Source organism: Netta rufina (assembly GCF_964035555.1).
Source record: "Netta rufina genome assembly, chromosome: 1".
Lineage (NCBI taxonomy): Eukaryota > Metazoa > Chordata > Aves > Anseriformes > Anatidae > Netta > Netta rufina.
The window spans coordinates 68,130,224-68,184,306 of NC_140123.1; the positions used below are offsets into that span (position 1 = coordinate 68,130,224).

General features: G+C 46.1%; 1 protein-coding gene across 1 annotated transcript; it reads left to right on the top strand.

Moving 5' to 3' along the window:
* Positions 1–27,781: 27,781 nt before the first annotated feature.
* CRACDL (CRACD like) lies at positions 27,782–49,914 on the top strand (the record flags this gene model as incomplete). Its single annotated transcript, XM_084286003.1, has 10 exons — positions 27,782–27,848; positions 28,801–28,963; positions 31,362–31,497; positions 31,844–32,008; positions 32,641–32,709; positions 35,815–36,045; positions 37,934–39,533; positions 46,922–47,121; positions 48,819–48,954; positions 49,766–49,914. 10 exons carry the CDS (start codon positions 27,782–27,784, stop codon positions 49,912–49,914), a joined length of 2,916 nt encoding a protein of 971 aa, XP_084142129.1.
* Between the last annotated feature and the right edge of the window lie 4,169 nt (positions 49,915–54,083).

A 54,083-nucleotide genomic window follows, 5' to 3' on the forward strand; every position in this document is an offset into this window, starting at 1 on the left:
TGGCAGAGGAAACTGTTGTCAGTAACCACTAAAAGGTATTTTCCTTGAGCATAACTGGTTGCCAGGATTTGTAGATTAAAGAACTTGGTGCCTTTGGTATCCTCCACCCTTAGTCTCTTCTTCATCCTAGAAGAAATAGAAGCTGCTACTTACAGGGAACAGTATCTCTGCTCACAGGTATAGTTCTACCAAAGAAGAATTCATTGTTTTGCTGGGCAAAAGTATTTCACTGTTTTTCTTCTAAAATCTATGCAGGCAGCCTTTCTGCAGCATTTGAAGCCTTATATCTATATGATTTATGCTGCTGTCTCCACTGAAAGTCAGATTTATTTTTTATTATTTCTTTTGTTCAGTCAGTGATAAAGCTTGATCTTTAGCAACATGTAATCAGAGTTAAGATTCTGATGCCAGCATTAAAACAAGTGTTTTTAGCTTTTAACCTGAAAAAATGGTCATGGCATGGAGTTTCATTGGTAGTACCAAAGAGAATTATTTTTTTCCTGTCTTTCTTCTGAGGTCAACTAATCCAGTCAGTGCAGGCTGTAGGGTTTCAGACAGCCACATGGCTACCAGCATCAGATGCGCTTTAGCAGCTCAGTTTACTCTTGCTTTTTGTATATTTATTTAATCTGATTTTGCTCTTAAATATTACAATAGGATGCATATGAAGTTAGTATATATGGAATACTTAGTTTGCATTAACTGCTATTTTCATTTCTTGGTGATTTCAGTATTTCAGCCATGCAAAGAGTAAGAAAAGTCGTGTTACTGATACAGAATATACAGACCGGACTGTCCGTAAAAAAGTTGGATCTTTTAATAAAAAGAGACTTTATTTTTTTAAACATACCTTGCACTCTTAATAAACTTTGATCTACTGGACCTTCACATTCATTTCCAGCAGAGGGAGTATGAGGAATGAAGACGACTGAATGCCAGCTGTTGCGGCGTTCACACACACAGTTACCCAGACACGTGGAAAGGTATTTCACAGATGATTTTCCATTTCCGACACTTCCCATGCAGAAGAAAAACAGCTTGAGTAGACGGGCAAAAATTTCACATGACTTGATTTGGTTTGACTATGTTTAAACACCCATCCTTGTATCAGGACAAGGATCAGATTTTTTTTTATTAACAAACTTTAAAGAAACAAAGTTTGCTTACAATTAAAACATCCTGGATAAGACATGGCCTGAAATGATGTCTCCATCAAATGGATTTTTTTGACGTGACTCTGTAGTAAATTGCAATTTATTTTTTTCTGAGGGTCTCCCACATTTGACTTGTATCAAAATCCGTCAGGTGGTTTTATCATTTACTTTAGGAGATGTAAAAGAAGCCCAAAGTTAGTTTTAAGCGTTGTGCCTTCTCCTGCTCTTTGTATTTCCAGCGTTTTTCTTTATTTTCTGAGGTGGGGGAAGAGCAAACAGTTTTATCTCGAAGGCAGCCAACACCCAGGCAGCTCCGCAGAGTACACAGAGCAGCAGCCTTTGTCGGGACCTCGCCGGGGAACAATGCGCTCCTCAGGCCTGCTTTGGGCAAAGACACGGCTCTCCTACAACTACCATTGACAGAACAGCTTGCACCTTTTAAAAACCGTGATTCTTAATAAAACGTATAGGTGGATTTCTGTCTTAGCCTGCAGCGGCTGCTCTAGAAGGAATGTGAAAACACAGTCTGAGCGCTGGGCTGCTCCCGCACCCCTCCTCTCCTCACCCCTTCTCTCCTCACCCCTCCACCTGCCCCTAACCCTGCCCACAGCCCCGCCTCGCCGCCTCCCGGACCCGGCCAGCCCCGGTGCCTCTCCCTGGGCCGTGCTGTGCCGTGCCGGGGCGGATCGGATCGGATCGGAGCGGGGCGGCCCCAAGAGGTGGCCGCAGCTCGGCGGCCTCAGCACGGAGCCCTCGGAGGGGCCGCAGCCGCCTCGCTCGCTCGCCCCCCGGGGCCGCCCTCGTCCATCCCCCGTCTTCTTTCTGCGGCCTCGCTGCTCCTCACGACCGGCCCCAGGTGAGTGAGCGCCGCTCCCCGGGCCCCCGAGGGGAGGCAGCGGCGCCGGAGGGGGCGAGGGAAGCGCGGGGGCTGCCGCCGGGTCCCCGCCGCCTCAGCACCCCCCGGCCGCCATTTCGCGGCGTGAGGGGGGTGAGGGCGCGGGAGGCCGCCCGGGCTGGCACCGCCGCCAGCTTAAGGCGGCTTAAGCGCCCCGGGCTGGCTCCGCAGGCGTGTGGCAGGCTGAGGAGAGGCGGCTGCTGCCCCCTCCTGCTTAAATTGATCTTAAAGTGCCGGGCTGGCGGTGTAAGGTCGCTGCTGCGCGGGCTGAAGTTAGCCCCAAGTGTTGGGGCTTGCGCCATGGATGTGGTCCGGTCCCGCTCGCCTGTGTTTGCAAACTTCCTAACTCGTTAATTGGTGTTAAGAGACTTCTTAACTCGTTCACTCGTGTTATCAGACTCCCAGTTATCTCCCCTGCTGTGTGGGGGTCGTCAGCACGTCTTACAAGATTCACCTGGGGACTGGAGGCACCGTCCCGCCAGCTTTGCCATACAATTAACCAAAAATATCTTCAACACCCATATAAACTCTCATTGTTAGCATATTCCCGCTCCTCTTACAACTCTACATTTTTTTCTATAACTACTTTAATCCCGTCTACCTTCCACAGCCTCACACACACTTTAGGCTTTGTGTACCTCCAACTACCAAGGCAATATGGACTGCGCCTCACATCATTTATCTGAGAGTAAATTGTTATTGCAGGTTGACACACACACGAGATCTTCCAGAAGTTTTTTCCTCTTCTTCTCTTTTTTCCCCTATAAATCTAGCGTACCATAATTAGCTCCCATAAATCTTTCTCCGGCTGGAAGTCAGCGCAGTGTATTCTCCCCTATTTGTCATCATTAAAAAGCTCGTTTTGCTTTATCACCCGCATGTCATTAGCCTCCCAAAATAGTAACCATGCATCAAAGCCTGTTTGATACTGATAACGGGGCCGTATATCATTTCTGTATATAATTTCTTGTTCCTTGCACCGCCGGGGCAATAACACGGGGCTGGGGCACCAGCCCTTGGCTGCGCAACACGGTGGGGATTGTTTTTATGTAAATCTTAAGTGGGAGCGAGCTCTCATCAGCAGTTTCTTCAGGGCAAAGATTAGATTACGGAAGGCAGAAACATAACGTTATTACTGGCGCTTGCCTTCTAGCTCTTTAATCATTGAAAGAGGGCAGGTTGGCGAGAGGAGCTGGCTGATCATTAAAGGCAAGGGAGCAGGTGCGCCTGGCTTGGTCCGCGGATGAGGTTGGAGCGAGGGGTAATTAATTTGCCTATCTATAGACGTCAGAGTTTATAGACGGTAGGCAGTCTGGTTGTGTTGTCACAGCGACCTTCTGAACTCCACTCGTAGGGTGTTTTTAATTAAAGGCGTTACCTTTCGCACTGTGGCTGTGTGGGCTGAGCCCTCTCCTGAGGTGGAAGCGCAGCCTCTGCGGTCCTGGCTGCTGCTGCTGCTGCTGTCGGGAACGGGGCCGTGAGTACCCCACAAGAGCTCTCCGGGGCAAAGCTACATTTCAGATTCAGCAGGACTAAAGCGAGCTCATCGATGTCCAATAATTTGGAGTCTCCTTCTCTGGAGATACTCAAAACCCGCCTGGATGCCATCCTGCGCAGTGTGCTGTAGGTGGCCCTGCTTGGACCAGGTGATCTCCAGAGGTCCCTTCCCACCTATATGTGATAACAGGAGACAGAAGATTTAATAAGTGGATGTTGCCTCCCAGAACATCCTCTCGCTCCACTCTTGGTGTCAGCAGTGCAGCTTGGTACCAGTACAGCCAGTATCTGACGGGTACGCTGTAACCACACCGTGCTGTGGGCAGAGACCCTGCCAAACACATGTTGTGCAGAAAGCAAAGGTTTTTTTAAGTCTGTTTTCAGTGGTGTAACATGTCCTGCACAGCTGGAGTGCATCACTTCTCATGCCCTTTGAGGTCCTGTAGTAATATGGTCCTGACCATACTCATTAAATGTGCAGCAATGCACAACTCGCTCACCTTCACGTTTCCAGGTATCTCAGAGTGCTTTTCTGGGACAAGGTGCCAATGAACCAGGTGTGTCTGTTTTGTGACAACCCAAAATATTAAAGATCTGAATGAATCTGTCATGGGAGGCAGTAGAAGGAAGGCTGTGTGTGCTGGGATTGTAACTCACTCATGCAGAAAAAACTACTCAATTTCCCAGCTTTGCGTGCTCTGAAATAGAGTTAACAATCACAGGAGAGAGGGAAATTTATTCTTAAACCAATCAAATGTAATGTGCCCGTGGTATTAAATATACAGCCTTATCCTACTGCGAGATTTAGGGTTTTGTGTTATTAAAGAGCAAAGAGAGGCTACGCAAGAAGGTCAGGGAAGGAGACCGTTTACTTGCACGTTTTGTTACAGAAATTGAATTATTCTTCTCCAGTTTAAGTTTGGCAAGGCTGAATCCTCTCAGCTTATGTTTTTGGATCAGCCACAAGTCCCTCCTCGTACTCCCCAGTGCCTTCTCAGGGTAGCGCCGCAGCCTCTTCACTGCCCCACATGAAGTCAACTAATATGTGATTGCTCGTACAATGTGTGTGGTGCCATATATGTCACCAGCAGAAACATTTTTCGAATTCAGGAGCAGATTTGATTCACATTTTGCTCATAGGTGTTGTGGATCCTCCCAAAGTGCAGCAAGGAGGCAAGGGGTCTTTGGCTGCTCTGAGCTACGTTTAAAATGGAAGGTTTTAAAAGCAGCTGCGAAAGCGAGCGGTGCCGTCGGAGCAGTAACACTGGAGTCATTCAATTTTTGGTGTCTGCAAAGCGTGAGCATTGCCTATTGCAAGACGGTGAGCGTGAGGAGCCTACATCTGTTTGATGAGTTACAACGAGGGGGAGCTAAAAGCCTCGGCAGCTCCAGAAGAAGCCGACGGGTCTGTCGGGAGCGTAGTGTGAATGTATCAGTAGAGGTTTCTGCAAAAGCCGTCAGCAGTGGTGCTTTTAATGTTGCCGAGGGTTAAATAATCAGTTTTGATTTTAAGGGGAGCTGAAATTCCTCGTGGCAGAAACCCACATGTGTACACAGTGGTTGATATATTTGGTGGTTTCCCCTACAAATTAGTGCTCTGACAGAGCCTATTGCGAAGGCAAGGCAGACGCAGCTTTAAAAAGCCTCCTCTGAGAAAAATATCTTGGGAGACCAAAGTACAACCTTTTCTTTTATGGTTACCCTTCTGGTCCTAGGTATGATGCACAGGTCTAAACTTACAAGGGAAAGACACACTTTAGAGAGTACACGGAGTTATAAAAAGCCCTTCAGCTCCGCACTGCTAAGCGACAGTCTCCATAAACACTTTTATTATATTCTGTGGATAAAAATACACAATAGCTCCAGCTTTTTTACCCAGCAAAGCAGTTTTATTTTCTTTGAAAGGCAATTTGTTTTGAATGTCAATGAGCTCCCTTTTTTTTTTTTTCCAGGTGGTAATTTTCAAGTGTGCTTTGTTTCTTCCTCTGTAGCACTCGAAGGTGCCGGGCAGGGGAGAGGAGGAGCGGTTTTTATACCTTTGTATCTGGGAGTGATGAAGCGAGATGGAAAGATTACCTGGTTTGTCTGCCTTCATGCCATTCTTTCCTTATCATATCAGCGTCAGCAACTCTGCTATTTAAGGAAAATTAGAGTAATAAAAGAATATCTCCATCTTCTAGTTCGCTAATACTATAGAAGCTATAAATACCCAATAACACAGAGCTTAAGGAAGGACTTAGATGCATAGATAAAAAGGCACTGCCTGCTATAAAAATTAAGAAATCTGGAAATCTTACAGCAGTGGCGTGCTCCCCCCAAAAAGCTCAGTCTCTTTCCTCTGGGAAGGTCTTTGGGGCTGGGAATCACAGAGGTGATGAGAGTGTCCCCAGAACTTTATTTTACATTTCTCTTGCGGTGGGGGTAATCAAGGTTTGTATTGAAGGGTAAATGATGCTGTTTTTGTAAATGTAAATTAGAATCGAAGCTGTGCAGGGGTGATGTGGTCTTTGGAAAAACTATAGGTGGCAGCATCCTAAAAAAATAGCTTGACTGGTGCCCTTAGCCAAAGAGGGATCAGTCTGTAGTGCCTTCAGCGATGCGTCATGAGCAAAGGTACAAAAAGGAGCGTGAATGGAAAAGAGCAGGTGAGAAACTTGTGGGAGCTGATCTCCGGGTAAGCCAGCAGTTAAAACGGGTCAGCCAATCTCCTAAATCCATGTCCTGTTTACTGCTTTCCAATATTCCTGTCACATATGTCCTTATCTCAAAGTTTATTTGATTCACAATAACGGGAGCTATGGTAGACAATGCCCGGGATTTTTTTATCTCGCAGCCGAGCTCCTTTTCACATCTTGCTCCAAGCGAGATGAAAGGAGGAAGAAATTACGCTGCAGCTCGCCTAATTGCTGCTGGATGTGTTGATGAAGAGCGCTGTGATTCTTTGCTACTTGGGTGTCTTAAATAAAGTCGGGGTGCTCACTGGGGCTGGGTGATTTCGGCGGGCTGCACCCATCAGAGTTCTCAGGGGGAGGATGCTGGGGAAAAGCAAAGCATCACCGTGCAAATAATGCGTCCTTGTGACTTCGCTTCCCTTTTAATTACTTCCTCATAAGCCCTTTCACAGCCTACTTAATACTTAACTATTTCTGCCTGTCTTTTAAGCGCCTGGCGCTGGCAGGTAGTGCTGGAATTGCCCCTTGCAGCTCCCGTGACAGCACAGACAGACTCGAAGCAAGACCTCAAAGCAGAATACGGAGCTGTTCTTTTTTTTATTTGCTTGGGAGAAGAGGGAGCAGGAGGAAAAGGCTTGCAGTATTATTTTCCTATCGTCTTCCATAAGCCAGCAAAACGGATTGGGGACATTACTCCTGGGTGCCTAGGGATAAAAAACAAAACAAAACAAAGAAAAAAATGACTCTAGGGCTGTGTCTGAACAGGGAAGGCTCAGAGTACGTCTGGATTGCTGAGCTTACATGTGCTGCATGAGTATCGGTGGGTCTGATCCCGCAGTGACAGCAGGTTCTCCGGAACAAATTATTCACCTTATTGCTGCCTGATTTTTTTTTCCCCGTTAGATGAGAGCCCCTAACCTAAAGATGATGTCGCTCGGTGCTGGGGGGCTCGCTGCCGAAGCCAGGTTGTGCCTCGCTCGCTGCTAAGGCGGAACAGAAATGCCCACTGATGGCTCTGCAGCCAGGTCCCCCAAGGGATTTGTTCACTCGGGGATTAAAATTGTTCCACGGTTGTCTGGTTTGTTTAAAACTTGTCTTAAATTCTTAATTGGAGACAGTGACTTTAAAAATAGCTGAAACCTTCCATCATCCTTACGTGTAGATGTACAAAAACCCATCTTATAGCCACTGCACCATTTTTACACCTCCCGTTTTATATATCCCTTGCTTCTGTTTGTCCCGAAACTCGAAGCTGGGTTTATATATCTGCCTGATGAATTTGTTTGGGGTGGAAGGAAGCCAAGAATTATTCTACCAAATGTTTTAGCTTGACGCCGAGTGTGGAGGCTTTAGTTTGCCAAGCTGGGAAAGTAAATACCGAGGCAGTTTTTGGGAGGCTTGTGCAGGGCGTGGGTCATCTTCAGTGTCAGCTCCAATCTGTGTCACATCGCTACCCGCGGAGGAGCGTGTGCTGTGAATGAACCCACACGAGAGGGAGGTTATACAATAACTTCGGTTATCAATTCTCCCCAGTTGTTTTTTAGCCTCAAATTTAACAACGGGAAGATGATGGGGAAAAAGGTGTTTCTTTCCCAGAAGTAAGTTGAAATCATAGTCAAAGGAAAATAAATAAAGGGGGTTACTGGCGGCTAGACCACAACCTTTCGGTCTAATTCTGTGATTTTTATCCATGTTGCTTTAACTGTCTGGATTGGTAACCAGCTCAGCTGCACTGCACTCTTCTTATGAATGAAAGCTGCTAGCTGTAGTGCAGCCACAGCCCCAGTTTGGGTTATAACAGGGCCATGTGTGCCGATAGCCGCGTCTCGGGGCGAGCCTTGCTGCTGGACTCGCGGGGACTTCGGACTGGGCAGTTCAGGCTTCAGCCCTGTAGCTGCTGAGTGAGCAGCGATGGAGCTGTGAGGCCTCCAAGCCTGGAGGGAACAAAATGACCATGGAGGTGGTAGCTTCCCCTAGGGACTTCCCGGCTCCATCTCCACAGAAAGAGCTTGCAAATTCTTACGAAAAGTATTTGGCTGTTTTTCCAGCCACGCCTACAGCAGTACATTTGGTCGGCTCTATCTCCGCAATATAGCGACTCATTTCCTATTAGCTTTTCTTATCAGCCTAATTGTCACCACAATAGCCTGCTTCCAAAAAGTGATGCAAAACAAAACTGACCAACGTGCAGATAAGTTAGTTTTCGCTATAATATTTTCCAGTGACCACACCGTTTTGTTTTCTCTGTCTACTCTTCAGGATTGAATTAGGCCGGAATTTACAAAAGCACACTCAGCATCGTCCCAACTCTGTTTGCTTTGGTATCGGGTTGGGACTAAAGCTGGGAGCTTGTATTAGCTCAGCCCAAGAGTTTGCTGTGGAGTCATTGCATCATATGATATTCCACAACGGGTTTGTACAGCGTTTGGTGGCCTGGAGGCAGTACCTGCTTTAATAGGCCATGGTGAGGAAGCAGAAGCTATTTGCTGGTGGAGAAGAGAAAAAAACTTACATTTTCCTACCTACACGAGAAGATTCCTCATTAAAATGAGCTTCAGATTAGGAACAGCAGGACTGTGAAATGCCAGCAAAGCAACACTTCAGCTTTTAAACATTTTAATTAATTATGTTGGCTGTGGGTTGTCCGATAGCGTGCTCCGGCTGGTGTCAGAACGTCCCGGGCACCTGGTACAAAGTGCCGGAGGAGCCCACGGTTTGCTTTGCTGAGTCAAAGTGTGAGTCTGAGCGTGTCGGGCTCACTGCCTCTTGGAGGCAGAGTCAGCTTGGACAAAGCTACGAGCAGCTGAGCGTGTAGAAGGAAATGAATACGAGTGCTGCTGTTATTTCAAATCTGGTGAGACGTCGCTGGCTTACAGTGAAAGCCAGAATGGGAGTTAATCAAGGAATGAAAACACAGCGTGCTGCAGAAATCAGTGCTCATTTCATGGAGCTGGAAAAGCGGTGGTGCATATAGTTGATGTACAACTGTCCATTGTAAGACTTCCAGAACCAACTAGGACAGCAAACTGCTTTTTTTTTCCCTGAGCTTATATGTTATTGGAGAAAAAAAAAAAAAAAAAAAAAAAAAAAAAGCTAGGTAAGTCCCATTTTCTTAAAGATATGGTAGAATTTAAGGATTTATTTCATTATCAGCAATTTATTTCATTATCAGCCAGCACACTCCGTGTCAGCTGTGGCATTGCCCCGATGCAATCTGGAAGGAAACAGAGAGCGACGGTGCTTCTGCCGGGGTCCTTTGGGGTGTGCAGCAGAGGAGGAGCTCGAGGGGGTGCCCTCTGGACTGTCAGGGCAATGCAGCTCCAAGGCAGATGCAGCAGGAGGCTGGTATTGCTTGTAGAGATCCCAGTCAATCATTGCTGGTGCAATAGCTCAGTCTTTCGCTGGATGCTGTCCTTATCCAGCCACGGAGCCTTTATGAGTAATGACAACACACTAAAGATTAGGATTTGACAATCTAGAGCGGACGCAATTGCATCGTCATAAGCATGCCCAGAACATATTTATCTCCACAAAGAGAAATGAGCCACGCTGGGACTTTGTACCTGAATGCTGACTAGCTGCGAGCAGCCCCTTGTTCCTTTTTATTTTTTTTTCAGCTTACACGCCTCAAGCAACAGGTGCCTGGCTTGTGTACTGCGCTGCAGCGTGCACGTTGTAGTGGGACATCTGCAGCCCGACGGGGGGTGTTCAGCCGATGTGGGACAGCTGAGGACAGGCAGAGAGGTGGACCAGAGAGCAGGCTTGCCAAGCCCCCCGGGGAGTGAAGGAGCTGAGGAACCCACATTGTTCCTTTTCTGCGTTTCTTTTGTGTTTTTTTTTTTTTTTTTGTGGGCATGGCCCCAGCCTAAATAATCTCGCTGTATAAAGCGCGAGCTCTTTAGCCCTAGTGAAAAGGGGAAAGGAATAAAGCTCCTTTGTTCCCCCACCTCGCCGCTCCTTTCCCCAGGAGATCCTCGCTCAGTTACCATGGATATGCAGGCTGGTGGTGCGGTCCCGTCCTTTGTGCAGCACACCTACTGACACCTGCACCAGAGCAGCTTTCAGACACGGGCCCGGCTTCTGCTGTACCTGGTGCTGAGTTATGCATCTCGTTACTTGTGGCTGGTCCTTCCACCTCCTTGAAGCAGATGCAGCGCTTCGTGACTTGTCACCTCCGTTCATAACGATGCCGAGCAGGAGCCCGACCGGTGCAAGCCACCATCGTGAAGTTCATAAAGCAGCTGGGGGGCTTGAAGGTTTAAGGTTTCTCAGCGCCACTCCCTTGAACACCAGGCGGACGAAATATCAGGTTGCACTAAGGGCTGGAGTAGGCGGGTCAGTGCCATACAGCTGAGGTGTAAAGGAATTTGTATCGCTGAAGGATTTATGCTTCTTGTTCGTCAGCCATGCTCCGATTGTGCTTGGTTTGGCACTTGCTGAGTAATCAGGGAACCTTTCCTGTGGCTTCAAGGGACGCTGGATCAAGGCTGCTGAGACCAAGGACACTGAACAGCTGGGATATGCTCATGAATTTCCTAACTGAGGGTGGAAGCTCTGCTAAACCACCACCAGCTCTGTAGTATCAGCATTGATCTGAACGTTAAGAGAGCTGGGCTGTGCAGCCCTAGCGCTGTTCCCCCTTACTTCCCTATGTGGTGTTGTCCGTGCCTCCAAAAAAAACACCACAGGAGAAAGAGAAAAAGACAAGTGCCTTTGCAAATTAAAGAATGCAGTGAAACATGGCAATGAGAGCCCTCACTTAGGCTATTTGCATAAACAATTGGGCTCTTGTGGCATTCGAGAATGAAATGAATATTTTTTTTTTCATGCAATGAATGCGTTTTCTGTCCTGAAATACCTTTGAGAGAGAGCAACAATAATAATGAGAGGATTAGAAAATGTCTTTGTTAAGAGCGTTGCTGTGCCTGTGATTTGTCCAGAGCCGTGCGAGATCTCCTCCAGTATGAATAGCACCGAGCTTTTACTGCTCCTATTATTTAGTTGTATTCTCATGGCATTCAGAGGACTCGGCCAGCACAAGAAGCTGTTGTGCTTGGAGCTGTGAACACTCCAGAGTCTTCTCTAAAAAATCAGAGAATCGCTTAGGTTGGAAGAGACTTCTGAGATCATCTGGCCCAACCTTTAACCTAGCACTGCCAAGTCTGCCACCAACCCATGTCCCCAAGCACCACGTCCAACCTTTCCCTGAACACCCCCAGGGACGGTGACTCCACCACCTCCCTGGGCAACCCGTCCCAGTGCCTGACTGCTCCTTCTGAGCAGAAATGTCTCCTCATTGCCAGCCTGAACCTCCCCAGGAGCAACTTGAGGCCATGCCCTCTGGTCCTGTCACTGGTTCCCTGTGAGAAGAGGCCGACCCCCAGCTCTCCACCCCTTCCTTTCAGGTAGCTGCAGAGAGCAATGAGGTCTCTCCTGAGCCTCCTCTTCCCCAGCCCAAACACCCCCAGCTCCCTCAGCCGCTCCTCACAGGCCTTGTGCTCATTCAGGCAGCTCAGGAACATCTTGCTGTTAAATGTTCAGGTTTTTTCCTTCCTCCTGCCTCCGTGCTTCCTCTGTCCTCTCCCTCATGCCCTTTCCAGGCAGCTGCTGGTGGTGTTTGGCAGCCTGGGCAGCAGCCCCTTGCCTTTCCCCGGGCAGAGTGCTGCCCAGGCTGGGTGTGTGGCACCCATCTCCACGTGAATCATTTGTTACTGTTCCTGGAGCCTCTGAAAAATGATTTAGAGGAGCCAAGGAAAGGTTTTTCCATGCAGGGTTTGTTTCTCTTGGAAGTGTGCGTGCGATTCTCTGCCATTAGCTGGTGCACAACACGAGTGCACAACACAACTCGCTTCAGGCCACCTCGGTACCCATCTCTCTTGGCTTTGTGCTCTTTTCCCTCCTAAAACTTTTATATGTAGCTCTCGAAGGCAGAAGGAGACAATTCCTGCTGGTCAAGTGCAGCCTTGCCCAGACCTTCCTGTCTGCCCGCCTTTCTATTTCGGATGCCAAGCCGACAGCAAGAAGGAATCGATGCTGTGAGATCGAAAAGCAAGTGTATCATTTAGCTGCCTGGACCAGCAGATGGCAAGTGCAGAGGGAAAAATCAATCTAAGAGCCAGTCTGGGGACTAGGCATTAAATAAAGCCATCTGGCGATGTATGAGGGGAAAGGAGAAGATGAGACCAAGGGCTGCTTTAAATACCTGCTCGCAGCAGAGATGAAGTTGCTGGGGATTCGTGTCATGGCAGAGCAGATCCTGACCCTGTGGGAAGGTCTGTGAAGTGTTAAAAGCCTTGGCAGTGCTGAGGACTCAAACGTAAGGCACCAAATTGCCAAGCAGAGAAAACCCAAGATGTAGCAGTGCTTCTGTGTTTGTGAGACCACAAGCGGTGCTCCGTGTTGAAGAGTAAATACAGACACTGCAGGTCTGAGATGCCTTGTAGGAATCTGTCTTGTAGAAAAGGACTAAGAAGACAAGCAGGGAGGGAGCAAAGAGGGCAGCCTGATATATTCCTAATTCTGAAAGAGATTTATAAATCTGGTTTGATGCTGCTGCCGTCACAGGTTGTTACTTTGCCACACTACTTCCCGGAGAAGGGAGATGCGTGTGGTTTTGCTCTTAGGCTTTTAAATAAAGCTGCTGAAGAGAAGCACAACTGGCTGGGAAGGGAAGTGGTATTTCACCTAAGTGCCCAGCCTTTCTGTTGGAAACTTTGCTTTCAGGGAATGTGATTCCAGAGCCCAGAAGTCTCGCAGATGTTATTGCAATTTCTGTTGTACAGGTCAGTGCTTTGTCTGTTTGTTTTTTTTATAATCTAAGTGCACACAGCTGCTAGCCTGTCTTTTACATCATAATAATTCAGTTCTGTGTCTTATTCTTAAACTTACACATGTTTAAGACGTCTTTAAACTTATACATGTACTTTTTTTCTGAAAAAATGTGGAGACCGTGGCACATCTTGAACATCCAGGTTCTCCAGTAGCTGCCAGCTTTATTGGCAGACCGATTCTTCTTCTTATTCCCATAAAGAGCAATTGGGGGATCATTTTACAACGAGTATTGGTCTTCTTGTCCAGGCCTGTGGCATTAAAGAGAAAAAATAATACCACCACGCAGGCAGCAGCTGTAGTGAAATGAAAAAAAATCAGTACCATAATGTCAGTCTTTAATGCCTCTGTTGATAGTAAGGTTCATGTAGTTGATGGCGTAGCAGCTATATTTCGTGCATTAACTGTCAGTTTCCGACACTTACATGGAAAATGGTTGCAACTCTCACTGAAAAAATATCCCTTCCAGCTTGTCTGCGTGGTTACTGATCGGTTATGGCATCTGAGAAAGTCCGGTTGTCTTTATTTTCCCTCAGTCTCCAATAACCAGGCTAACAAAAGACACTATTTCAGTCCCTCCACTGAGATGAATAATTCATTGCCCCGCACTTTCTGTAAATGCAAACTATTTCTCTTGTAAAGGTTATTTACAAGACAGCCCCGGACACGCGGACGTTGATTTGCTGCCTCCTGGCACGTCACTCTCTTCTCATCGAGAGGGAAGCAGCAGTTTATTTCTGGGAAACCTTGGTTAAGGGTTGGCTCTCTGTCCCCGTGGAGTGGTGGTAGGTATCCCATGGCGGGCAGCGGGGAGCCTGGCAGGATTTCAGGGCTGGGAGGAGCAGCTCGTCTGTCTGTGGTTAAACTCGGGCTGTGTTGAAACACAAATTTTGAAGCCCAGATTTTATTACAAGGTGTGCATGACGAGCTCAGTACATCAGCATCCTTCTGTATGCCTCAGGGAGATCAAACCCTTCGTTAAACATCTTCCCCCGGAGAAGACACGTGCCTTGCCAAAACCTGCCTGCAGGCAGAGCTCTGCGGGTAGAGGGAACTGCTGCCTTCCTCTTCCTCAGTGCGTTTGGCTGGCATCTTAAGCTGGCATAAAATGAAGCCGGTGCAGTCATGCATGTTTAAACAATAAGAAGATCTGACTGATTGTTTTTAACCATACGGTGTGGCTTTTCTGCACCCCACCCAGAGCCCTTTTACTGCTCACCCATTCTTGCTGTTCAGGACCTGAACCGAGGAGATGTTCACAGAGGGAGGAAACGTGCCCGGTTTGGGCTCTCATTTCAGTCTGAATTTCCAGCAGCATTGTTCCTATCTACATATATTTTTGCTAACTGACATAAAACTGCTTTATTATTTGGCAGTTCTCACTGTTTTATCACCTGTTACCATTCTGCTCCGTATACCGCTCACAACCCCTTTTCCACCCAGTAGAAATGTCAAATTTCCCTTGATTCTTCACAGGGTTTTGGTTGTGCTTGAGAACAGCTCAAAAATTAATGGCCGTACAACAACTGGCAGCTTTGCCAGCAGTGTCAATGATAAAAAAATGAGCTATTTGCTCACCCATGGCCAGGAGATGGTTGGATTGTGGCACTTACCCGAAGCAATTTCTTCATCACCAAGTATCTCCCTTGGCTGTCTACCCCCATGGCAGTCCTGGTAAACGCCCTTCAGTCTGTATACAGGAAAATGTGAGAACATTTTTCTCTTTATTTCACTACCTCTTTCTCTTTTTTCCCTTTCTTTCTCGCTTAGCACCTTTTTACTGTAGGACCCTTCTCTGCAGTCTACCCGTCCTTGTAAGATCTGCTTCACATCTGAAAGTCCTGCCCCCTGAAAGGCTTCCCCTTTGCCTCTCTCTCTCAGGCTCAGCGATTCTCCGTTTCATCTCAGATCTTTCATGCTTGTGTCCTGAAATTTCTCTTTGCCTCTAATAAGGGCCTTATTTTTGAAAGCTTGTTTTTGCTGCACTTTTCATTTTGCCAGGCTTTCTCTTTTTTCCTCTGATTTCTGCTGTTTGGTGTCAGCTCATGCTCCTCAACAGAAAAGCAATTTGGAAGAGTCTGTAGGAAGCAAATGCACTGAAATCCACTCCATTTGGTTTGCAAGAGAAGAGTCTAGTAAAAAAAATGAACCTAGTGCTATCTAATATACAGCTATTGCTATGATCAAGGTCTCTGCATCATTCTGCCTTCTGATGGTGCTGTTTTTTGGATGGCCTTTCATAAATAAAGTAGTTTCAGAATACCTGTACTAGTTAAAGTTCAGTTGTGCTGCACAGAGCTCTGATTCCTGACTTACACTCGGTTCTGTGTTATGTGATCAGCTTTTCTTTAGCAGCAGGCAAGTGTATATTTAACATCTTAAATTTTCACAGTTTACTCCCTCCAAATGTTGCTTGGTTATCTACAATGATTTATTTTTTTTTATTGGGACTTTTTAAAAAATCTGGATTCATTCATCTTTGCTGCTCCCTGGGTCATGACATCTCCAACTGCGTTGTTTGGAAATTTCGGTGCTTTTGAGATAAGACAGCCCTGAGCTCTTCCTATTCCTGCAGAAAAGGTGAGAGAAGGGAAACGAACAGAAACCCTATAATTTTCCTATCAACATGTTGGGCTTTGGCTCTTGTTCAGGAGGGTATTTGAAGCATCACAATATTCATCTGCTTTTGGGCTGTTGCAATTACGGAAGGGATAGACTGCTTCTCTGGGTAAACACAGGCTTTGTGAGGGAGGGGAAGATTTCGAGCACAGCCAAGAGATCGGCTGCTAGGTGTGCCGTTGCACGGTTGAGATGGTCTGGCATTTCTGCAGATGCTTGTGTGCATTTCCCTTCTACTAAACCCTTGCTTTGTTTTTAACGGGTAAAAATGTTGCAGTAAGTTGTGGAAAAAAAAACCATTTTAGGGTCACATGGAACAACCCTACCCTGGGGTGCATCAGGCACGGCACTGCTAGCAGTCAAGGGAAGGGATTGTCCTGCTCTACTCTGGACATAAAAAGGACATAAAATTATTAGAGTGTCCAAAGGAGGGCTAGAAAGATGGTGAAGGGTCTGGAGGGCGAGACATGAGGAGGGGTTGAGGCCCCTTGGTGTGCTCAGCCCCGAGCAGAGCAGGCTGAGGGGAGGCCTCATGGCGGCCTGCAGCTCCCTCACGAGGGGAGCGGAGGGGCAGGCGCTGAGCTCTGCTCTCTGGGGACAGCGACAGGACCCGAGGGGACGGCATGGAGCTGGGACAGGGGAGGGTCAGGCTGGGGGTTAGGGAAAGGGTCTGCACCCAGAGGGGGGTTGGGCACCGGGACAGGCTGCCCAGGGCAGTGGGCACGGCACCGAGCCTGTGGCAGAGCCCACCCCGGCAAGGTGGGAGCTGCTCCTGTAAGTGAAATATGCCCAGGTGTGACGGGGAAGCATTCAGCCAGAATCAGAGAAATCACTCCTGCAGCAACACCCCTCATCCTCCTTGTTCTCCCTGGTCACCTCCAGCCATCGGGGGAAATACCCAGCGTGGTGTGCTCGGAGCTGCTTTCTTACCCTTGTTTCCCAGAGTGGGCATATTCCTCAGAGTCAGCAGAAGGCAAACAGGCATATTTTGTTTTATATTCTGCTCTGTGTAACGCATTTATATTATGCTGCATCCAAGGAGTCATTTTCTTTCACTATAAAGGGTAACTAGGGTCAATTATTTGCCATCCAAGGGACCCGGAGGTTCTGTAGCTCTTCAGCCCTAATTCAGCTCTTATTTTTCATCTTCTAGAAAATGCATACTGAGGAGGCTGCAAGCTAAACAGGGTAATGAATGCACTGGCATGACAGTAACTCAAAATATTTGAAAGGTCAGAAAATGCAGATTTCGTGTGTCATCTTACCTTTCCCGACTTACTTCTCTTCTGTTTTCTGTGTTATGAGTTTGGCTTAGAGTACGCTTTGTAGCACAGGTGTCTGGGACAACCTTAATTTCTCGGGTTTGCATGTTTAACCTTCTGTCATTTCATCTGTTAACCAAGTACGTGCTGGGTGGTTTCTTCCACTTTCTCTAATGACAAAGATTGAAATACAAAGATCTTATTTCAAGCTTAAGAACTTAGAGCCTCCTTGGCACAAAGGACAGAAAACTCGCCCCCAGTTCTTGCACGTGCGCTCCCCGTTTTCACAACAGGTGCCTTTTTTTGTCCCAGGAGCAGTTCATTGCCACCCCGCTGCCTCTGCGAAGCCAGGAGGAACTTTTCCCTGCCTTGCCAGGAGAGACCCGGCTGAGCTCCCCGAGCAACATCAGCCTGCGCTAAGAATTCAGGTCAGGATCTCCCCGCTGGTCTCCTAGCAACTGGGGGATACTGGTGCTTTCTCCCTCCACTGACTCATTCGGCACCAGATGCAGGGACCTCACACTTTGGGAAGGCAGAGCAGAGCCCGGTGCTGGATAACTGAGGGGATGTAGCGTGCGCCGCCCAAGTCGAACCGAATCGAGGCTTTGCAGGATCCTCCACGCAAACCTTAAAGCACCTCCGTTGTGTTTGCTGGCGCTCAAAAGTTTGGCAAGGTGACAGATCTCTTTTGAAGCACCAGTAGCCTTTTGTGTCGTGTCAAATCTGGCAAAACAGGAACGGATGCAGGTAAGCAGCTGAAGAAAGTTCACGTTTGAGTTGCCTTAAAGGTAGATTTCCTGCAGGTGCAGTGCGTTTCTTGGTTACACCGATGCACAACATTCACTCGCGCAAGTATTGACCTGTCCTTGGACTTAGTAAAGTTTCATCGGAAGGTAAGTAAAAAAATGAAGTAGAAAGATGAACTAGTTCCCTAGTTCCTTGTGCTATCTGCTTATATGTTGCTGAAAACAACTTTTAAACTACTTTGGCTTGTTTATTGTAGAATGGGCTAATGAAAAACCTGTAAGTGGTCAAGAGTTTTTGGTTGCCACTCTCTCAGAGACCATCTGCTCGTAGCATGGTTACAAAATGGAAAGCAGCAAGTCCTCCCGACTGTATTGTTTGCACAGGCCGGCAATCGCTGCCTGTGGTTGTTAGCACTGTGGGGTTTCTTTCGGATTTTTTATTTTCTTCCCTAGATTGCAAGTAGAAACCCTTCGACAAGTGCAAAAGTTGAAGTATTGTGCTGTTCTAAAAAAAATATTTGGACCAAAAACCATTCTCGTGTGTGCTGTAGCCCCCCTTCTTTACTCACAAACACCAGAGATCGTGGGATTTACACCAGGGTGTATTCGTATCTAGTGCCGGCACAGGGCTGGCCCGATGGTTTTCTGAGGGACCGTTTCTCACAGAAAATACAGTTCTCATATTTTGGAAAATGTGGGAATGAATGTCGCCAGGTGCACACAAGCGATTCAGCCTGCCTTTTTCAGCAGCCTGTGAGCAGTACACTCCAGCTCTTCAGCAGTGGGATTTGGCTTAGCCCCAGCTAACTTGAGCAGAGGCCTGCCAAGTGGCATCAGCCAAAGAGCTGGCTGCGTGTCTCTCGGACAGACACGCTGCAAGCATCTCTGTGGGTTTTTTTTTTTTGCACTGGAGGCTGTAGTGGGGTATTCTGAATGGGGATATATAAAAAATAATAATAATAATTTATTAATAATAAGCTGTATTTTTTAATGATCTCTAATATGGAGCTGTTTAGTTTGAGTGCTGACTCTAGGGCATTCAGGACCTGATTTCTTCAGAGAGACTGAGTGAGTGCGGTTTCAATTGATATTTTCCACGCTTAGTATTCAGAAAAACAGCTCCCAGAGTCTCATGTTGCATACCTGATACAGCGGCTGCTTTTCAGTGCTTGAATGGCTGGTTTGGTATCCCAAGCTTTTTGTCTGTGTCAATATATGGGAAAACTCATACCTGCATCCCTAGCACCTGCGGTGTATGTGTGCAGTTAAGAAGAGAGAAAAAATCCATGCTGAGCCAGGATCTTTCTGCAGTTCAGGACGGTCTTGATTAGAAAAGGATCTCCTAAGTGGGTAAACGTCACACTACTGTGTGCTCAGGTGATACAGGATAGAGAGGGAGAAATACCTGAGCTTCACATTTCATTTAATTGTTCCTTTCTCAAGATCAGCAACTTTCAGGAGACGGTTAACAGCAGAAACCTCTGCAGTCACTTTGATCTGGCTGTTTTAGGAAAGCAGCATCCTCAGAGGACAGCGTGGGGCCCGAGAGGTTAAGCTGTCTGGCGCTGCCTGCTTGCTTTTGTTCACAAAGCAAAAGTTGTGGTGTCCTCTCAGTAACAGTCTTCTGTCAGAGCTGGGAACTCTGCTAGAGACCTCATTCCCTGACTCAAGTACTTCTAAAATGTCTGAAAAAAAAAAAAAATGTTAAAAGGAAGGAGGCCCCTAAGCAAGCAGGGTCAGATTTTCCTCGTCAAGCTTGAGCTAGCGAATTCGCCAGCTGGATGGAAAAGGCTAAATATTTCCCTGCTACACCTACACTGGAGGCCCTCTGCGGATGTGCAGATGGCCAGGCACTTGAGAGTCCAGCCAAGGGAGCGTGCGCCAGCGCTTAGGGGTTTAACAAAAATCTGGAACGGGCCCTGTAGGAGCATTTCAGTCAAAGGAATGGGGAAAAATGGAATTGTTTTCAAAACAGGCCTGTGAAAGGGTTATGTGAAGTGTTTGTCAGCACTAATAGGGGACTGAATGCTGGGGAAGTCCCCTCTGGTAGTAAGTTCCCAAGGTTTATCCTGACACACCTACATAGAGCTCAGGGATTTAAGGGCACCAAAACATTGCAGTTCCTCTGGAAACTACCCCATGAGAGAAGCGGAAGAGGCGAGAGGACTCATGGAGGCCCTGCAGGGGAAAGGGACTGACAGGAGGGCGCATCTGATGGCCATGGGTCTTGCAGAAACACGGCGCTGAGGAACCCTTGTGGACAAAACGATTTATGACTCACGTGCTTAAGACACAATCTTTCCACATGGGGTCCCTTCCACTCCCCATAGGGAGCTCCTGTGCTTCTCTGCTCCCTTTCCTCTGGAAGAGCATCCTCTGAAATCAGATTTTCTGGCACCCGAATGCCGATGCCATTTAATTTATAAAAGCCGCAGCACATTTTGTTGTGCTCGTTCCAGGCAAAGCTCAAGTGTTGTACAGTCACGTGTATTGATGGTAGATGAGAGCTCTCAAAGCCATGCTGGATTTCTGCAGCTCACTTACACGATATCTGCCAAATTGCAGGCAGGAAATTTCGGAATTAATGACAAATATTTCCCAACAGCAGTTAGTTAAGTGCCTGCACATGTTAAATTAACCATAAGAATCTGGTCGTAGTCATCAATTAATAACTTGTATCCCATCAGGCTTTCGGTGTTGAAGTGAAATGTTTGTGAATTATTCAAGGAAAGGAGCCCAAAGAGACAAACGGGACAAGTTCCCAAATTTTTGGATTGGTTTGGGGTTTCTGCCCGTTGCAAGCACCATTTTCAGGTCCCTGTGTAGCCTTTGGGTCTCCCTTGGCACAGAGGTAGGGCAGTGGGGACGGGAAGGCAGGGCACCTCCCTGTGAACACCAGGCTGGTGCTCTTCAGTGCCATCCTTCCTCATACTTCCTACAATCTCCTGGCTTTGTCCTGCATTTAACATTTTTGCTGGTATTCCTCTGAGTGTCCTGCACACGTGCTCCCTGGCGCTGGTCCTGGACAATCGGGCACTGCCAGGGACTTGTGTGGATAGAGACAGCTCTGGACTTCCACGAGGTGGGAGTAAAACCTGTTAAGCCCCAGCAAAGGAATGCAAAGTTCGCATCAGCCGAGCAGGACTAAATGAGGAGGAGTCAAAAGATGCTGGAGGAGCTCGTGGCAAATATCAGCCTGCCTCCTGCACCTCTTCGGAGGGAGCCTCGTGCAGCAGGCAGGCGAGGGGCCGGTGGGGTTCAGTGGCAGAGGAATGTGGAATGTGTTTACCAGGTAGCGGTTATCACGGAAATATGTGAGCACCATCGCCCGGGGAAATTTTGGAGGATTGAGCCTGCGCTGAGCGTGGCCGCCCCTCTCGGACAGCCCCGTGTGGACCTTGGGGAAGGCGCCGGCCTCTCAGCCCGCAGCCAGGGCCCGGCAGAGGGGCGAAGCAGGGCAGGATGCTGCCCTTCCCCACCGCCTCCCGTTGCCCTCCCCGCTGCTCCTTGCTGCTGGGATGACCCCGGAGAGGGACAGAGGGACGGCTGGGTGGCCCGGAGGCATGGCCGCTTTCTACCGCTGCATCCGAGGGGACTCCAGGTGAGAGCACGGCCGCGGCCGGGCTGCCCCGAAGCAGCACCGGGGGTCGCTGAGGACTGGGGGACCCCGATGGGACCTTTCTGCAGCACTCCCGGGGGTCAGGCTGCTCGTGGCTGGCTCATCTCAGACAGTGGGCTGGCGTGTCTCTGCCTGGAGGGGCTCAGGATTCCCTTAGGATATTTAATTCATTCTCCCCACATTCCCTACCTTCTTTTTGTCCTTTACTGTAAATATTTAATATTAACACCATTCAGCACACAGTGCATAGAGGATCACAGTGCTTATTTCATCCCTCCAGCACAGGAATGCTGGAGGAACCCCGTACAGCGCATCCTTTTCTCTTTGTTTCCTGCACTTTTACCTGTGTTCGGCCAAACCATGCTCTATTTTTCGTTGCATATATATCTGGGATATTGCTGTGTTCTGCCTTCAGGTGCAAAGACCCGTCCTTAACTTCTGAGGAGACGACAGGAGCGTTGGAATAAAGCTGCTGACTACCTCACAGTTATGTAGCCGAGGGTAAACAGGCAAGGCATCATAGATGGGCTCCGAAGGGACAAAAACGGGGTCGTGTTCAGATGCGATGTTCGCAGTTGCAATTGACTTCATTGTCTGGGCAGCTTGGCCTGCTTGGAGTTGTGCTCTGAATAGCTGAGAAAGCTGCATAAGGATCTCATTTTGGTTAGTACCAAAGCCTCTCCGCATCCCAAGCTCCCATTAACCTCCGCACTCCACAAGAGCCTGCTTACATTAGCCTAATTGATGGGGCTGCAGGTGTAAGAGCCTGCAGTTCCTCGGGGCTTGCTGTGCTTCCTGGCCAGGCTCTTTCTTTCTCTGCCACACAGTGTGTGTGTGTGCGTGTATGTATGGGGACGATTTATGGTAGGTACGGCTCCAAAAAGCACGGGGGGATCAATGAAAGCCCTGTTACATTTTGCTGAGTCTAAACCCATGGAGAGCTCAGAACGACGTTGATTTCTGTACTCCCCCTGAATACCAAACGACCTGGTGTAATTATTTTTGTGAAATAGCTTCAGGAATGTTCCCGGTGCTGAACTGAAGAATAATTGCGATTGTGGCGTGTAGAATCACATGTAATTTTGTTCTAACTAAAGCAAGGCATTTTGCTTTCTTTTCTATTGCTGTTCAAGGAGAGGCAGGGTGAATTTTTAATGCTTTTCTGACCCTTGACTCTCAGCGATGTTAGCCTGCTACTGTACAGAAAGGATGAGCTCCTTCAGAACATCATTAGCCAAAGCGTGCGCGCTTGATCCTATTGAAGTTCAGCATAGAGGCTGTGCTGCCACTGCTGGAACGGCTGCTCCAAGCCCCAAACTCCACTAGTTTGTTGAGCTGTTTGTGCTCTTAAATACAGCAGAGGATCTCTGGTAGGGAGCCAGCTGGGGGAGGTCTCGGGTCTTTGTGCAGAACAGCTACACTTCTATTATCCCGGCAGGCTGAGAGAGAAGAAGGAGAGTCAATGTGCTTTTATTACTCCAAGTGTTCTTTTAATAACGCTTTCCACGGTGGTGGAACAGCTCTCCCGGGCTGTCTGTTAAATCACAAAAAATATGAGCCTTCCATTGAAAGGAAGAAAGGAGGTGCTTTTACATAGCAATAATGCATTTCACATGAGTTTGTTCCATTCTCTTGCCAATGTAAACTTCTTTTTCCCTGTTTTTAATTCTTTTATGTGGATGTTTGATTTGCGTTTGTTTTTTTTTTTGTTTAAAGAAAGCATACAGGCTAAGGCTTTTCCCATGAGCACAACGTGACCTTTGACAAGGTGTTTACCCCTCAGTTACTGAGCTGTGCTAGGGACGAGGAGCTCTCATCACCGTTCTGGGGCATGGTCTGTTCTGTGTACCAGGAAAAAGTCCTGGGCGATCGCGGTGACCTCCTTCCTTCTGACCTCACAGGTTTGTGTATCTCATTGCAGCACGCTTTTCTAAAAAAAAAAGAGCAACCAAAAAGCTTGCTCTTCACTAGCTGCTTGGGAGAAAAGTTTATTTTATGTGCTATTTGTCTTCTAGCCTCCTGCTTTCATGCAGAAAATACAGGGGAAGGGAGGTCTATCAATGCTCAAAAAATAAACAGGTAGAGAGAGCAGATTTTTTCCCCTGTTCCTTGGAAATGCTGTGTTTGTAATAGAGAAAGGAATTTGCTGCTGTCATGGGGCACAGCAGAAGGCTTGCAGAGGATCCTGCACGGTCTGTGGAAACAAATACAAACGCACCAGAGACGAGTTTGGACTGCTAGGTGAAGGAACGAGTGGCCGGGCACTACGCAGACTTTCGGGTAACATGAGAGCATGCTGCAAGGGTAGCAGGAGCTGGAAGAAATGTCAGCCCTGTTCACCGAGCCTTTCGTTGACCAACAGTGCAGATTAAAGAAATACGTTGTTGAAGATGCCGTTCCTATGGGCATCCGTAAAAAAAATAGGTGCTAACAGCATCCTCACTGATATATAAAAAACACTCATTTATATAAAAAGTGACAGGCTGCTTGTCTTCTTGGTTTGGCGTAAAGGTTGGGCTGGATGGTCTTAGAGGTCTTTTCCAACCTGAATGATTCCATGAGTATGTGATTCTGTAAAGTTTGTCTTTGGTATTTTATTTGGTATAACAAAGGGAAACGTGGTTTTCTCAAAACAAACACACAGGTCTGCTCTGGGTAAATTATTTTTAGGGCATCACCCATTCAAAGAGGATTGGAATGGAGCTGGAATACATGCAGATGCTGTCATAGGTGCTGGCATGCAGTGGAAAGGGAAGGTGGCCTTTTGGTCACAGTGACAGTGCCTGGGACTCCTCACAAAGCTCCTGGGATGACCGTGCACATGTAAGCATGTTTTTGAGTGCAGCTGTGCATTTGATTTAAAAGTCAGAGGCTAAATGAGAAGTGAAATTTGTACTCCTTTGGCATCAAGAGAGGTCTGGAGCAGGGAAGTGCACGGCTTTGTAAACGGGGAAATGATTTGCAGTTGTTATCGACTTCTCACATCCCTTTCTGCGTGCTTTTTGGATGCGTTTATATGAACAAATGGGATTTCCAGAGAACTGTACCTTGTTCACGTGGATGCTGCTGGCACCTGGGCTGTGCGCCCAGTGCTGGCTCAGGTGCAGCACTGCTCTGCGCTTCCCACACCTCCTCTTGTAGAAGGAGGGGACCGGGGCAGGGAGAAGAGGTTTTTCTTAGTAATTTGAACTCAAGGTGATGGATGACTTCTGGAGAAGATTTTATAATTAGGCACGCTCTGAGAGATTTACTTTGGGGTAGGTTCAAGCTTTAGCAGCTGTGAGCACAGATGGTGGTTTGGGAACTTGAAGTGGGGTGATGTTGGGGTCCGTATGAGCAGGAAGGAGTCTGAGCAATGAGCCATGTTGAACAGCAGGGTTTTTTGTGCTTGGTGGATACGGATTGTGATCTGGGGCAGCATCCGGATGGTGCCTTGGCCAATCCCATGGGCCAGAGATGTGGAGTATCTCCAGAGGTACGGAAGCTCTGCTGATGTACCTGCTGCTGTGGCTAAATCCACACAGCTGTGTAAAACCAGTAGACATCTCAGTGCATATCATGATATTGCAGAGAGGAGAGGGCAGGTCTTCCTCTTGTGTGAATGATTTCCCTAAATTCATATGTTTAAAATCACTTTACTTGCTGATGTTTCTTTGCCTACTAGCGAGCAAATGTTCTTGAACAGCACTGGAATAAAAGGTGCAAATTGCAGCCGTTTGGTTCAGCTGTGCTTTTTTAATACTCACTTTTGAGTGCGTTGACATTTGGGAGGAGTAAGGAAGGGAATGAGCACCCATTGTGTGGCCATATTCCCTCTTTCCCTGCACTCACATATTCTCAGCTGTGTTTCCTCTCTCGTAGCTCATATTAAAAGGCCATGGGAAGGAAGGAGGAAAATGGAAAAACAGTCTCTGCTGGGAAAAGTCCCATACAGAAAATATACTATTATAGGCTTGGGTAACACTTAGCAGTTTGTCATCAGACATTTTGGCCTGATAAATCTTGTAATAAATTGACAAACCAGGTATCTCTGATATCCCAGTGTGAAAAGACCCATACATGAAACCTGAAGGGAAACAAAAAAAGAGAAAAAGTGCAGCTGCCAGTAGCGTGGTAAATCTCGCCCTTGCTAAAAGAGGAGAAGGAAAGCAGACAGCTCCTGTAGGATGTGAACCCCACTGAGTCTTCAGAGCAGGGTATGATTTAAGTTAGCCCTTGGAGTCCTGCAGGTCCTTGAGGAAACTGGAGGTGAGCAGGCTGGGCCGTCCTGCTCCCCTCCATCAGCCGTGCATGTGGGTGCTGATTCGAGGCGTGTAGGCAGTGTCAGCACAGCTATCAAGTCACAGATGTAACAGGCATCATAGGTCTCAAGTGAAGCTTTGAAGAAGATAACGTTAAACAATCAGATCTCCTTACGTCAGGGAGGTGGCAGGCAGGTATGGTCATACTGAGGTGGACCTTTGGCCTCTTGGTGGTTTTTTTCCTCTCATAAGTACCGTGCTTTAACTGAGTCTGTCCTCTGGTGCATGAGGGTTTGTTATGGACGCTGAGGAAAAAGTGTGAGAGCTTGAAAATCTGCCTCGGTGGACTGTTAAAATAGTTTATGCTGGAGGAAAAGAAGGGGAGATATAGGTAGAAGAACTCTCCAAGTTCATGTATTTGGGAAAAAAAAAGTAGAATTTTCTTTTGTGCTGGGTGGTGAGCAGGTGAGAAACAGCGTTTCTCTAACAGTGTGCCACAGAGGAAGAGTTGGGAGGGAAAAACAACTTCCCCTCACATCAATAAAAATGCCACCATCCATTTTAAGGCAGAAATCAATGTAATTGCCTAATTGTAATTGCCTAATGCTGGGTTTGGTGGGACACTGAGCTGGACAGCCCCCTCCTCACAGGGCGGTCTGACGGCCGGGTCACTATTCCTGCGCGCCACGTTGCCTCATGGCTTCGGTGGAAACCATAACTCAGCAAAACACTGAAGTTTCTGCTCAAGTATTTACTTAAAACCAAGGTTGGCCAAAATGATGGCTTCCAAGTGCACTTCTGAAAGCCCGGCTGCCACCCACGTCCCTCTGTGAGCTGCGTAGCTCCCCTCCGCCGGCTGAAGAAGAAGAGGACGCCCTTTCGTCTCGTGGCGTCAAACAGGCCTCTCCTTGGTAACGGCGGCCATAAAACTCCTCCCAGATCCTTGAGGCTCAGTCATGGGTGCCCTGCCACGCCTCACAAGCCCGCTCACAAGCCGTGTGTTTCCACAACATAGCAACTGTGGTGAGGGCTCACGGCCTCCCGCGCCGCCGGCACCGCGCTCCGTCGATGAACCAGCACCGGCCTGGGAGGAGGCAGCCAGGTTGCCAGCCCCGGATCCAGCCTGGGGACTTCCCTTTAAAACTATAAACTATATAAACTATAGCTGAGATACAGCTGCCTACAATGGAGCGGATGGGTCTTCTCCTAGTGTCCAGGCCCGGGACACTTTTTAGGAGGACACACTGAGTAATAAATGTTTCATTTCCATTTCACTCGCTCTTTGAATTTATGAGCCTCGTTACTTAAGCCTGCTCTTATTTCAGGGGATCGAAATAGCCATGGTGTACTCGTGCTCTGGTCTAGGTTCTGGCGTGAGCATCTGTCACCAGCACAACCCCAAGAGGTCCTCTACGGTATTTAGGTCACCCTCCAGTGAATGGCATCCATGACTTTATTCTGACTGAGCCATGAAATCATGGTTTTCCAGATGGAGAAAAGAGAGCACAAACTGACTACTGCTCTGAAAATGCAGTTTAAATTACAGATATTCTGCTCTCAGGCTTGGGACCTGTACAATTTTGGATGTATTTTTTAATTTTAATTTTATTTTGCTTCAGAAAAGCAAAGAAGAAAATTTATTGTTTTATTTTTACTTGTATATTTTTTTCTGCATGAACAAAGGAGTAAATAGAATGGTTATACCTTTTCACAAAGGGTTTAAAAAAGAAGAAACACTAGAATCTGTAGAATACTTTAAGTTAAATATAAACAAAAAATTCATGCAGTTCTTCACAAAGGTTACTGAGATGTGGTACCCAAATGCTGTGATTATCACAAAGACATTATGTCTGTGGTCCTGAATAGGAGGAGAGAGGGAAACTTGGAGAAGCAAACTTCTGATGCACGCTTTCAGAAGCATTCAAGAACTTCATTACACTCAATTTTTTCAGTAAGGAGAGGCGAGCTGATTAACTGAACTGTAATGTGCCATCACCTTATTAAGTGGAAATAGCTCTGTGGAACTATTATACTGTAGCCTAAGAAGCTTCATCCTGTGGAATATTTTCATATTGTTTATGTATTTGTAAATAGAATACATGTATTTAGACATATATTGCTTATGTATTTATATACGTTACATTTTTATATCTTTATATTTTAGTACCTTGCTTGTGTGTGTGTGTTGAAGTATTGTTATCTCATTGATATGACGGACACTAATTCTATCTCCTTTAGTGAAAGTCACATGAGTTCCTCAAGGATAATGGACCCGAAGGTGCGAGAGACCGAAGGATATGGAGAAGACAGTTCAGGTAGAGTTGCTCCCTTCCTTGGTGAATTAAAAGTGCTGTAGCTTCTTGAGCTTTAGTGCCTTATCTCTGCCACAGAAGTGAATCTGTTTATTTAAAGAATGCATTCTCTATTTCTCTCATTCTGCCTCCAAGACCTGTTGCAGCTTTGACATTTCTAGAGGCTTGAAGTAAAATTTTTGTAGCATCTTTTAAAAATTACTTTTTTACCCAATAAGATCTGTCAATAACTGAAACAGAAACAGGGATGCTTTCCAGTGCTGTCATCCCATCATATACAGGACGGGCACAAGTTGTTGGGATGTGCAAAACCCTGATTTCATTTTAAGTACTTTTCTTCATGGATCTTGGAACTGATCCTAATATAGGTCTTTCCTCATTGAGCAGACTAACATTACCTTTCAAGATTATTGCTTGATTTCTATTTTAATACTTTATCATCCATTGAGACTCATAATTAGCATTCAAAACATTCTGGGATGTATTATAAAACTGACATTATAAAAGCATTAGCCTTCCAACACTGCACATTCCACCTAAGTAAGCTATTTCTACATTTAAATTGGTTTTGGTAACAGCATTGTCCTTATCATCACTGTTTAGCTTGCTGAACAAAGGCAGTGTGTTTCTGAGTTGTAATTTCTTCTCCATATCCCAGGCTGTTAATACCAAAGTTTTTCTTCATAGTCTAATTATCTCAAGAGGCAAGTAGAAACTCTATTAGGAAAGATCCTACACTGTAGGTTATTTTTATGTCATAAACATTGCAATCCATTCTCCAGGATAATAGTAATTTCATGCTATCAGTATAGCCTTGAAAGATATTAATGCAAGAGCGGACTGTGTTGCCTCTTCCATGAAAAAATCCACTTATGAAGAAATGATCTGGGACGTGTTATTGTTCCAAAAGCTTGCAAATGCTGCTGGTTGCATCTTCTTTATTTTTTTCACTTAGGAAAGAAAAAATCGAAGTTCAAATCTTTCAAAAAGTTTTTTGGTAAAAAGAAAAGGAAAGAAGCGTCTTCTGGGAGCAGCAGTCTGAAGCTATTCCAGTCAACAAGTGATGTGGCAGCCTCGCACAACACGCATGTTAGTTATTATTCAGAAGATGAAGTTGAGTAAGTCTTTGGACTGTGTCTAGTAAACAAATACAGAGCTGCTATGATGTTTATAGATTAAAGATACCCTGAATTGCTTACTCCTTTTGTTTAGAAAGGCAGCACTCTCAAACAGTTGCCTTTTTAAGGAAAGTACAAATTAAAATGCCTGACGCAAGGCAAATCACAAGTGGATGGGATGCAGAAATAACTAATAATTAGTAACCAAAAAAGCTATTGTTTAAGCATAAGTAATCCTTGGGTTATCATTTCTAAACAATGTAGTTCTCATCTTCAAAAATTGAATGAGGTGCTCAGTTTAAATTTGATCAGAGTTGTCTTATGCCCCTAAGACGCATCTCTTATGGGTTGTTGAAAAGATGCCCGGTCATCACTCTGATGACCCATTCTCTAGAAGTGCCTGGTTCTCCTCACCAAGTGTAAGCAGGAGCCTGGGGTGACCAGCTCCGATGTAGTGTTTGAGGTTAGATGAGGTGAATCCCAGTCTGCAGATCTGGATGCCTCTGAACATCCTGTCTTCATGCAGACATTCCCAAAAATGCTATCCATTAGTTTTCGTCCAAAAAGTAACCATGAGAAACACAGTACAAAGTCCAAAGGTGTTCCTGGATGGACAGGTGGACCTGCGCTCCTGGGTGAAGTGCAGCCAAGAGCTGCTGCTGTGCAGAGGGACTAGAAAGGCGAACCCATCCCGTCCACTTGGAACGACGCTGCGCGATACAGCCACTAGGCAGCGCCAAACAACTGAAAGAAATTATTCACAAATCTCTGTAGCGTTGGCAAGAGTGGTGTTAGTCCAGCTTGAAGCCCCAGGAGTTCCGGGCTGGCAGCGTCAGGTCTAGCAGTGGGCGATAGCATTTTTGTTCAACAACATATTTTTAAGAGGAGGAGTGGTGAAATTTTTTATCCCTCATGCGCTACTCAACAAGGTCATGACCGAGTGGGTACAATGTTTGGCTGGCTCAGCTGTGTTCCCTTGCCATGACTCGCAGGGTTGTAAAATCATTGTTTCTTCACATTTGTTTAAGTAAACAAAGACCAGAGAATACCTTGAAAGGAAAGAAAATTAAATAGAGCACTCATAATCTGAGATGTTTAGGAAACCTCTGCTACACGTCCAAGGGGTACGTGTCTACTAGAAAGAGAAAGCAAAGGTAGCACGCAGGGCTAAATGTGCACGTGTAACAACACTGCTTCGCTGGCTGCTGTTCAGCCTTTGTAAGATGTCAGTGCATTAAGCAGCCATCCCAGTCCTGACTGGCACTTTCCCTGCAAATTGGTAGAGATCTCTGACCTTGGTTGCTTTGCAGAGATCACATTTTCATGTAGATAAAGTGTTCTTCTAATGTCTAATGCATTAAGCTGAAGCAGCAGGCTTTCCTTCCTTCTGCAGCAGTCATACAGATTAACTTTTTCCTGCAATTGTGTTATCGAACATATTTATAGCAGCCATTACAAGGAAAATGTTACTTTTTGCCATGTTTGTTTTTGTTTCTGAATGTCTCTAAGAGAGGATCTAAGATCCAAAAATACACATTGCTATTTCTTTTTATAGACAGTCTGTTCAATTAATTTGGTAGTTACTTGAATCCGAGCAGTCATGTATTCTGGTTTGCCATTTCCCATTTAAAAAATAAAATAAAAATAAAAAAAAAAAAGAAAGGAGTCCTAGAAGAAATGCCTTGTGCGCACATTTCTGGTCCCTGCTCAGCTGTGCTATGAGCTAAGCAGAGGAAAATCAGCACAAGAGACCTCCTAGCAGCTAGCTGTCTGTCCATGTGCCTCCCTACTGTTCCCGTGAGGGAACGAGGTTTTCATTCCCCACACGTAACATTTTCAAAAGACCTTACATGCTGCAAGCATCAAAGGTAGGAATCGCAATAAGAGAGAAGCTTTCTTCTGCTTCCTATCGCCAGCCAACGAAGTGTCCATGAAAAAATGTGTCCCCAGGCTCCTCAGGGAAAATCCCAAGGATCTTGGCATAGGGCACAGGACCTCGCAAGGATTTTACGTAAATGGTCCTAGGTGAGACCTGTATCCCCTGCAACATTTTTGTTAGTTACCTGGGTAGCAGGGATATGCAGTAAATGTTCTACTATGCTTACATAGTGAAAGGTACTATTTATTTTTCACAGCTCATTTGCTGGGGTTAACCCTCTCCAATCTTGATTTGGTTTGCTAACACGACAGATACTGACACTTGCATAGTTGGGTTGTTTTTGTGCTACGTAGATTTGCCTCAATGACTGTATATTGCATTCATGGAGAAGTTTGGAGTCTCGGGTGTGATGTGTGCTTTACACATCTATCTCCCACCCCAAAAGACCACCAGAGTTAAGAATAAGAGGACTGGCAAAAGAAACCTGTGTGCATTTGCTTGTTTGCTGTGTTATTCTAGGAGCCACAAGGGCGTTTTGGGAAGCAGAGCTTTGTCGCACGACAGCATTTTCATCCCTGAGACCGGGCAAGAGCCTGCAAGGCCAGTAAGAGTGTTTTCTCAAGAAAATGTTTCTGATCGGATTAGAGCCCTACAGGTAATTTACACAACATATTTTTTAAAAAACGCAAGAGGTAGAATGCTTGATTTTTTGATGATATTTGTAGTTGAGTATTTCATCAGCAAGTAATATCTGTCTGCAGCTTCCATCAAGTGTTGCTTTTATTAATTAGACAGTGGTATCTGACCTTGGTTCTACTTAAAAGACATTTGTAAAATGGATAGGTTGTGTGGCCCCCTAACAGAACCTCTAAAGTGAGGTGTCCCGTGTTCTGGGTCATTCAACTGCAAAGCTAAAGGTAACTCATTGATCTGAACTAAAAAACGGACTGGGGGAACCTCCCTCATTATCACATGCTAACGTACGTTGCACCATGTTAAAGATGAAGCTCCAGCCTACCATGAAGCTGGGACCTCCGCCGCCGTTTGGATTTCATGCAAAGCGGACAGAGGATGCTGGGACCAGTTCTGAAGACGATGGGTTACCCAGGAGCCCTCCAGAAATGTCTTTGCTCCATGAAGTCCTAAGTTCAGGCACGACAACAAGAGTGAGTAGTTCTGGTGTTGACAAAAATCAGTGTTTAATTGCTTGTTTTACCTATGTGTGGGAGGCAGAATAAATTACTTGGTTTGTAGGATGTATCACTGCTTTACCTCTGAACAATTCAGAAATACCTTACTTGAGGTGGAAAAACGCTATCTATCTGTGTAAGCAATCTCTGTTCCTGTTGAAGTATAAATATAATTCCAGAAAATGCAGAACTGGGAAAGAGAGAGTGTGTTTCTTTGCATGCATGGGGATGCTCATTTTTTTTTAGGGACTACAGAGAGCTGCAAGGCATAAAAAATAGTCTGAAAAATCTGTATGCTCCCTTGAATGTGCTGATAAGAGAGTTTTCTTAATGTTTTTCTAGTCTGTCTCGGGAAAAAAGAAACATAAAAGAATTTGAAACTGTTGGGTTTTTTTCTTTTTAAATGATAGTTTTGTTGTACAAAATTTCATTCTTTATCTGCATGTCTTATACTTTATGTTTGTAGTATCCTTGCTAATCCTTAAGACTACAGATAAGAACAACTTACATTGTCAGCATCTGTGTGCACTTTGCGTAGATGGTTTCTGCTGGTGTATCCATCTCATGTGTCGTCTCTGACTGAATCTCTTCCTCATTCCATCCCACAGTTCTCTGACTCTCACAAGCACCTTAGCTCTTTGAGTTTAGCTGGAACAGGCAGTGAAGAAGAAGAACAGGTAACTTCTGCCAAATGTATTAAGGGCCAAGCAATTATGTACGTTAGTCCTTTAATGAAACGCGAGGCATAAATATTACTTTGTTGTCTGCCTGCTGCGAAAGCAGCCTTGTATGTGTGTAGTTGCATGTCTGTCTGTTTTGCCTTTATAATGCTTGTCCTCCTAATGTAAAGTTATGATTATTTATCAACATTGTTCTGACGCCAAGTAAGCTCCCGTTAACTATAATTATGCCCTCTGAAATAGCTCGTATCCTTTAGCGAAATTCACAGACATGATTTAATCTCCAGAAACAATCAACCAGATTTTGACATTATAATAGTATCCCTTTTTTTTAAAGATGGGAAATTGCAGTGAAGGCTGGTTAGGTTACATGCATAGGACAAGGGAGAAGGCTCACAGAGGGGCCGTGAACAATACCTAGATCCTCTGAAATCTGCCCAGACCCTTGATTTAAACACAAAATCAGCTCACACTGATGCAGAAGCAGTTCTCCTGGTGACAGTGGCTGACATTGCTGCTTAGGAGAGCGAGGTTCAGTCTTCAGCCAGATTCTGGCCACGTGAGCCGGCGCGAGCTGTGAATTCTGCTGAAGGGATGTTTTCAGGACTTGAGTACAAGCAAATAGATGGCTTTCTTCAATCAGCAGTCAGATGTTCTGGCTGATTAAAGAGCTGTTTTGAAAGGCTCTAAAGAGTCCCTTTTAGATGTCCGCAGCTGGAGACATGGTAGAAACAACACAGGGGGTAAAGGGGAAAGTGTTTGCTAGAAATAGGAGGGATGGAAGGGAATTGCGGAAGGGAAATAGAAAAGCTAGTCCTGAGCTGACTATTCCTTGGTAATTATGCAAAAATGTATTTTAAGGCCAGCTGCAACAGGGCTCAGCAAAGATTTCTGGCCTCGCTCGTTCGATTCCACATGAAACTGTTTGAAAAAACTGCTTATACGCAGCAAAACGCCAATATTTTCAAAGGAAAAAAAAAAGAAAAGGAACGTGTGAAGAAGGTATTTCTTGAAAGCCGGTGCAGGCAGCCTGTAAATGTATTGTCCAGCCCGGATGCGTGTTGGCTGAGGGAGGATTTATGTCTCCCCGTGGCTCCATTAACATCACTCTCTGACTCACTCGCTGACTCCCGAGGCGCTGGGTGACGCTGCGGTTGCTCAGCTTTTTCCACATGCCCCATCACTTAGCTCAGCGCCCTCCTCATCCCCGTCTGGGAGAGATGAGCTTCAGAGAGCTTAGCCCTGCTCCTGCAAGGCGGAGGAGGAGACCGGCTCGCAGAGGTGAGGAGCTCTGCCCAACGTAACGCTGAGGTTTTGGGCGGCAGCGACACCCTGTTGTGTCTTGGAAGCCTTCCTGGCTCGGAGAAGGGAGAAAGATCACACCGACCCCATCCCTTTTGGGATGGAGCTCTTCGCCGTTCCTCACCTTGTGCTACCAGCTGAAGGACAGCTGAGCCACGTGAGTGTGAGGTTTTGGGGATCTTCTAGCCCCCTCTTCTCCGTCAGGCTTGGCCAGAGCCAGGCTTCCTGAGAGAGGAGGCTTTTGCAGCCGGCTCAGAGCTGGCGTTCACTCGGGCTGCTGAAACAGAAGAGGAGTAGCAAAGCAAATTCTCAGTTTTCCAGTGTAATGGCCAACGCCGAGCACTGCCAAGGAGAAGACATGCAAGTTGTCGAGGAAAAGCGGTAGCCAAAAAAAAAAAAAAAGAAAAAAAAAGGCAGGCAAATAATGACATGCCTTGAAAGAGAACATGTGCTGTGTCTTTGTCATGGAGCTGAAATGTCAATGTATTCACTGCGAGGTACTAACGTGCGATGCAGCCAAGTATCATTTGTTGCACATTAGTCATGTTCCAGTGCTACACTGCAGATATCGCAGAGTGGAAATTAATGAGAGCATCCATTATTCAGCATGGCTGAGGTGCTTTTTTTTGGTAATAGAAAGCATGGATGGAAGCTGTGGACCCAGCATCCCCTAAAATCAATGGGAGTTTTCCCCTAACCATTGAGGAAGCTGTAGCAGGCCCAAGCTGTAACTACAGGTAGTCTTTTGGCTGCAGAGCACACTGGCAGCAAATGCTGATGCTTTTCCCCCTCCCTAAATGAAATCACCGCAATGCTGCTCTCCCTTTTTCCCCTTCAATAAAAAACCACTTGCGGAGCCATCCAGAACCAAGTGTGACGAGGGAGGAGACCTCTTCTGATGAAATGAGCTGGAATTTCAAGCCTCCAAAGGGAGACTTACCAAGAGGTGTCAGAGGTTATGTTAATGTTATGACAGATAGGTTAGAAATATCGTTTTGCCTGTTTGCACAAACTGAAGCAGAAAGAAAGGAAGAACCCCCTTTAGAGTCATTTTTCATATTTTTTTTCAGCCTCCTTTTTCTGTCAGTTTTTGGTGAAGCACTCAGGCAGGCTCAACTCCAGCTGCGTGAAAGTACTGCACCCTTTGGAGCATTCAGGTTGGAAATTCCAGGCCACTAGTAGGAATTGTCCATCAATTCCTTCCCTAGAGTAGTCTATAAATGAAATATTATACCTCGGGTAAAATCCCTGCTTATTTTACAGATGTAAGTACTTGAGGTGAAAATGCAAGCTGACGTTAGTATCAATGCCATTGATGTTTGATGCTGTTTGAGGAAGGCGTTGTGGAGTTGGAAGGGACCTGATGCAGTACAGGAAGGTAGAGATGTTCCAGCCCAGCAAAACTGTGGGTAGGAGCCTAGCAGGCAGGGATGCTGGAGGAGAGACCCAGAAAGGAAACTGGCCCTTTAGGTTCTGTAGCTGAGTGCTCTTCATAAATCTGTCTTCTAAAATGTGTTGACCGTGCATTTCTGTGCTTTACATCTTCTAGATAAATGTGGCCTGCTCTTCCCCACTGGGCAGTAACACCATGATACTCACGCAGCTGAAAACGCAGAATTGCTAACGCCCATGTTCCACATACAACAATAGGAAACGCATTGTATTTTAAAAGGGCGTCAGAAAGAAAAAGAAGCAACCTTAAAATGGCAATAAACATGGCCCCTTCTTTGTAGAATTGTTATATTCGTATCTTGGTTTCTTTGTTTGATTGTCTGCTTGGGGGTTTATTTCTTTTTTTAGGTTACGTTGGGTCCTCCTTCTAGATCTCGCTCTGCAGATGGTCAGCTGCTCCCTAGGCGTGGAAGTGCTAAAACTGGAGCTCCCCAGACGCGTGATGTTAACGTTTCACCTGCAGCCGACTTCGACACTCCACCTGAGCTGTCCTCGTGCTTGGATAATTCTGCTGCTAAACACAAGCTTTTAATAAAACCCCGGAACCAGAGGTCCAGTAGAATGAGAAGATTTTCTCAGGTAATTGTGAAAATAAGCCATGTCACCATTGACACGAAACTAGGAAGTTCTTGCTGGACTTTGTATTTCAGGCTCAGATATAACAAGAAAAGTCAGATTGTGGCATGGATATCCTCTTGGTTGTTAATAGCTGTTACTTGATGAGAGTGTTTCTGGAGTAGACAGTAGCAACAGACTAAATATTATCAGATCACTTGTCAGCTCTCTTAATGCAGCAGTTTGTGTCACAATTTCTTCTTAAATTAACCGTGCAGCACAGTTTAGTATTTTGTCTGTGATCCAGAAATTGGGGCTGACTGCTTGATTTCTTAGTTAAAAAAATGTTTAGAAGGCATTACGTTCAACTTGTTTACTTCTCCTGGTCTGAAAGATGCTGTGAAATCTTCAGTCTCTGAGAGACTGCTGATGGAGGAGCTGGTTTAAATTCCCAAATGTAACAGGGCTTATATTTTCAGAAATGACAGAAATAATAAGTTGTGACCTATTAGTTGGAGCCAAGTTCTGTACATTAGAACTTCTCCCTGCCCCCAAAACTTGTCAGCCTTTACGTGAGATTTAAAGAGATTTACAAGAAGTCTCCACAGAAAAAAAAACACAACAGCATGTAACTGAAACTGTTGTTGTTTTTTAAACCATCATTATAAAGCACCATTTTTCTGGTTCTTTGTTGTATCTTGGGAAGGGCATAGCTTCATTTTTCTTCTTTCTCTCCGCTTTTTAGAATTAAAGTTTACAGCTCTTCTTTACAGTATTTACACTTTATTGTTTGTGGTTTCTTTCAATGTTTCCAATACATTAAAGCTGTTAAATTGGCTTGCTTAACAAAAGGAATATTATTCCCTCTGTCCTTAAATATTACTTAGCTGCTATTCTGTATTTTTCAAAATCTCTGAGTGATCTTTGGGCTTGGTAGAGCACTGCTGTGAGCAACACAATGATGAGGCCAATTATTTAGAAAAGCATATAAAGCAATAACTGTCTGATCAAACCTCTTCTCCCATTGTCATTTTATTACTGAAATACAATTGCTTTGTCCAATCTGCCTACAGACTACCAGATGATTGAGCCCTCCTGCTTTTCCATAAAGAGAGTTTCCACCTTTAGAAAATGCAGTTTTTAATATTTTCTCGCACAACTCTGCCTGTGCACTTTGCTTCTGGCTTACCAGCACCTTCTTTTACATTCCTGGGCCCTCACTGGATATGCAGCTGGCATTGCAGCTTTGTTTTTGCAATTGCACTTGCAAAGCAAGAAATTATAAACTTCTATCAAATAGTGCAATTCTTGAACGAAGAAGAAAAATTGTACACAAAGGAGGTGAGATTGTGCTGTATCACAGTGCAATTAGGCAGAAGACTGCCAAGTAAGGATAGATATTTAGCTGGCATGGTGTGTCAGAGCCTGATGGACTTCTTAGTTTTCTGCTCTTCCTTCCATGTACCCTTCCCTCTTCAGAGTCATGCTTTAGGAAGAATGGGTTGTTTTATTTTTAATGCTATTATGGAGTAGCAAAACACAAAGGGACAGATTTTCGAGTGCTGCTTTTTGCTGAGGAGCAGCACAACATATCCAGTATGCTCTGGGGAATCAAGTGCCAAGGACAGTCCAGTGGTCATTGTTGTGATGAACTTCCCATCTAGAAGGGCATGAAAGCACTAGTTGTGCAGAAGGAAGTGTCACTGATGGCTTTTATGCTGGTGAAATGTGTTATTCCAGGATCTGCGGAGATATAAAAAGCATCCAGGAGGTAGGTTAAGAAAAGAGGATGCTCAGCACTGGCGGCAAGTTTTGCCTTCCTCTGTGAGATCTTGGTTGTGAATGCCACGATAAAGAAAAAAATGTCAATCTGTACATGGTGATGGGGGCTTTCTGAATCTGTTTCTTGCAGAGGACCCAGTCTGAATCCCTGACTGATTTGAGCTGCACCCCAGAAGAAGAAGAGGATGATGAAAAGGAGGTGCAGGCAGACTTGCCAGATGCCGTATTCAAACCCAGCGATCAGGAACTGCCGTGCGGCACAGCTGCAGCGCAGGATGCGGCTTCCTGGCAGAAACCCAGAGTGCCTGAGGACCTTCCCCCTGCTTTGAGACCAGAGATGACTCAGCCCACTTCTGAGCCTGCTGTTGTACAGGAAGCTCCGCTACCAGAGAATAAACCAGAGGGCTGCCAACCAACACTGGAAACAACATGCGAGAAGTCTGAGTCCCCACTGCTGTTAGAGGGCAGAGGCTCCGTCACTTCTCCCTATTCTGGCCCAGACAGAGAAGTAGAAGAGCAAGAAGATTCCCCAGGACCAGCGGTTCTCTTGGCTGGGGATGTGAGTAGTGATGTGTCAGCCCAGCAAGAAAGCGAGGAGCTTCCTTCTGTGTTTCCAGTGAATAAAACACCATCTGAGGAAGACATCTCAATTAGTAAGGACAGTGATATTTGCTCGGAAGGGTCAGAACAAAACACACAGAGGGATGATCGGATGCCTGTGGAAACGTCCTGTAATGAAGAGGCAAAGATAGAGGCCGATGTGTTGTCAGAGCCTAGCAGGCAGTTTTTCGTAGGTTCTGCACAGCCCACGGATTCGTTCCATGTTTCACATCCCACTGCTTCAGCCTGGGTGGGATCAAACGCTTCCTGGTCTCTAGAGAAAACAAAGACTGTACAAGAAGCAGCTGCTTCTGATAAAGAGAGCAGGCAGCCGCTGGTCCACAGGGAGGAAATCTTGGGGAAGAAAGCTGAAAAAGCAGCCAGTGAACTCAACGCCTTGAGAAAGTTTTCCGTCTCCTCTGCACGGGAGAGGCCAAGGACCAGGAGCCTGCACTTCCCAGAAAGCTCAGACTCTGACAACCCGTTAAGCACCAGGTTCTTCCTGGCCACTGCAAAGGCCTCCTTGAAAGATGAGAAGCGGAGCGAAGATTCGCAGAAGGGATCAGATCTGGAGGAGGAAAAATGTAGCCCTAAAAAACAGACTTTGCTGCCAGAATCTGGCTCTGAGAACGTGGGCCAGTGCACAGCAGCGCTAGCTGCCTGCGTGTCTCCAGCTGTCGATGCCGCTCCGGTGCAAAGGGACTCGTCTGTGGTATCTCCGAATCAGCCAAGCTGTGAAGATAAAAGTCCTTTTCAAGTAAAACTTAGATCCACCTCGATGTCCTTGAAATACAGAGACTACTGGTTACCAGAATCAAAAGAAATTAAAAGATACAGCGCAGAGTTTAATTTTGAAAACGAGGGACTGGCTTCGTTTCTAAAAGGTGATAAAGCGGAGATCAGAAAACCAGCTGATACAAATATTGATGGCTCTTCAAACGAAAAGATCAAATCCAAAGCAAAGCCCTCTGAACAGCTTAGCAGCAAGCCTCCGCTGCCTAAAAAGCCAGCCTTGCAAAACATCACTGCTCCAAATGCTAATGCAAGCAAGGACAAAGCTGTTCACGCTCCCGAATCCAGAAACGAAGACAGAGACTTGGAGAAAAAGCCAAATTCTTGTAAAGTGCCTGGTAAGCCTCCTGATACTTTATAAAGTTAGCTTAAGTAATGAGCCCTGTTGTGTGACTCTTGAAATTGGTGAGCTTGAGCTGACGGCTCTGCCTTCGGTGGTGTTGCTCCCCGATTCTCTTTGTGAAAAGATTATCACAGCAGCAGGGAAGAAGCAGCAGACAGGTATTTTTACCTCTTTTTTTTTTTTTTTTTTTTTTGTATTTTGAATTTTGTAGCATTGTTTAAAGGATGTTCCAAGTGACACTCACAAAAACAAGGCGCATTGGTGAGTATTGTGAAGCAGAAACGCCGAGCTACCCAACGTCCCCATTCGGAGCTGCTTTAGGGAAATTCAAAAGGCAGGAGCACACATGAAGTGCAGTGCTCTGTGTGGGATGAGTGACTCAGATCTGTAGACCTTCTTTCTCACCAGAGTACTGAGGCAGGAATACTACTAACTGCCTGGCATGCTCAGCATGCTCTTTGTACGCTGTCTCTTCTGAGCCTTGCTTATTCATTTATCCATCTTCACCATTACTCACTCCTTGTTTAGAAACAAGAATTAGCTACCCTGCGGCTCGCCGGAGTTTAAAGCCAGAAGAGACCCCAAGATCAAGTCTACTGCAGATTGTTAAATTTCACCCAGTTGTCTGTATTGTAAGCCAAAATATAATTGGGTTAGAGGAAAAAAAAATCAGTCCTCTGAAGACTAATATATTGTGTGCCACAGGCGGGGAACAGAAAAGACAGAAAGCAACACCACAATCTGAGGTCTTTGCAACCACACAGTAAACAAGCTCAGTAAAGTACGTTCAAGCAATTCGAGCAGGAAAAAAAAACAACTCTGTCCTTACATTCAAAGAGTGGCCAAAAGGGGAAAAAAAAACCCTTATGTCTTTCAGTATATGGGAGAAACTTCTTCCCTGTGCTGAATCTGTCCGGTCACGAGTCTGATGTTCAGCATGTGGGCAGGAGACACAGAGGTTGCTTTGTGCTGCTGTGGGGCTGCCCCGCTCCGGTCGCTGTGCTCCACTGGGGGTCAGGCTCTGAGCTTCGCAGTGGGGGAACACCAAGCCAAAAGGAGACCTCAGGACATGGCCTCAGGCCACTGGTGCTGTAGGGTGGCAGAAGCCTCTTGCTGGCCCCGCTGTTATTATTATACCACATCAAGCAAAGCTGCTGCAGCTTTCCACCCATTTCTGTTCAAGCTTTGCAATGCATCCCGCTATTTCAGCATGCCAGGGCTAAGGCAGAGTTTAATTCTAAACACAAAACACTCTGCTCCAAATGGACCTGAGGCCCTTCCTAACCCACTACAGACCTTTCTGCTTAGAAATGGGATCGAGCACCTCCTTGCTCCAAGCCACCACATCAGCCCGAGGTGAGCAAGGTGTGTTCAGCTGCCTGGGCATAACACCAGCTTGGGGGGCACAGGGGGCTCACACAGCAGCACCCCAGGAGAGTTAGGCATTACTTCTGCAACGGGCATCTTAGAACCACAGAATCATAAAAATAAAAAGGTTGGAAAAGACCTCTAAGATCACCTGGTCTAACCTTTAACCCAGCACTGCCAAGTCCAGCAGGACACCCTGAGCACCACATCTACGTGTTTCTTGAATACCTCCAGGGATGGTGACTCAACCACTTCCCTGGGCAGCCTGTTCCAATGCCTCACAACTCTTTCAGTGAAGAAATTTTTCCTAATACCCACCCTAAACCTCCCCTGGCACAACTTAAGGCCATCTCCTCTTGTCTTATCACTTGGTGCTTGGGAGAAGAGACTGAGGAGGCTCAAGAGTCTTGAGTAGTGAAGGAAAAATGACTTTGTAGGGCAGTGCATTGGCCCTGTGCAAGTGTCAATTTGGTTCATTCGGTTCAATTTTGGGCTTTTCAGCACTCCTGGTGCCAAAGGTGGAAGCAGCAGCCTTCTCACCAGCATGTTCTGGAGAACTAACGGGGGATTGCTTGGCCTCTGTGGGGCTGCAAGGTGACTTTCTCAATGGACGTGTGAAATCAGTCACCCTCGCTGCCTGGAGCAGCAAATTTTAAGTTTCTGGAGCTAAAGGCACAAGTTTTTGTAAGAATTTAAATGCTAAGCTGTGCTGTTTGGGGCTGGTATTCTATAAATCCTCTAAAGGGCAGAAACAACACGGGATAATGGGTTATTACAAGAGCAAAACCCTAAGTAATACCTGTGAGAGTGTGCACATTAGGATATAGAATAATCAGCGACTGGGGGGCTGCAGTAACCAGACTTTCTCTAAAGGAGAAAAGGAACTCGGGGAAGGAAGGTGACTGTAATGGCAAATGAAATTGGTATGCCTTGTGTGGCAAATCTGGGCTTCGAAATGACTGGAGAAATGTTTCTCTCTACATAAAAGACATTGCTCTAATGTTGCCTATATCTGTCTATAGCTGAAAAGAAGGCTGCCCTCTTGTTTTTCCCAAAGAAGTTGTTTTTTAGACTGTGTCAGGCTATTTTCTGATGTTGCTGTTTTCCAGCAGTGAAACAGACTGTGATGCAAACATAGCAATTTCTTCTGTAAAAAAAAAAGAAAGAGAAACATCAGTGGTAAAGATCCAACCAAAAGACAAATCCCTCGCAGAGCAGCTTGGAAGAGAAAGAAATTTCAGAAATATATAGCCAAACCTTTTCGAGTTGCTTTGTCTGAAGTTAAGGAACTGGCTGTGTATGCTGACACGGATGCGCAGAGCACTTTAATAACGAAGGGGAAATATTGAGAACAGAGCATGCCGAGTGCCAAGGAGCAAAAATACAATGATGGGGAATGAAATATGTGGAATGCAAGCACAAGCAGTCTTACAAAACAATGACACTTGTGTACACAGGGGGCTTTCATCCCCGTGTAAAGTTGTTTGGATTAGTTATGAGTATGTTTGCTTTCACAACACACAGGAAACACACAAGCTAGCTTTGCTTGCTCTCAGAGGTACGTCTTTCAAAAGCCTGTAATATTCTGCCTCAGACCTTTTGTATGGCAAAAGTAACCACTCTTTGCAGTCCTTGCAGGGATAAGATGCAGCCTCAGGTACAGGATCAAGCAGGTACAGTATCTGAGGCCATCTCTCAAACAAATCCATCCCTGAAGTTCAGGGCTGTGTTAAATGTGTTTTTGCTGTGGTTGTTCATGTTTGCAGTGCACACACACAACCCTGCACACGTTTAACAACCCTGCACACAGTAACAAGGCAGTTCTGGATCCTCGTTTGTCCATGAAGAGTTGTGCTGTGCCTTCATCTTACTGTTCACACAGCCGGCCAGATGAACGTGAAAGAATGACACCCGACTGTCAGTCCAAAGTGGACACGTTCATTTCCCCAATATTTAGGCTGAAGAAATCTCATCTGTAAGAGCAGAGCTGTAGCCTCTAAGAAGAAAATAAAATGCTGCTTTAGTAAGATACAGAAGGAAACAGATACCTGCATTTAACCACTGCAGCAGGGGAATTTTCCCCTTTAAGGAGCGTTGAGCCAGCTCTGCTGCTGTCAGACCCAGCTGAGAAGAGCTTCGGTGACTTCTTATCTGCAGGATAGAATTTAAAAGGTACGATAGGGTTCAGCTCATTTGGGGCAGCTCTCTTTGGTGGGGAGCCTTGAAGCTGAGGAAGTGGTGAGGAGCTCAGGGCTGGTGGAGCAGCGGGGCTTGTGTTTGCATGTGCTGGGGTGGAAGAGGTGGAGGACGAGCTTCAGAAGCCTTTGTGCGTGGTTTCAAGAGGCAGCAGGCTTGAGCAGTAAATGCTGAGCTTTCCTGTGTGGTGACATGACGTGCAGAGCACTTGGACAAGTTCTGACCTGGTGCCCTCCTGTTTTCTGGGACTTGTCCCAAGGGGAAGAAGGGGCTCGCTCTTCTTTCCAAAAGCCTCAGGACAAATCCTTTCCAAGGAAAGGAACAATCATGAGATTAAAACTGAGTGAAGGAGAGAGAAATCACTGCCAACGCCATCCTTTATTAGCTCATGAAGTTATTAGGTGGAGGGTTGAACAGTGCATTGTTCAAAACAACGTGTTGTAAGCAGAACTGAAGGACGTGATTCAGAATCCAGTTTTATTCAGAAATTCCGGAGTGCGATGTGAAAACGAGAGGCTCACCCCTGCCTCACAGAAAGAGAACTGAAAGGCAGAGCACTTGTGGAGCTGGGGGCATGCCAGCCCTGCACAGCTTCCGACAGAGGATGCTTCTGCTGCTGTTTTGGGCTGTGCTGTCTTCCTGAAAGCAGCGTGTACCTGCTGGGAGCCTCCGTGTGTGTGTGACTTAGGGGAGAAGTGGGAATTGGATGGGTCTTTTGAGTGCTTCTTGGGTACGCCGCGGCTCGGCAGTTCCTTAAATGCTGAGCTTTGTTGCACGGTGAATCACGAAAGCGTCCTGACCGCCTCGTGACTGGATGGGGTGAGATGCGACAGGGAGGGCTTGTTTGGGGTGAGTGGGCAGTCGCTGAAATGAGGAAGATGTGCAAGTAACGCTTCTCTTGCCAATAGTCGCTTCCAGAGAAAGCTTTTGGCCTTGTAGCGCTCTTCAGGACTCCAGAGTTTCATAGGAAAGACTCAGGCAACCTTCAGCTGCAGCAGTGACTCGCTCCACGTGACTTTCTCCTGCATTACTTTGCCACCTTCCATCTTCTGCTAGTGCCATAAAGTGCCTGGAAGAGCGATGCGTGCACGGTGCCTTCCCGAGCTGGAGGCAGGAGGATGGAAAGGACCTCTGGGCAATGGGCAAGATAATAAATTGTGAACGCATCTCCTCGTCCCCGTACGGTAATGCTGGCTGACTGATAAGGTAGCAAATCCTGCACAGATTGCATCTAATTTTCTTTTTGCTGAAGAGAACACATTTCCCCTGCCTCGCCTGCCTGACTTGCTTCCTGTAGCAGAGACTCTCACAACAAGGAGAGAAAAACAAAATTGCTTGAAGAAGCAAGAGAGCCCCTCCCAGAAGCTCTTGATCCTCCCTGGTGTAGGTGTTACTGCTCTGCTGTCCTGCTGTCCTAGGTCAGGCCTGCACAGGTACATACCTTTATCTTTAAGTCTTTTAAAGATGTTGATAAAGAGCTTTTTTATTGCTATTATCACAGGAGCGTTCTGATACCATCTCTTAGGGGATGAGGTTTGGCTCTAATTTGGCCGCCTGCTAATTAGCATGACTAGGTTGTAATTAGCATGACTAGGTTGTCTGGTTTCTCATCAAGGAGAATTATCTGAAAAGCCAAAGTGTTTGATGCTGCCCATCGTAATACGCACCTTACGAAAAACATTGTTACAATAGCAGTCTCCTGAGGTATCGCTGAGGGATCGGCAGCCCTGTCGTGCTAGGAAATGCGTATGAAAATAAGAGAGGAGCTCTAAATACGTGAGGATAACAGAAAGGGGAGCATGAGGAGCAGTAAAACTGTTACACGAAGCACAGTAGGTAGAGCCCGAGCACAGCAGTCGCTGTCGGCATGGATTGTTTGGTGGGAGCTGAGGAAGAGCAACACGTGGTGCAGCTGCTGTTGACAGAAAGCCCTGTGGCATGACGGGGAAATGGGACAAAGCACAAAGGGTGACTTTGAGTCATGAGGACTAAGAAGTAACACCTCCCGTGTGTTAACCAGCAAAGCTGGGTTCCCAGTATTATGGAAAGGCTTGAAGGGGGACTTCAGAGTAAAGGATTTGGTGTTGGTGGTTATCCTGGAGAAACCTGCTGAATGTGCCAGCTAATGATTTCGCTGTCATGTTAACGCTGGTCATCCTGCTTGTGGCACCACTCAGTATTTTTAAGGACATGGGTGATGGAGCTGTGTGTGTGCTTCTCACATTTGCAAGTACTGCCAAGCTGGAAAGCCTGCGGGCACGCTGCAGGACAAGAATAGAAATCAGTGTGCTCTTGAGAAGTTGGAGACACAGTTTGGAAGGAATATTTTTGTTAGAGACAAGTACGAAATGCTGCTATGTGTGCAAAAATAATCGGATGCACAGATGCAAAAAGGGAAGGGGAGAAGGGAAGTAACACGAGCTGGAGCTCACAAACTAAATTTCAAGCAAGAATGATATAATCCTGTAAAAAAAAAATAAAATCATTGTACTGACTGATATCTACAGGAGACTATCTCTATGGTATGTGGAATAGCCCTTCCACCTGCTGCTAGCACCATTTCATCACGATGATACCTGCCAGTTTTGAGCACCATCTTTTGGAAGAAGGTTTGGACTAAATTGGGACAATTCATACAAAAGCATCTAGAGGATACAACTAATCAGAATTACGTGTATATTTTTAAAAAATGAAATGTGGTCTAAGCCTTCAAATGCATAAGAAGGCTGCCACAAGGATGGCATTGAATAATCTGCTCATCTCCACAGTGTGTAGGAGAATTTATGGATTTAAATTAGAGCAAGGAAGATTTAGCTTACCCAGTGGGAGAAAATCTGGTGGAAAAAGAACAGCCAGCTCTCTGGAGAGGTCGTCTAGGAAGGCCATGAGATCTGTCCCATCTTTAGAGGGTTTTAAGAACAGCCTAGATGTTGGTGAGGATAGAGTTTGTGTGAAATTGGTCTTGCAGCTGATTTTTGCCTTCCAGCTGAAAGACAGACCAGGTGACACCTGGAGATCTCTCCCGGCGTTAAATTCTCGGCCTGTGAAATGAGACAAAAATGAAGCATCTTCCTTTGGCCTTAAAGAAAACCTTGTTTTCTCTCTTTGTGGTTTTCAGCTGACACAGGCCGTGCAGCGCTTCCTTGCTCAGCTAACTGCTCTGTCACGGGGAGGTGACGTGAGGAAAGCCCTGAGCAAACAAACTTCACAGCCCTCGCAGCCCTTCACAGCCCTGCAGGTTCACAGGCTGCAGCTCGTGTGAGGGCTGCCTGGGCGAGCAGCATCCCCTTCGTCCCCCGTGCCTGCACGAGGCGTCTCAAACGTGCCTTCAGAGACACCTGCCTGCTTTTGTCACGGGGCCACGTGCTTCTAAATAGGTCACAGCTCTCCAAAAACATCTGCCACCTCTGTGGGGTCCTGAGGCAGGGTGACAGCAGCTGAGCACGGGTCAGTGATCCCTCCCGGCTGGGCCTGCCTCACCCCTGGCCCCTGAGCAGGGTGATGAATTGGGGAGGAATTACCTTTGTAACCCCACAGCCCTGCTGTGTCCAGCTTTGAATCAGCTGCTGCTCTTCTCCAGGGGGAAATGGGTAGTTTGATGGAGCTTGACGGACTTCCCTGCATCTCCCTCACCAGTAGAAATGGTAACTTAAAATGGTGAACACATGAAAATTGCTCTCTGGAGAGCAAACTAAAAAGAATTCCTATTTCCCCAGGCTTATCCCGCTTTGTGTGACAACCCAGTGTGTTGAGCAAGTGAGAGCTGAAGCTAATTGCAACTCTTCTGAGTAACCACGTGTATAAATAATCTGCCAACAGAGAGAAGCGTGCCTTCCCTGGTGACTGCTGGAGACTCCAGAAGGGATCCCGACAGTCCCACCGAGCCCGCCTGGATTACCATCGCAAGGCAGAAGCAGAGGGGCACGCAGCACGAGCAGGAACCCGACAGAGAGAAACTCGTAACTCCAGATGCTAAATCAGACACAGAGAAACAGAATAAAGAGAAGGAAAGAACAGAGGTACGTTTGGTACAAATCGGGGATGCTTTCGCATCCCATTCCTGCAGCAGTCTCCGTACCTACTGCTATTCTACCAACCAAATGCTGCAGTGATCACGGATACTTAATGAGTGTAATCATAAGTAACAGAGACACTGCTCTCATAAATGTGTTACAGATGCAGAGTCCCCTGATTATTCAGATAAATACTTTTATATCTCCAAGAAATCCTGGAAGTAAGAGAGGTGTGTGCACTTCCTTGGGTTCCCACTACACACTCACCAGATCTGGGGTGTGTGTTGTACGCTAAAATACCCCAAATGAGGTGCTGAGTTGTAGGGTCTCTCTCAATACAGCGGGAACAAATTCCCTTAATTATTCTCCTAAGCACACCATTGCACTGAATCTCCTACACCTTCTGGCTGAGTTAACACTGAATGAAGAGCTTGGTCCCAGAAGGATTTTAGAGCAACAATTTTTAGAGCTCTGAGAAGTGAAATGGGATAAAAATAACTTTCACACTTGCAGCCGGTGCCAAGATACAAATTCTGGCTCTTTGTACAGGGATAACTCAGGCGCACACGTGGTGCCGCAGAACATGGGCCGACGCTGCCTCTTCAAAGATCCCCTGCAAAGGAAGGTGATACCTGTAGCAAGAGATCTTCCCGGGTGACAAAGCTGTGCTAGCAGAAGCACTTGGTGTTAATGCAGAATACTAACAAGGCTTCCCTGGTGCTGGGCTGGCTCGTGGAGGCAGCAGCGTGCGAGTGCTGCCTGTGTCTCCTCGCCTATACCAGTTTACCATTCCCAGTGCAAATGACCTAGTTTCTTGCTTAAAATGGTAGTATAAGAAACCCAGATCGCTGTGCTATTCCCTTGAATAAGAAAAGATGTCTAGTTGATGAAAAATAGCAGTGGGTAGATTAACAAGAAATAAAATCTAATAAAACATCTAGGCAGGATTGTGAACTGCAATAATAGGCAGCATTGTCACCGCAGTTAAAACACTGCGGGTTTAAATAATCCCAAAGTACGGTTTCTGTGTCAAAATAGGAAGCTCCAGCTTGTAGTTGGCAATGTTCCCTAAAATTCATGCCACGCGTTTAATTTCCCTGCATCAGCGAAGAGAGAAGCATGCCAAGATGCTCCTGACGGCAGTGTGCGAGGCGTGGTGCCACTGTGCTGCTCCCGCTTCCTCTCGCTCTCGCGTGGCACCAGGCACTATCACTTCAGGGTACTTCTTGATACTGGCAAAAAAAAATCATGGGAGGATGTGTTTGATTTCCTTTTTATGGAAATTTACATTCAATCCTCCAAAAAAGCAGTGTACTAAAACACAAAATTTGGGAGGTGGAGGGGAAGCATGAGAGAACAAGGCTGTGTCTATGTCCTCTATATGTTAGTAGAGGTTTCCAAAGGGCTCAAAATACATTTTTATTTTATAACAGCCTACTCATAAACACTGTTATGAAAAAAAAAAAAAGATATACAGAGGACTAGTTTCAATCTGTAAAGTTGAGTACTGTGGGCACTAACGTGAACCCCCCAGAGCTCTCTGTACAGTTACTGGTTTGAGTGAGAGGAGTGGAGCTGGTGTGTGATAAGTCCCTGTGGTTTGGACCACAACAGGCACCACATTCACTCCCGTTTGTTCTTGTTCTTCCAAACTGGTCTTGTTCTCTGGGCATTATTTGGATTTTATCCCTCTCTGTACCTAGGAGCCAGTGAAGCAGCAATGGAGCAAACCTTCATCCTTGGCACTTAAACCCACTTCTGAAGAACAGAGGAGAGAGTCAAAGTCTGAAGTGAAGGAGCCGCTGATGAGAACCAATTCACTGTCACACTTTGTCCCTGGTAGGAAAGAAAATGCTTGAAATGTAGCCTCTTATCTCATAACCTCGTCAGAAGAAATCCTGCTCGAGTGTGCAGGAGGAGTAGGGGTTAGATCCTAATCTCTTCCCCAGTCCCACATCAGCAAGAGCAAACTGTGTTCTCAGCACTCATGCCTGGAGTTTTATGGTGCCATATTCCTTTTCCCTCTTTGATCACACAGTAGTCAAAACACAGGTTGAAAGAAATGTGAATCAGGAGTGCCAGGCCACTTCACAGGATTGGTTCCCAAACGTAAAAAGCAAAATGCAGGCAAAATTATTTTCAGCAGTGTTCAATTTCCACGTGTTTTCCCAAGCAAGCAAGAATGATGTGATCACCAACTATCTGCCCATCAGCCCTCCCGCAATAACTTTGCATCCACCTGGTGAATTCAAATCTGAAAGAAGGGCAGAAATTTGGACGGTAATAAAATTCCTGTGAGTTGAAGGTTGGGTAAAGGAGGAAGTCTCAAATGAATGCTCTCGCTAATGGAAAGTCTCGCTCTTGTTGGGCCTGGCTGTTAACACAGAACATGGCAAGGAATCGAGGTCACCTTATTGTTTTTAGTAAGTTTAGGAACCAAAGTGTATTTGTCGTTTCAAAACCAAACCAAACCACTGCATTCTGTTGTGCTCAGAACGGTTATTGCCTCGGTAATGTCTTGTGGAAGTTTTGATGTGAAATGCAAAGATTTCCTACTGCAGAGCAAGACTCAGCAAGTTTTTAGTGGGAGAGTTAGGCTGCATAGCTGCACAGCAAGCTAACGTAAACTGTACCTGTGTTTTATTCACAGTAGCTCAGTCACCAGCACTGACGGATAAAGAGGAGGAAATCATTCCCTTTAAGAAAGCCAGTAGTGCTGCTCCAGACCAGCCTTCGTGGATGGAACTCGCCAAAAAGAAATCTCAAGCCTGGAGTGATATGCCCCACATTATAAAGTAGAATGATGCAAACAAATGACATCTTTGCTAATTAAGTCACCTACTAAATCGAACTTCTACAGACCAGCTAATCACGATGAAGAATCTCTGATACCAGAGAGGGCTCTTACTACATAGCTGTGGAGAATGTGTGCAATAGGTGCAGTCAAAAAGTTTACCTTAAGCAATTGCAGCAATCAGGATTGCAATGGATTACTTAAATTATGCTGAGGACATACTTACACTTTGGAAAACAAAATTTCTGCCTTAAGTATTTCCTGTGTTTTCTGCATTTTAAGATGTTTGTATCAAAAGAGGATCTTTTTAAAATTTTGCTGAATTTCAGTCGTTGCTGGAAACTTCTGTTTGTTGTTTTTTTTTCCTCTGTTTACATGTATAAATTGTGCAGTAACATCCCGATTCTGTTGTGTTTCACTGGAATTGCCTGATGCTTTTTCTGTGAAAGCTGTGTGGACCACAGAGGTTTTCATGAATAGCTCCTAGAGAGTACTCCACTAAAATGTGTTGCTTGAGCTCTGTGTTTGCCTAGCTGAACCGAGAGTGGTGCAGCCTCCAGTTTTAGGTTACATTTCATGAGACACAAGTGTGCACGTTTATACATGACCAGGAATAAAAATTCCTCTGCTCCTTCTATGAACAACCTTGGTTGCACAATTTTTGCTAGATAGCGAGCAATAAGGAAATTGAACTGAAGTAGGAAGCTCATTGATGCATTCCAATCTTTCCTACCTGAATTTATCTGGTTGCAACTGTTTTTCCTTTATGTGAAATCATCATTCTCCGTTAGGAGCATAGCATTAGAGGCAACAGACAGTTTGTATGTTTAGTTAAAAAAAAAAAAAAGAACTGGAAAGCCTTGAGCTACAGCCCAAACTGAAATGTTGGAAGAAACTGTGAACTCCATTGCAGTGTCAGCTTCAAATGTCACCCCCTACCAACTCATAATTATTCTCATTAAAAAATAATAATAATAGCATCTCTGCACTTTACTACCTTCATATAATATTCTCACACTGTGCAACTTGAGTTTCCAGCACCAGTTTGGGACTCCAGCTCATGAAGTCGTGTGGGCAATTCACCTTCAGCTGCTTAACAAGGTTGAAGAGAGAAATATTTGCTGCTGATTGACCAAAATCACTCAATGTGTTGTAGCACCTTCCCGTGAGCTATGCAATTGCAATTAAAGAAGCTAACAACAAAACCCATTCCAAAACACTGGGAATTGAATGCACCACTGCTAAGGCAAACGTTTCTCTTTGTGTATGGGTGCACGCGTGAGGTGTTGCCTTACTGCTGCACTCCCTAGGTTTATTTATGTTTGCATTTGTGATTTTGGATTTGTTGTTGCATTAACATTCCTTTCAGAAAAAAAAAAAAAATAATGCAGGGAGACCTTAGGAAACCTAGGATTTCCCAGGAAGCACATCTGCAGTGTTGAAGTTTTGTTTTCTCTGAGGAGGTGTGGAGTAAAACCCAGCCTCGCTCAGCGACGATTATTTCATTTCACAACAAATAAGCAGGGCATTGGAGTGTGTGAGTATCCGAGGCTCTGACAGCAGATTTTGGACAGATATCTTTCATCACAGAAAACAGGAGGACAAAAACCAAGTGTTATATTATTTATCAAAGCCAGGAAGCTCGCGTGGTTGCCGAAGGCCTCGCTCAGCTTTTTGCACAGCTGCACCCAGCTCGCCAGCCAGCCGGCAGCAGGGCTGGCTTCCAGGTGGTTCCTGCCGACTGGCCCGGGGTTTTCTCTTTTACACAGGCCACAAAGGGCATTGGAAGTGGTGAGACAGCCCTCTGCTAATAGATCCTCAACAGAAATTGTGACTTGGCTACACGACAGCAGCCTTGGGCTATACTGTCCAAAGGCTGGTCATGCAAACACTTTTTTCTGTTGTCCCCACCATGAGAATGGGTGCACAACCCTTAATCTCAAGGGGTTTTTTGCTTTGTTTCTGTATCCAGGTCATCCTGTAGGATCTACAGTAGAAATGGCCACATTTTTCTGATACCATAAGCAGCATTTTAACTCCCTCTGTAATAAATAATTCATTAGCATAAAGTGTTATTTTAAGATACATTGTTGCTATCTGTAGCAATCTTCAGCAAATGGTTTCTGTATTAAAGGACTGTAATATATGAAAAAAGGACCCAATATGTGCTCTCCCATTATTGCCAAAGACCCAACCCACATCCCATGCATCAGGAGATGTAAATCCCAGAATCATCTAGGTTGGAAGAGACCTCCAAGATCACTGAGTCCAACCTCTGACCTAACACTAACCAGTCCTCCAGTAAACCATATCACTGAGCTCTACATCTAAGCATCTTTTAAAGACCTCCAGGGACGATGACTCAACCACTGAAGGTACGGTCCACATCCTTGCAGTCCTCTCGCTGGCTAAAATCATGAAACCTGATGAATTGTGCCTATTTCTGGAGTGCGAGCTGTGCAGCAGCTGCGTGGGGAAGCCTGGAAAGCCCTCGGACCATCTCCTGTTGAAAGAGGCTCAGTAATAACGGAGCAGGAAGGTGGGGGTCCGCTGGCATGGCCTGTGCGATCTCAGGGAAAGCAACACCCGGGTGCTCCCCATCTCAGACAGCTCTCAGACACCTCGTGGGGTGTTCTGGATCTGAGCAGGAGGCTGCAGATACCGAGGGTTTAGGTGCTTCGAAAAGCAGCTAACACATTTGTGGAGTCAAAACCCATCAAGTGATGCTCAACACGAACGGCGGGGCCTTGGCCTGGGAGGTTGCTGAAGGCGCTGGCTGGTGGACTTGGCTTCTGCGCCGCCTCCTACCGCAGCCATCGGCACTGACCTGTGTGAAAGCAGCCCCGTGGCCCTCCGCAGCTTGGACTTGGCCACCCGGGGGAAATTTCATCCTCTCACGGCATCGCTCTGCACCGTCATTTCTTCATTCCAAGTCCAAGGGTCGTGTGAGTGAGTCCTGGCACCGCTGCGTGGTCAACAGGTAGGCAGAAAACAGGTTCTGAGCCCGTGCGTTTTGCTTTGGACAAACGCCTCATCGGCGGCAATGGAAAGCTGCAAATACAAATCCATTTTTCTTCTCTGTATGAAGGGTGATTTATCGTTCACGCTTCACGCCACCAGAACAAGCCTTTCAGATCTGATCAGCTTTCCTAAGGACGTCATTGCACGTTTCCAGCCGAGAAGCAACATGACTGACTCCAGCCGATCCATTCTGCTCAGGCAGCTGCAATATAGATCGTCGGTACAGAACATCCAACACTGGCATCAAACCTAAAAATTCACCCTTTGTTCGTGACTCACGCGCATAAACGGACGCAGTTTGGATTGCAGTCAAAGAGCAACAACAAAACACTTGGGAAACAGAACGGCTTCCTCTCCCAGAAGTGATTTGTGAGATGTCTTTGGCCTTCTGTCTGAGGAGCAAGGTGACATTTGGCAATCAGTTTTGTCCCCACTGGTGGAGCGCCCCGCGCAATGCAAATGCAGCTGCGTGCCGTGCATCTTCCTCTGCAAGACCTGTACATTCAGTGACTTAGTTTATGAGTGGGATTATCGTAATTAGCTACCTCCTAATGTTTAGTAATTTTAAGTAAAAAAAAAAAAAAAAAAGAAATGACTAAATGATTTTTAATGTACAGCAAAGCGTAATAAATGTTTAAGGCCAAAATAGCCCTCCAGCCTTTACTTTGATATGGTGTTTTGTGCTGTGTTGCTTTTGACAGTAAAAGCGTTTGCGAAATGCATTGCATTTTTCTGAAGATGAAGAGGAATATAAAATCTTGTTGTCAGGGAAAATATCCAGCAGCAGCGTAGCGAGCAGCTCGCTGTAATTTTGCAACGCCATTAATCCCCTTTTAGTTTGGAGGGAGTGCAATAAACATGCCAAAATGTTTGCTTTGTAGACGTGATGAGCACTCAGCTGCGGGTAACAAAGGTTTAATTACAGGATTCCGTGTTTGCGGCTCGCAGATCACTTCTGCACTGTTAGAGTCAGGGGAAAAAAGAGGGATCTGTGAGCACGGGGCCGCGCCGCGCAGCTCATTAAGCCCTAGGGCAAGGCACAACCTGGGTGACCCGGCACGGCCTCGCCACGCAGGAGTGGGCACAGCTCTGGGGCTGTCCCCTTGCTCCATGATGAATTTTACTTTAGCTCACTTCTTCCCAGGGTTCACCA